The following is a 72089-nucleotide window of genomic DNA, read 5'->3' as shown; positions in this document are numbered from 1 at the left end:
TTTAGGGGCCTGCTATGAGTCAGCATTGGCATAAATTCAGGCATGCTTTACAGGAGTTACTTAGAAATAACAAAATACATTATTATTAGTTAGGAAATTCCAAGGGTTTTAGGAGTTGTGTGCCAGGAACTTGAAACAAAGACCAAATATATTTTTATCATACCATAGGATTTTTCCTGAATATCCAGAAGTGATATATAGACAAGCCAGAACCTTCATGTCCCTCATGAACTCTTGTTCTTTTTGCTGAGGCCTGTATTATTTTTTTGAACCGATTAAAACAGAGTCTCTGAAAATTATTTAATATTGCATGGACTGTTTAGTAGCTTTAAATTAAAAAAAGTACATTTTATAAAATTGAAATGCAGAATTCTTCATGATCTTTACAATAATTATCTTTTGTTCTAACTCTTTTACTCCACAAGACTGTAATAAAGGCTGAAGGATTACGTCAGTCACTTCATCTTGGCTGCAGTTGTTCATGCCTCTCCTACTTGTATATTATTTTCCTGTTAATGGTTTCATTTGTTCAGTTTGTATTTTCATAAGTATTGCTATATTGAACAACATTTTCAATCCCAAAAGTTGATTACGGACTTGTGTTATTCTAGATGTTAGGTAATAATATATAACCATAAAACTCAGTAGCTTAATATAACTAAATGTTGTCTTGGCTTTCTGCTTCCTGTCTTAAAGACAAGCAGGGAGCTCTCCTCACTACAGTCACTGGGAGCATCGGCCTTCAGTGGCTTCATCTTGACCCCTGTTTCTCAGATGGCCATGGCAGAGGGAAGAGAACCTGGCAACTCATGGGCTGGCTCCAAGAGTTTCTGCCCAGAACTAATGGGTCTCATCTGCTCACATTTTATTGAGTAAAGCCTCATGAATCTCTCTCTTGACTTAATTGCAGGTATAGTGATCTTGTCAGGTTTTGGTAGGAAATCCAAACATTTAATCTATTTTCCTGGAGAGATTTTGATGAACCGAAAAGATTTTTTCCATGTGCAGCCACGGATCATTCAGCAGTTTTAATAATGAGTTCAATGGCCATTGCCTTGATTTGATGCTTGTCAAGAGTCTGAGTTTTAATTTGTTTCTTTAATGCAAAGCATTTCTTCATTTAGTATTTTACTGTTTGGAGTTGAGAAGCAGTTCTGCTTGCAACTCACCAAGTCCCTGAATTTGTAAACTCTCCTTATTTTCTTTAAAAATATGTTTTTCTGATTTTCTTGTCCTCTGATACTTGCCAAATATAATCAATAACAATTGCCATGTACCATTCATATTCTTTTCTTCCCCATCACTTCTCCTAGAACTACATGAGTTGCCTTCTAAGAAAAGGTGCGAATATTACCAGAAGTTTGAAACTGCATGATGTGGATTATCCTTTCAGGCTCTTCTATCAGTTGTCTTCCTGCTTGTCACCTACGCTTTGAATCAATTTCATATATTTTAGCCCTGTTACCACAGCAATATCTAGTATCAATTTCTGTATCAATCAAAATAGGTTATGTTGATGGATATTTCCATTTGTCTCTCTAGATCTATACTTTTAATGCTTCTTTTACTACTCTGTGCCTTGGGGTGAGAGTGAGGGGCTTTATGTCATTATCGGCATCAATGGATTTCTTTTGTTTTCCAGCTTCCCAGAGTAGTCATCAGTAGGATTCACTGGAAGGAGATTGGAGGGTAAAAGGAAAGTAAGGTCAAGGTTCTGCATTTCCCGCTTCAGTTCACTACAACTTGGCTGAATTCCTCTACTGAAGTCTACAGTTCTTATCAGGCCTCTCCATACAACCATACTATCTAGGTACTGGTAAATTAACTCTCACTCTTCTTGCCTATTCAGATCTAGTGGTCATAACATCTTTGCAGTGATAAAATCTCAGGATAATTCATCATTCCAGGTTAGGAAAACTGACCTCTGATGACCACAACCTTGTTGATACTCCCTTCATTTAAATCTTCCTAACCATCTATGTTGAGGGACTTTCTTTATGAACTTCAACTGATTAGGCTATGTTTCAGTACACAGCCACAAATCCTTTGTGGCTTACCACAATAAAAGTTTATTTTTTTCTAGGCCACCGATCCACATGTGTTGGCAGGAAGCCCTGTTTACCCTATCATTCAGCATCTCAGGCTTCAGCTTAGACTACTTTGATGATCAGTCAAATAGGAGGAAGGATATAAGATTACTCATGTGTGGACCCATCAATTTCTGCCTGGGTGTGACACATGCCACTTTTGCTTACAGTTCTAACCTCAAAGGAGCAAAAGTATCGCCCTAACATGCAACCAAAAGAGGAACACTGGGACAATTTCATGATTACTTTGCAAATACTTCAAAAGTGGACTTTAGAAGCATAAAATTATGATAAAATTCAAACAAACATTATAAGTCATATTAATGTCATATATGTAAATAGTAATAAAGATGACAGTGGACACAGAATATGATTCTGTTCATGCTCAAGCAAATAAATCTGTTAGTGTAATGATGCTGCACAGTTATCAAAAAAGGAAAGTATAAGCTCACACACAAATACATAACTGAAAGACGAATTGTATTCAGGCCAGTTTATGTTCCTGATCGGCTTAGCTCCACCTAAACCCTGGGTCAAGGAGTTAGCCATTTGCCTTACTTCTCAGAGCAGTCACAGTGATGGTTTCACCGTTGCCATGGGCTTAACTCTGCACTCCCATCACCACTGCATTTCCTTCCTCTTCTAAGATTTCAAATTTTCTTACCATCCCAAGAGTGACAGAGGGGCTTCAGCGTGAATTCTATTGCATTCTTGTGGTGTGAGGTGAAACAGGTCTTGCTTTTCAATGTCACCCATCGTAACCCAACTGGACTTGTGAAAGTGCTAGGTTCCCCTACCTAAAGAGGCCAATTAAAATGAAGCAGAGTAGGAAACATGTAATGATCTTTGATCAAAGAAAGGCAAGAGACCAGAAAGGGCACACTCATAAATTACTTTTCCTTCCTTTCTTGGCAACTTTGAGATGTAGTATCATATAGCCTCCCTGAAGATATTCTATAAGACTAGGCAGTCAACTTTATTTTCTATGAACCAGAGCAGATTAGTAACATCCCACTTTATACACACTTACCCTGTTTCACTGTCTCACTTCATGTTACACTCACTTTTGATTCCCTGCTATTGCACTGCCTTTCTCAATACAGTCTGCCAGACAGCTTTGCTTTGGGAATTTTTTTTTTTTTTTTTTTTTTTTTTTTAAGAACTCAGGCTCAGAAAGCTAGTATTAGGTGATGGGCATAGAGAAAAGACCTTCAGGAAAAAATCTGGAGTTGGATTTCTCACTCCAAAAGAAATTTAGAGTGAGATTTCTCACTCTAAGAGAAATAAATACCCAACTGTTTTGGGTGATAAATAGGGTGATAAAAAATTCCTGCAATGTAATAGTAACACCATTATTACAATTTTAGAAGTAATTAATAGGATTTAGGCATATTTGACTATTTTGTTCATCATTCTAATTTTAGTTTCTTTTTGACCTATATTATACTTTTGCCCAATTATTTTCTTATTTCTCTGTCACTTATATTTTCATATGTTTATGAAAGTTGTTGCTCACTTTTTAATGACAGAAGTACATTCTTTCTTAAATGCCATGAGAAATATTGAAATATTAGAATATCTACATCTTATTTAATCATATTCTTAGAAAGAACGTTAGTTGTTAAGAGACCCACTACAAAAAAATCTACTGAATTTTGTTTTAAATTAATCATTATCTTTAGGTTGCTTTTCCAGCTGCCAATTGAATTTTTTTTTTTTTTTTTTTTTTTTTTTACCCAAATCTGGTTGATTTACCTCATGCAGATGGGCAGGTAGTATATTGATCTAGAATTTGCTGATACTTAGTTCTCATGCCTATGTTCTTAATTTGCTTATCTATTTTTGTAGAGATGGAGTCTCGCTATGTTGTTCAGGCTGATCCTGAGCTCTGGATCTCGAGCAATCCCACCTTGGCTTCTCAAACTGCTGGGATTACAGGTGGGAGCCACTGTGCCTGGCCCACATGCCCATGTTTTGAATCAGGTCAAATTCACTTAGGAATCAAAGAAAAAGTAGGAATGTTTTAGGAAGCAGCAGAAATTAACACTCCGATTTTAAACGGTTTAAGCAAGTAGGAGTTATTTATCTCACATGATAAGTCTGGAGATAAGCATTTAATGGTATTGGTTTGCCTTTCCAGGTTCATCACGGTTCCCTGTTGTGTCATTCTTAGCATCTTGACTTGGATTCGCGTGTTTATTAGTTTGCTATGGCTGCTATAACCAAGTATCAGAGACTGAGTGACTTAAACAACTGAAATGTATTTCTTCACAGTTCTGGAGGCCAGAAGTCAACATAAAGGTGCTGGCACGGTTGATTTTTTTTCTGAGGCCTCTCTATTTGGCTTGTAGATGACCATCTTCTCCCTGTATCTTCATATGATCTTGCCTCTGCACATCTGTGTGTGTGTCTAAATCTCTTCTTATAAGAGCACCCATCATATTGGATGAGGGCTCATAATGTCATTTTAACTTAATTGCCCGTCAAAAAAATTCTGCCTTCAAATACAGTCACATTTCTGGGGTTTAGCACTTTAACATATGAATGCAGGGGGGCATTTCAGTCCATAATACTGTGGTTATCACTTTTTGATCTTAAGATGATTGCTGCAGCTCTACAATCCACATCTATTACTAAAACAAAAAGAGGAGAGAAAGAAATTGAGACAGGAGAGTTCCCTGATCACTTCACAGGACATGTAACAGGGACGTTGCTCATCTGTTTGGCCACCACGCATGCTCAGGCCCCTTACGGGATGGGGAGCATGCTGACAGGCAGGTGCAGCAACACAGGAGAGTGCCTTGGGCTCCAGCACCAAGGTAGGATCTAAGGGTGGGTGCCTATGACTCCCGAAGCCCAAGTGGGTGTGTGTTACAGTATGCTCTTTTGGCTTTGCCACCTGAAGACAGCTTAAGAGTGTAACCAGCTCAGTGCCCTCTTGGACCCAGGTACTTGTCTGGCATCCAGGAAGAGTCAAGTCGCACACAGACTTGAAGGATGAATGTGGGGGTTTTATTGAGTGATGGAAGTGGCTCTCAGCAGGATGGATGGGGAGCTGGAAGGGGGATGGAGTGAGAAGATGATTTTTCCTGGAATTTGGCCATCCAGCAGCCAATCTCCTCTTGGATCATCCCCAGCCCAACTCCTCTCAACTTTCAGATTCTCCTTCTCTCCTCCTCTTCTCTGGTTGCCATTCTGGATTCTTCTGCTCTTCTGTTCATCTCCTTTTGGAACTGGGGGTTTGGGGTTTATATGGGTACAGGATGGGAGGACATGGGAGGCCAAAAGGCAACTTTTAGTTACAAAAACAGGAATGCCTTTTCTCATTTAAGGTTGTGGATTTCCAGGCTTGAAGGTGGAGGCTTTGCCAGGAAACCACACTCTTCTACCCAGTATTTCCATTTCTTGTTCATATCAAAATGAAATTTGTAATTTTTATTCCCTATTAAAAATAAAACAAAAACTTCCAATACCATCATCCCTCTTTCATGTAGCGGATCAATGTATCTTTGACTAGAACTGTCACGTGGTCATTTCTGACTGTAAGAGAGGCTGGGCACATGATAAGATTTTTTAGTAACTATAATAAAGAGGACATGGCAAAGGATGATTAGAAACGGGTTTCAGGCCACTTGATCTACAGAACCTGTTCCAGAGAATTTCATAGAATGTTTAAGAAATGTATATTTATTGATCTACTAAAAACAAAAGTCACTATGCCAAATACTCAAGACATGAGTAAACTGAAGATATGTGATCAGTACAAACAAAAGACACTAAGCCAAGCACTCAAGATACGTGAGACCCTGCCTTTACAGAATTTACAGTAGTTTGTGGAAGACAGAAAATTAAATAGGCAATTACACTACCGCATGACAATTGAAAAGATGGGGGCAGCAGTGTATACTAGAGAAACTCACAGAAGAGGCAGCAAACCTAGTCCTAGAAAACCATTAAAGGCTCCACAAAGGAAGTGACATCCATGTTTTTTCCATCTTTACGATGCATGTAATTTAATACGTACTTCACAGAGGTATTTTAGGCAGTAAGTAAATTGATATGCCAGAAATCAACAAGCACAGTACTTGGCACAAAATAATTAAAAAGTATGTGTCCGCTATTCATAATTGTTTTTGTTCATTCACTATGTGATAATAGCAAACCCTTTCGTACTTCTTAAAATACATTAGACATTATTTGAAAGGTTTCATTTTACTCATTTATTCCTCATAATAATTAAAGGAGGTAGGTATTATTATTGTTCTCATTCTGCAGAGGAAGAAATGCAGACATTGAAAAATTGAGTGATTTGTTCAAGGACATGTAGCTATTAAAAGGCAAAGCCGAGATTTGAATTCTGCCAGACCAGCTCTCAAGTTCATCCTCTTAACTACCTGCTATCAGGCCTCTCCTCATTAAATTTGGCCTCCAATATTTATTTCAAGTGGTGTTAAGAATGTATTCAGTCTAAAACGATCATTTTTCCTGATGTCTGAGTTTCTAACTGTGGCAATGACCTGCTACTGTGCAACTTAAAAAAAAAAAAAAAAAAAAAATGTAAATACTTCCCAAGAAGAACATGGAATAATCATTTTATACGGAAAATGGAGGAAGTTCTATAAATTCTATCAGTGCATGAAATGCCTCAGTTTTTCTATGGCTGTTCATTTTCTCTACTCATCTTTTCTCTTCCTCTGAGATATGTCATAAACAGAATATTGTTAATTTGGCTCTCAGACAACCAAAATAACAGATTTTAGAAATTTTTTTTCGGGGGGGCAATAAAATATGAAGATTTGTTTTTATGTAGCAACTACTTTCTTATCCTGTCTTTTTGTTTATATTTATTGTTTTGTTTTCATAGTTTCTTTTTATTGAGCTAAGCTTAGCCTGTTTTCTACTTAGTGCTTTGTTGTAAAATATAATTGAAAAATATATTCACTAATTGTAATATGGTTTTTACTTCAATTTTTCAATGACATACATTTCAGAGTTATGAAAACCTCAATTTTACTTCACTTTATTTTGGTTGAAAGAAGAGTCTGCCAAGGTATCATGTGCAAAAATCAGATTTGAAGAATACATTGGAGAATTGGAGGAAAAAAAAAAGAGAATTTGTCCTTAGTTTTCATGTCTAGTGTCACCTACTAAATGTCTATGTACCATTGCCAATTATTCAGAATCAAATTCTGTGCTTTGCAAAGTCAGCAAGTCCACAGACCTGAAAGTGCTGGCTATTTTTATGCAAATACATATCAAGTATTAAAAATTGTGTTTCAAATAACTGTGGATTTTTCTTTGTGGGCAAAGATAGTGTTAGCAAGTTTTTAACCCTACGTTTTAAAACTTGTTCTCATTTAATACTATTATTTGAACAGTTCTCTCATGTAGATATTTTGTACATCTATATTTTATGTTTTATTTCTGGTTGGTTTACAAGGTTTTCTTGGCTCCCTCATCATGTATACTAATCAGAGTTTTGTAGAGGGAACGAAATACAAAAAAATTATGTCAAGAATTATCAAGGTTCTTGATAATTTCCAAGGATGTGCCCCTTTATTTTATTTGTTATGATGCTATTATTTCCATTTTACCTTGACACAGCAGCAGGTGATTCTTATGTTGTCTGTGATAACGTATGATTTCTATTAAAATTGCAATCGATTCTGAATAATAACTACATTTTGATATAGGCTTTCTCAGCTTTCTCTTGGCAATGCCTATTTATATTTTAGTCTCTATATAGACTTAGCATTTGGAGCCAATTGAATTTTGTTAAATTTCAATTTTCCCAATATGGTGATGATGTAAATTAACTAATCTTGATATGTTCCAGCTTTGTCATTAAGGCCCGACAATCAAAACCTTTATTGTGTTTATAATGGTTGCAAAATTCTAGCTCTATAAAAGTCTAGCAATGCAACTTTGGGGTCTCATGGTTACTCTAAGCCTTAGCTTTCCCATTTCTTTTTTTTTTTTTTTTTTTTGAGGCGGAGTCTTGCTCTGTCGCCCAGGCTGGAGTGCAGTGGCACTATCTTGGCTCACTGCAAGCTCCGCCTCCTGGGTTTACGCCATTCTCCTGCCTCAGCCTCCCGAGTAGCTGGGACTACAGGCGCCCGCCACCATGCCCGGCTAATTTTTTTTTGTATTTTTAGTAGAGATGGGGTTTTACCGTGTTAGCCAGGATGGTCTCGATCTCCTGACCTCGTGATCCACCCATCTCAGCCTCCCAAAGTGCTGGGATTACAGGCTTGAGCCACCGCGCCCGGCCAGCTTTCCCATTTCTAAAACGATAATGCTGTCCTCAGTGTGGTTGTCGCTGGATGACTGTGAGGGTCAAATGAGATTAGGTAAGACTTGTCTTCTTAAAATACAGAGCAAGGAGTCTCAGGAAGAAAAGGTGGTAACATGGAGATGCAGAGTTCTTAGGAAAATATGGTACATCTTCCAACAGAAATAATTTTACCAAAAGATTTTGGGGCGGAAAATAAAATAATTTTATATTAAAATCAAATATATCATTTTATGCCATTTTCGTAATTGTAAATGTGTTATGGCTTGGAATCCAAGATTTAAGATAAAATACTCAAAAGCAATAGTGAGAAAGGGTCTCTTCTAGGACTGAAACTCCCTTTTGTCCTTCCCTTTCTCTCAATCCCCTACCCTCCCATTAAGCTTGTATGTTTATTTTTCTCTACTGCTAAGGTGACTTGATTGGAGAAATAAGCATACAAATGTGCTAAAATATGCATAAAGTGGCATTTAAATATGGCATATTAATATCACCTTTGGTCTTTTAGAAATTGTGTGCAATATCTTGAAAATTCCTTCATCTAATTCAAGTTGCCATCTTCTCTTTTGTGGATCACTGCAACTGCCTTGCAACTGACCTACTGTGTCTGTTCTGGTCTCTTTCAATCCTCAACTGAAATAATGTTTTTGAAATTTTAATCCAACTGTGGCACCTTATGCCACTTAAAACCTAGCTGTGATTTCCCTTTTTTTTTCTTTTTGAATAAGAACAAAAGTTTCAACATGTTTTCTTAAGCCCTACACAGCCTATTCCCCACCGCTTTCCAAACTCTCCCTCTTCTGATTGCTCTCATTTTCTTCTGGCTCCAAATAATGTTCCAGCTCCATCACATGGCTTTTGTACATGCTGTCCTCTCACTGAAATGGTCTTCCCTCCTCTTTTCATATAGTGGCCTCTCCTTTTGCTTGAGATCTTTCATTAAAAAGCAAACTTCCTAGATTAATCTTTCCCTGCCCATTCAGGTCAGTTGAAACCCCATTATTAGCCCCCCAAACTTCCTAATCTTCCCCTGCCCTCTCAGATTAGATAAAACTCCATTATATGAGCTGATAACACCTCATACTGTCTCTTTATAGCACTTACTACAATTGTAACCAAATACTATTTCTGCAACTATTTAATTCGGTTGTTTCTTTATTACATCCCTATTTATGCTCCATCACTCTATCTGGTTTTACAGTAGCACACAATAAATCCTTCATATATATTTGATTAATGAAGGTGAGAGAATGCAATTGAACTTTGTATAACATTTGTCATCACTCTCATTTTTCTAAATATTTTTTAATGAGTACCTGGAAAGTAGAGTTATAACATTCTTTCCTGCTAATAATGTTACTGGAAAAGAGTTAACTACAAAAATGAATACCTCTTTAATTCAGGTTGCTTTATAAAAAACTACGGTCTTTAATTGCCATCATGCCCCAAACAAAGATTATGACAAGTAGGACACAAATTCTATTGCACTGTCTATATTGCCTAAACTTTGATTTGTTTTGTTTTGATTGGTTCAGTTTGAGAGGGCTTTTGTTAAGGAGTACAGTTCAGCTTTGGATATCATTCTCTTGACAGTCGTCTTAATAGATCCCCTGGTTCTCTCAAGTATTAAATGTTGGTATGCAGTCATCCACTGAGTGTTGAATGATCTCACTTCAACTAGACCAGCGAGCACATAAATTCGATTATCATGAGGACTTGACATGAATTCCATACTGAGACCAAATAAGTCAATTCACAATGGTGATTGAAACTGGTGCTTATGCCTAGGTTTTAGATGATCTCCAAATTGAGAGGTTGATCAAAAGGAACAAATTGTTAAACTAAACTAAATTTGCCCTGAGGAAGCCTCTGTACTCAAGTCCTTATGTAACAAACTTCATCCTAACTTAGTACATGAACTAACTGAAAGCTGAATTTAGGATTATACTCTTGTAACAAATTGACTGAGACTCAGTCAATTGCAACAGCTGAACGTCAGTCAATCACAGGTGGCCGACTGATTTAAATATGGCAAAACATAGAGCTGTAACTAATTAAGCTGTCTCTGTACCTCACATCCATTTTTTGTCCACTAATGCTGTCTGACCACACTGCAGGCCAGAGCTCTTAGAATCGGTTCTGGTTCTGAGTGTTGCCTGATTCTCGAATCTTTCCTTGTTCAACTAAATTCTGTTAAATTTAACTCATGTAAGGTTATCCCTTTTAACAGCATTTAATACCAGGTGAGTAATTACCTATTTTAATTAAGTTAGATGGAGATATTTGAGAAGCCTGGTTGTCAAAGTGATAATTTAATTATGTAACTATTAAACATCTATTAGAGGCAAGAAAAAGTGATAGGCATTGTGAGGAAAACAAAATCAATAAGCAATCATCTGTTTCCTTAGGAAAGTTAGGATTCTGTTAGGATCCAGTATTATGAGCTGAATTGCATCTCCTCTCCTCCCTCAAATCTTTATGTTGAGCTTCTAACCCCTGATATCTGAGAATGACTGTATTTGGAGATAGAGCCTTTACAGTGGTAAATAAGATAAAATGAGGTCATATGGGTGTGCCCTAATCCAGTATGACTGGTAACCTTAGAAGAAAAGATTAGGATACAGAAGAAAAGATTAGGATACAGAAGAACCTTAGAAGAAAAGAAAAGGGAAGATCATGTAAAGACACAAGAAGAAAACTGTCATCTACAAGCCCAGGAGAGAGGCCTGGAATAGATAGAGGCCTGGAACAGATGTATCCTCACAACCCTCAGAGGAAACTGACCCTGCTGACACCTGATCATGTACTTCGCAGCCTCCAGAACTGTGAGGAAATACATTTCTGTTACTTAAGCCACCTAATCTGTGGTATTTTGTTATGGCAGCCCTCAAAAACTAATGCACATACCATGTCTAGGACTATACTCAGATCTGTATGATTCAAAGCTTTTACTAAATGATGTGTTCTGTTGGCTTCTTTGCAAATTTATCACACTAACTGCAAGGCTACTTATTCTGCAGACTAAATACCCTATAGAGGATAAGCAATTCTGTGGAAAAATTTGAGCAATACTGATGTCAACTATTTTTATTTTGCCTTTTTTACTCTTGCCTGATTGTCAAAATAGTGCCTTACTAGGAAGTAGTATAGGAAAAACAGTTGCGATTACTTAACGTGTATTAGAGGTGCTATTACTTAAGGTAATTAGAGGTGCATAAAACTCACAAAAGGGTATGTAATCTCCAATCTCACTTATATTTTTCAAATTTTTGGTGAATAGACAAATGCTTTCATAAATGTTTATAATATCATATATTTTTATTTGTGTACATTATAAAAATTTGGCTAGAAATAGCTAAGATTAAAAATACTTGGATGGCTTCATTCTGATAAAAGTAATCAGTACTCAAAGAATTTGTAGTACTCAAAGAGAAAACTATATTACTCAAATTTAGGATCATTTTTTATTTTTTCTTTTAAACTTATTAAACACCTTCCATGTAATACACAATGCACAGTTACATTTCAGGAGGCTTTCTTTTAAAAGAAAATATTACTAATCAGTGCAACTAGTATCTGAGTAAAGATGCTAAATCCTCAGTCTGTGATAGCTTAGTGTGACTGATGCTAATCTTGCAGACTGCATTACCTCACACCTATGTTAAAAAAATGTCATCACCTTGCAAATCATTTTTTAAATTTACAACACATAGAGGGGGCATCAGGAGATGGACTGCCACCTTTCACAGGCTCCGCAAAGGATATTGGCTACCAATTACATTCTAGCCCACAGCACTGTGGACAGCAGACAATAGGATGCAGAGTAGTTCATCTCTGCCAACAGACACCACCACTCAGCAAATCCTGGTGAAGTTGCCATTTTATGGATAACGTTTCCCAAAATAGCTGCAGCTTAACATTTTCTGAAGCCAAGCCCACTGTGTATCTATTTCAATATATGACATTCTCAACTGAAGATCTAACCAATAAAACCTAAACCAACTGGCTTTATATTAGGAGCCATATATCAGAAGCATAACTAACTGCTCTTCTCATTCTGAAAATGAACAAATGAAAATACATGACTACAGGGTTGGCTAGCTAAGTAAATTCTATGGATTTTGAAACTATTACTGTCTTATTCATTCCTGTAATTAAATTTTCAGAGTTTATGTACCAGAAACCTTGAAAAGCCTCTTAATGACTAACCCCTGTTAACTAGGCCTTTTGAACTGAATGTACTGTTGTACCATGACTGGCCCCAAATAAGACCCAAGGTCTTCATGGTTTACTTGGAGGGTGAAACTGATAAACCACTTGTCCTGATTCCTGAAAGATCCTCCTTTCACATTCTGCAGTGAATATAATATGGTACATTTTCATTAGGGGAAAGCACAGAGCTCCAGGCAGCATACTCTACTGAGATGCTGTAAAAAATTCAGGTAGCATACATACTAGAGCATATATTAAGAGAACACAGCTAGTAAAGTATCTTTTCCTATAAATCAAAAGATTGGAAACTACAAAAGCTACCTTAATTTTTTACCTTTAGAAAATGCAAACTATATGTGTAACCAAAAGGGATGTAAAGGTAACCAGCCAAAACAATGTAACAGTTACTTCTTTTACAAATTTAGACACATTTTTGAATTAATCCTTAACAGCTTTGTATTTACTTTAAAAGTATTTCCCTTGTTAGACCTTCCTCTCCACCCTTTGTACAATATGAATGCACAGGTGTTTCCAACCATACAGTTTACCCTTTTGACAGCTGCTCAAACTGTTCTGAGGACTTTATAAGAACATTTAGAAAGGCATGAAAAATCCTGATCACTAAGCATAAAAAAGAAAGTATGTATAATATGGGAAAAGGTTATGAATTTTTATTACCCACTTATCTGAGCTCCACTTTTTAAACGTATGTAGTGAGTCAGCATGGCTCAGTAGAAGGAGCACAAGACCAGGAGGCATTAAGGTTACATATTTCTCTGCCAGCTCTTACACAGGCCAGCTTTGTGTTCTCATACCAGCACACAGCACCTCAGAATTGGCATTAATGATCTTTCGTATTCTGTCTAGATATAACACTTTATGGTTTTGTTTTGCAGGTTTTTCCCACAGCATATTTTCTGTCTATCTTGTATCCCACTTTTTAGGAAATGCTTATCAGGTAGAACAAACTTTATTTTATTTTTACTTAGCAGTGCCAATTTTCAAAATCTACTGATGTGCTGGGGAATTTGGAAATGTGTGGTTAAAAAAAGAGACTTGAGTGCTGATGAAAATGTTTCCAAAATTGTATTATGTTGTGTGATTTAAAAAGTACCAAATTGAGACAGTTATTTAAACATAACAAGTTGATACTTACTGGGTAGAGCAACTGTTTATAAATTTAATGAGTTTATCATGGAGCAAAGAGGAAGGATTTACACAGTATATACACAGAGGTTAGAGACTGAATAGATTAATTTAAGAAATGATAACACATTAAGAGAAAATTATTTTTTAGAGCTTATCGGTTTATCCGCTTAAAGAAGTAAACCTCTTATTATCTTTTCTCTTGCTGTTTTCTAAAGATATTGTAATGTGACTTGTATACATTGATAGGATAAAAGGGGTAGAATATTTTATGTTTTATCTATAGTACTTACTACATTAAACATTCTAATTCTCACATCTCTACCTACTAAATTCTTCTCTTACAGAAAAGAGACAAATAACAGTAAAAAATTATCTGAATAACTAAAGAAAGAGGATGCACATGCACTAGAATTAAGGGGTTATTTTTATTTTTATTTCATTTATTTTTTTTCTTTAGTTTCCCTGCTTAATTATATTTTTTGAGATATGAATTCAAATAATTATCTTCAGATTTTTATATAATTTGTTGGTATGTTAGAAAAGTAAAGTAAAAGTGCTGAAGTAGCCAGTAGAGAAAAATGCTGGGTCTCTGAATATGAGCAGAAAGGGAAATGCTCATAGCACTACCAATTGTTTGCACTCTGCAGTGGGAGAATGCCGAAACAGCCAGTTTATGAGCCCCAAGCTGAAGTGGCTGCTGTTCTTGTGCACAGAATGTTCTCTGTGCTCTTTTCCCTATGAAAACACTTCCTATGTAGTCTTTTGTGAGTCTTTGCTTTTATTTTTACTGGATGCATCCATACTGTTCACCTAAAAATTGAAATTATTCTTCAATAAAACATGGTTAAGAGAAGTCATCCTTTCATCTGTCTTTGCACATCCTAAAATAAAGGCATTGTTAAAGAAATATAAGAAAGAGACATTTATTGAAATTACTACTAATTCAGTAAACATTTACTGAATGACTAACATAAGGTAGACTCTATGTTAGGCTTTGGAGATACATCACATTCAATAAAATTGTGCACATAATTTTTGGACATCGAGCCACAGAATTGGAAGATACTTTGAACATATGCTATTAAAGCCCCATGGATGAATCTTATTTCTTTTTCTTTTTTGTGTTCTTCTTAGTTAATTGTGTTTATAAAATAGTTACTCTATGCCAAGATCTTTACATATGTTACCTATTTAAGGCATGTATTATTAGCTCAATTTTTAGATAAGGAAGTTAAGAATCCACAACACTAAACTATTTTCCAAAAATCACACTGTGGCTGACAGATCCTAGTGTGGCTTCCCATGATTACTCTCTCTGAATATTTAACTAACACACATAGCATTTTAGATTGAGGCTGAATTCAAATTCAGAGGCAGTGATCAGAGGCAAGTATCCAAGCTCTTACTCAATCCCTTTACGTTGAAGTGATGAGAACCTGTGTCATCTTCCTAACTAATAGAATATGGCAAATGTGGTAAAATATAAGACATATGCTTATATTACATTATATAAAACTTTGTCTTGCTGGTGGATTTATTCTACAGACTCACCTTTCTGGCTTGCTAAAATAAGCAGCCATGTTGGAGAAGCCCATGAGACAAAGAACTGTGTGAAGAATCTAAGAGTGGCATCTGCCTAAGAGACATCAAAACAAAACAAAACAAAACAAAAAACAAAGATCTTAGTCCTGAAAGGAAATTCTTTTCTTTTGAAATGAGCCTTCTCACAGTTTAATTCCTGTCAATAAACTGACGGATCTTGGAAGTGGACCCTTCCTCAGCTGAGTCTTCAAATGAGAACTCAGTGCGGGTCAACACCTTGGTTTTACAACATCTTGTGAAAACATAAGGAGAGGACCTAGCTAAGCCGTGCCCCAGCTCCTGACCCACATATTCTGTGAAATAATAGACATATATTTTTTAATGTTGGTAAGTTGTAGTTATTTATTATATAGTAATGTATAACGAACACACATAGTAGTTTAGATAGAGGCTGAATTCAAACCAAAATTTGTCTGGCACTTAAACTTATTCTCTTTCTGTAATACCAATTCATAAATTTAAGTCCCAGGATCCTTTCCATAATAATCATCTAGAGGTCTTATGCAAATATTGGCTTTGGGCTTTCACAGCTGTCCTATAAAACAGAATCTCTAGGATAAAGGCTGAGGATATACATTTTTCATGAGCTTCTATAGTGATTATTATATATATAGATTAAAGTTGAGAACATTTCAGTATACCTTACGAAGCTGGAGTTGTTTATTTCAATTTCTTAGAATGGGTATAGGTTGGAACATCCTTTTATCCTTTAAGAAAAGTTTTTTTTAATTTTTTTTGGAAGGCTGACAATTTTTGTTTTTTACTACAACAAAAGAATCAACCAATAGTAGAGAGAGAATCATGCCCTTTCAATTTAATTTTTATATTTTCAGTTGCATTATTATGAAGAAGTAAATACAATATATTCTTATTTTAGGGCTCCAAATAAAATAGATATAAACAAAATGAAACATTTGAGACAAATGAGACATTGAGACTTTCATGATTAAGAATTTGTGAACAATGACAGCTTAGGAAATATTTTGTTTTAAACTTTAATAATTCTCTATCTTGAAAAGTCTCAAAATAACTATTTTAAGTCACATTACAACTATCAGGAGACAATAATAATAATTAAGAATAATGGGCATCATATAAAAAAAAAGTCCAAATGTTTGCCAACCCAAAATATCCCAGACCTGCATTGAAAATTGGTGATTACCAGGTAACTGAGTAAGTTACTTTACTTTTTAGCGGTGGCTACATAAATTCCAAGTATAGATTTAGAGTTGCAATGTCACCTTTTCCTAAAACTCAATTTAATGTGTCTGACAGACAAAAACTACATGGACAGTGTTGATCTCCACTGTATGTACCTACTGGCTAGCACAGTGATTGATGCACAGAGGGCAACCAATGCATATTTTCCAATGGCTGACTAAGTATAAAGCAGGCAAATCTATCAGTCTTTATCTTTTTTCAAGACTTGATAATTCAAGACAGAACTTCTTAACCTAATTTACAGATATATCAATACATAGATCTCTTCAATGCTGCCTTAGAGGGCCTAGGATGGATACAGCACCCAACTTGGTTAATTTGAGACACAAGTAGCATTATTCATTTACCTCATTATGCCTGTTACTACTTACTATGTGTGTTGTGACTTTAAAGAGTCAAAGAGTTCTACATTAGTGCGTGTATGGCATAAACAAAGCAAAACCCAGCAAACCTTTACCAAACAGGTACTACAATTTATGAGAGATACAGAGTCTTGCTGTTTTAATTTTGCTTGCTCATTTGACTCCTGAATGTGGAAGATAAGTTTCCCAAAAACATCACTAGAAATGTCTTTGCAAAACCAAGGTAGGTTAAAAAAACCCTACATCTTGTGATCTGCAAGTGTTAGTTTAACTTTTAAAGACTTCAGATATTAAGATAATAATATAACATGGAAGTCTAAAAAAAAAATCTTGTTTTCTCTTTTTACAAAAGTCCAAACTTAGCCTAGGAGAGTGAAGAGTGTTATCTATTCAGATGGAGAACCTGTTATTTGAATCATTCTCTGATACTCATTCTTTCATATATATTTCACATTTTAAGCAATACGAATCTCAATGACTGTTGGAAATTAATGAGCAATCTGACAGGACTGTTCTAGTACTTAGAAAACAAAGAAAAACATGTTCTTCACTACCAGAAAATTCACAAGACAGAAAAAGAGAAATACACATAGACAAATAGACAACTATAAGTGAAAAGGACTTTGGAACTCCCATAGCTCCTCTGTGAAATCTCTTGGGTGAATGTTAAGTGTACCTCCTATGTTTATGTATGTGTGTCATGTAAGCGTTGGGTCTTTCTCTCTCTCTCAGCGCGCGCACACACACACACCCCACCCCCCCCCCCCCCCCCCACATACATTCCCAGCTCTCCTGTGGTGGGGATAATTACTATTTATGTGTTGACAAGAATACAAAGAAATATTATACTTCCTGGTTTTTCTTGAAATTAGACCTAACCAAGTATCTTGCTTGAGTGACAGCAAATATAATGTGAAATTTTCCTCTGTAGAAAGGTTTAATTGCCAGGGCTCAGGTCTCCAGAAATTTCTTTTCTAGCATCAATAATAATAGCACAAATTAATGAGAAAGCACTCTTAGATCAAAGCAGCCTGGAATGCTGAGCCACCTCATGGAGAAAAGTTGACCTAAAGAGATTAAGTGTACTGAGCATTCAAAGAGTGATAAATATCATAAACAAGACATTTTTTGTGTCTTTGTCATATAAGTGCTCATTTTTTGTTACTGCAACACAATCTGGTCCATTCTAACTAAAATATCTTTTAAGGATAGAAAGTAATCCTTAAGATAATTGAATTTTAACTTAGAAGTATGTAACAAAACTGTCTCATAATTTTCAATGTTAATTTCATCTCCAAATGAAAAAATATATAATTTTATTTAGAAAAGTTCAGTTATTTTTTATTTCATTGTTAATATCACCTCCTGGCTCCACCTCCTTGCATTTTCAATTTATTTGTTCTTAGGTACATATAGAATAAGATAATTGAACATTTTAATTTTGTATTTTGTCTCAGCTATAAAGCCTGTTACTTCACCCCTAACAAGAGAATACTATGATCCTAAATTTATATTTAATGGTACTATAGGCAGAAATAATTGTTCATTTGTTTAAATTGCATGTATAAATTTGACAGAATTAGATAAATTCTGTAAACTAATTTCCCCCACCTCAATAGGGAGGCCATCTATGACAAATCCATAGCCAACATCATAGTGGATGGGCAAAAGCTATAAGCATTCCCCTTTACAACTGGAACAAGACAAGGATGCCCACTCTCACCAGTCCTATTCAACATAGTACTGGAAGTCCTACCCAGAGCAATCAAACAAGAGAAAGAAATAAAAGTCATTCAAATAGGAAGAGATGAAGTCACACTATCTTCCTTTAGATGTCATATGATTCGATACCTGCAAAACCACAGTTTCTGTCCCAAAGCTCCTTAATCTGATAAACAACTTAAGCAACGCTTCAGGATTCAAAATTAATTTACAAAAATCACTAGCATTTCCATACACTAGCAACATCCAAGCTAGGAGCCAAATTAGGAACTCAATCCCATTCACAATAGTCACAAAAATAATAAAATACCTAGGAATGCATCTAACCAGGATGGCAAAATACTTCTACAATGAGACTTTAAAAAATTCTGCTGGAAGAAATCAGAAATAACACAAACAAATGGAAAAACATTCATTTCATGTTCATGGATAGGAAGAATCAATTGTTAAGATGATCATACTGCTCAAAACAGTCTACATTCAATGCTACTCCCATCAAATTACCAATGAAATTTTTAATAGAATTAGAAAAACTATTTAAAAATTAATGTGGAACCAATAAAAAGTCTAAATAGCCAAAGCAACCCTAAGCCAAAAGAATAACGATGGAAGCATCATGATACCCGACTTTGAACTATACTACAAGGCTACAGTAACCCATACACCATGGTACTAGTACAAAAACAGACACTAGTCAAAGGGAAGATAATAGAGAATCCAGAAATAATGCTGCACACCTACAACCATCTGATCTTCAACAAACTCAACAAAAACAAGCAATGGAGAAAAGACTACTTATTCAATAAATGGTGCTGGAATAACTGGATAGTCATATGCAGAAGACTGAAACTGGACCTCTCCCTTACACAATATAAAAATGAACTCAAGATGAATTAAAAGCTTAATATAAAACTATAACAATCCTGGAAGGTAACCTAGGAAATAACATTCTAGGTCTATGACCTGGCAAAGATTTCAGGACAAAGATGTTAAAGGCAATTGCAACAAAAACAAAAATGGATAAACAAGACCTAATTAAATTAAAACTTTCTGCACAGCAAAAGAAACTATCAACAGAAAAAGAAACTATCAACTATAAACAGACAACTTACAGTATGGGAGAAAATATTTGTAAACTATGCAACTGACGAAGGTCTAATATCCAGCATCTGTAAGAAGCTTAAATTAACAAGCTAAAAACAAACAGCCCCATTAAAATGTGGGCAAGGAAATGAACAGACCTTTTTCAGAAGAAAACATACATATGGCCAACAAGCATGAGAAAATAGTTAACATCACTAAACATTAGAGAAATGCATATCAAAACCACAATGAGATACCATCTCACACCATTCAGAATGGCTAATATTAAAAAGTTATGCTGGGTGTGGTGGCTCACACCTGTAATCCCAGCACTTTGAAAGGCTGAGGCAAATGGATCACCTGAGGTCAGGAGTTTGAGACTAGCCTGGCCAACATGGTGAAACCCCACTTCTACTAAAAATACAAAAACTAGCCGGCATGCCTGTACTCCCAGCTGGTCAAGAGGCTGAGGCAGGAGAATCGCTTGAACCTCGGAAGTGGAGGTTGCAGTGAGCCGAGATTGCGCCATTGCACTTTAGCCTCGGTAACAGAGCAAGACTCTGTTTCAAAAAAAAACAAAAAACAAAAAACAAAACAACGGATGCTGGCAAGGACGTGGAGAAAAGGGAAAAACACTTATACACTGCTGGTGGGAAGGTAAGTTGGTTTAGCCATTGTGAAAAGCAGTTTGGCAATTTATCAAAGAACTTAAAATATAATTACCATTCAACCCAGCAATTCCTTTATTGGGTATATACCATAAATAATGCAGATTCTTCTACCATGAAAACACAAGCACACATATGTTCATCACAGCACCAATCACAATAGCAAAGCTATGAAACCAACCTAAATTCCCAACAATGGTAGACTGAATGAAGAGAATGTGGTACATGATCAATACTATGCAACTATTAAAAATAATGATATTATGTTCTTTCCAGTAACATGGGTAGAGCTTGGGGTCATTATCTCATGTGAGCTAACACAGGAACCAAAAATCAAATACTACATGTTCTTTCTTATAAATAGGAGCTGAAAATCGAGGACACATGGACACAGAGAAGGGAAGAACAGACATTGGGACCTAATTGAGGGTGGAGGGTGGGAGGAGGATGAGGATCAAAAAACTACGTATGAGGTTAGTACCTAGTTGCTTATTACCTATGTGAAAAATAATCTGTACACCAAAATCCCATGACATACAATTTACCTATATAACAAACCTGCCTGTATACCCCTGAACCAAAAATAAAAGTTGAAAAGAAGGCTGTACAGTAAACTGTGTCAAGTGTTAATGCCCAAAGAAGGGAATCATTAATTCTGTCTGAATGGAATAGGAAAAATTATCTAGAAGTACCACTGAAATATGATATCTAATGCAAAAGTGAAAGGGAAAGTGAATAGCCAAAAAATTATACATGTGTGTGTCATGCCAAACATATACCATATATAGTGTATACCTATATAAAAATGTATGTTTATGCTTCATACATACATGTACAACCATGAAGAGTTACAAAACAATTAGAAGCAAAGGCCCACTTGTACATTCAGCAATGTGGATAGGCTTTTAAAGGTAATACAGAATAAAAACAGTAATAAACAATAAGATCTACACTACAAGTCACAAAAAATACATGCACACAAAACAATATGCAATGTACAAGAACACATATAATTAAAGGGATATATATCAAATGCATTATAATGTTTGTCTGTGGCATGAGAAAGGAGTGGTAAATAGGGATAAAAAGAATAAAATAAATGAATTGGATGGGAGAGAAGCCTTGAAAATACAAGGAATGAATTTGTGACATGAACTGAAGATTCTGATGAACTCAATCTTCAACTCATAGGTGTCCACGTCTTCTAAAGATGTTCCCATGCCCTAGAAAGCAGTATATGTTGCTTTGGTAAGCCTGCATAGTCACATTTAGGAACAAAGGAACCAAAATTAGTAATGGAATGGGGTTAGTCCTGAAATAGCCCATAGTGGGTTTGGAGGCTACAAGAAAGATCAAAAAGAGCTTCCCATACACATGAGAATAAACATAAAAAGGAAGTAGGTATATTGGACAGATTTTATTGCTGATGGGGTTAAAAGGATGGAATGAAGACGGGTAAAGAAAGAAACAGATTATGGTTACTTAATTTTTATCTTGTGTTAACCACTGCATATATTTATAAAATTCTTACTATAACTAAAAGGCAATGATTCTCAAACCTCACTGTTAACAGTATGAATATATACGGAGGACACATGAATTTTTTATGTGTGTGGAAAGAAAATAATCAAATTCTGGAGCAGTTGAATAAAAATTATGAGTAGTAAAAAGTAAGAAAAGATTTTCTTAGAAATAAAATCTCTAAAATACAAGAAAAATTTGGAGAATAAATAGAAAAATAAAAAATTACATTGAACATTGATATTTCCCATAGTCTATATAAAATTTTTCATTCACAATATTAAGAATATTTGATTAAATTATGATTTCATATATTAAAGATTATCATAGAAATAGATGATACCTAACCTCATTGGCAATGTGCATCAAATGCTAACATGCTTCAAAATATCTATCCAGTTTCAAATTATCTATTGAAATATTAAGCCATTGCAAAATCCATCAATAGAGAATACAATTTCAATTTAGTCTAATATGTTGGTACCTTAGAACATAAATAAAATCTAGTTTGGGTTTTTTTTGTTTTTTGGGGGGTTTTTTTTGACAAATACTGGTACCACTATTATTTATTTATTTTTAGTTTTTATATTGACTTCTGGAAAGAAATTCACTTTAAGTTTATATTTTGTAAATGCTGAAAAATCTTTCCTTCAGAAAAAAGAAAGCAAAGTAGAAACAGAGAAAAAATTGAATTATTTCTGAACTGAATCTAGAAAATTCTCATTATTATTTTTTTTCTGAAGGTTCATAATTTAAAAATATCTTATGAGATTGTATTAGCAGTATAAATCATGTTTAAAGTAACACAAGATGTAAGTGAATTTGAATCTACTTCTGTCATATAGAACTGGAAAAATTACTTATGTTAAAAGAAGTATTCTGTCCATTCTTCCAAATTCAGTTTTCTCACAAAAAATGATTCACTTGCTCACAAATTCCAAGGTCTATATTACCTGCATAATCTTAGTAAAATATGAACAAATCACATTTATTGAGCTCGAGCACTTTCTGCATACCAGGCACAATTCGAAGCAGTTGGTACATATTAAATCGTTTAGTTTTCAGCACAACTCTATGAGATACTTAATATTAGGAAGAAATTGAGGCACAGAGAATTGAAAGCTCCTTGCCTAAGGTCATAGAGTGAGCTAATGACTGAACTGAGTTTCAAACATATGGTCTGGCTCCAGAATCCTTATTCTTAACTACTTGCCATCTTTCTTCTCAAGTGTGACAGTTACAGACAGCTCTTGTCATCTGGTGGGAGGGAACCTTGTCTAGATCATCTCATACTATTCTGCTATATTTACTCAACTTCACTGCCAATCTGCTCCTTCAATCAATATGGTATATTTCCGTTCCCATGGTCGTTTATGTTGTCTTTTCTAATCTAATGCTTGTCTTTTTTTCAAATAGCCAGGTCAAAGGTCATTAGAAAATGTGACTATCCCCACCTGGTCTTACCAAAGTCGACTTTGTCTTCCCTACTTTATGCATCTTAGTCATCTAACACTTAGCTTACATTATTCATATATTTTTTCCCCACATATTACTTTCTGCCTTGTCTTGTGGTTGTATGTGTACATTTTTATATTCCTAAATAATCTTACAGTGTTTGAAGATAAGGTCTGCTTTCTTTTTTATTTGTAGTAACTACATCTAGTCTTATCATCAAAAGCATATCTATTGAATGAATATATTAATAAATAAATAGATAAGTGATTTAAACAGAAGACCAAAAGTGCTAAAGTGAATCAATCTCAGGGAACTAATTCAAAAGTTTACTTTTAGGCAGTACATTATAATTCTTTTCCAGACTTCTGGGATTATATTATAAATAAATCTGAGTGACTGTTAAGAACTAATTTACTCATGAAGTTTACAATGTACTTTTCATATTGTAAGATCTTGAGTCAAAAACATGTAAAGATAAGATAGAATGCCCTAATACTTCAAAGAATATATAAAACAGGTATAAATTACAAACAATGATTTTCAAAGTTTGGACAGAACATCCAAAATTGATGTCCTGACTATCTTCTGGAGTACTTAATAATAGAAGCTATGTGTTTTTCTCTGTAGTTACAATATTTAATAGCACACATCAATGGAAGACAATTAATATATTCTAGCTGAATAAAAGAATGTAAGAATTAGTGCAAAAATTAGTGAATAACGAGAGAACTTTAAGAGATAAACAGAGAAAGTAAATTTGCTTAAACTTTGACCTTAGAAAAAATTACCTTTTGGTTAGAGAACTGAGAAAGTTTATAGTCACTCAAATAATTTTAGACTCTTGCTCTTGGTACAAATCATTGTAATTAATAGAAACTGAGACAGTATTTATTACCAAAAAAATACATAAATAGGCAGATAAATATACTAACAAGGATTTGATATATTTACCTTATAATTTGTTTTTACTTCTAATACTTTAGGGCATTCACATTCACCTTGATTTCAGATAAGTGCTATAGGTAGAATTCCACTGAAAATAACACCATTGCAATAAAATTCCAAGACAAATCAGAAGCTTATAGTAAAAAATTAATCAAAATTTATATAAGAAAACAAAACATAATAGCCAGCAGAAAACACAGCCAACAGAATCAACAGTAGAGAGATGTCAAATAGCAGGGTTATTGAGCACAAAATAAATGTAAAATGTGTATTTTAACACATTTCAAGAATTAAGACCAAGCAGATTTTAAAAGTAGAAAAATTGTACACTGAAAAACTGAAAATAAGAGTAATTAAAAATAAAGAAGTGAATTTATATGACAGCAACATAGATGTAGTTGAAGAGAGAATTAGTAAACTGAAAAACTGATTGCCAAAAATATATGGAAAATGCAGTCTGGAAAAGCAAAGAAATAAAATATTTTTAAAAGGAATAAGAGAACTGGAGACTTAAGAGAAGGTCTGTTTTAGTTTGGGTTTCCTTGAAAGTAGAATCTCAACCAATAACTTAGGTTTAGTTTATTTACCTTTATGATGATAGTAGGGAATAACAGTGCAAACTAGAGTGGAAAAAGAGAAAGAAAAGTTGTGGCTTACTATTAAATTATCATTGTAGTTAAAGGACCATGTAAGAAGTGCTTCAGAACTGTACCTCAAAAATCAAGGGAGACTGGGAAAGTTATTAATAGATCCCCAACTGCTTTAGTTGAGGGATGTTCCTCGATGTTTCAGTTTTCCCTGTAGTTACAGGCTATACACATGCATAAACTAAGCAGTCCTCTATAGCTTAGGATAAAGTTCTGAGGCAGAAAGTAGAGAGATGCTGTTATTATGTGTACCCTTGAATTAAGACACTGGCAATGTGCAAGCAACTGTCAATCACAGCTCTGCCAACATCAGATTAGCCAAAGGGATGTGGTTCAAGACACAAAAAAGTCTGCTTCAATATGTACTGTAAAAGTAATGGGTTAAAAAAGGAGAGGAGAGAATAAAAAGTAATCAATATTTTAGATGTAATGAATAGAAAGCACCAGGTAGAAAGAAAATATTTGAAAAGCAGGTAGAGAAGAAAAGTAGAATATCTTGTTAAGAGTAGTTCCAAAACTCTAAGATGGCTGGACACAGTGACTCACACCTGTAATCCCAGCACTTTGGGAGGCTGAGGCAGGCAGATCACTTAAGGTCAGGAGTTTGAGACCAGGCTGGCCAATATGGTGAAACTCTGTTTCTATTAAAAATACAAATAATTAGCGACGCACGGTGGTATGCACCTCTAATCCCAGCTACTCAGGAGGCTGAGGCAAGATAATCACTTGAATCCGGGAAGGGGAGGTTGCAGTGAGCTGAGCTCGCGCCACTGCACTCCAGATGACAGAGCAAGTGCACCCCCGATGTCAGAGTGAGACTCCATTTCAAAAAAAAAAGAATAAGAAAAAGAAAGAAAAGAAAACTTCTAAGGTGACTTATCAACAGCAAGAATTGAAACTGGATGAGAGTGGAACATTATATTTAACATGCTGAAAAATATCTGTTGAACTAGAATATATAACCAGCTAAAAATAAGTTGTAAAATTGTGAGCAAAATAAAACCATATGTTGTCAAAAACTGAGGGAGTTTCCACCAACAGAACAATCTCACTGAAATAAAGTAGAAAAATACTTAAGTTATAAGATAAAGTACCAAGAAAAAAATAATAAACATAAATAAAGAGAAAAAGTCGTGAATGTGTAAATAAATCTAAGTGAATACTGCATATAAAAATAATTTCTTATGGTTTAAAAAGAGAACTAAAAATACATAAGCATGTTTCTTAGTATGTAATATAAATCAAAAAGAAATATTTGGAATTAGAGTGTAGTTTTTCAGAATATTTGAAAAATTGCATGCATAACCACCTAAAATAATAGAGTATATAATTTTCAATATAGGCAAAATATAAAATTGAATACAAAACAAATGCAAATAAATTCAGGAAAAAACCACACAAAATAACAAATATGACAAGTGCCATGGTCTAAATGTGTCTTTCAAAATTTATGTGTTAAAATTTAATGGCCAACGTTTGAGTATTAAGTGGTGGACCCTTTGGGAAGTGATTGAGTCATTAGGGCAGAGCCCTCATGGATAGGATTAGGGCTCTTATAAAAATCTTGTGGAAGTTGGTTTGCTCTTCTGTGCTTTTCTGCCATGTAAATGCATAGCAAGAAGGCCCTGATAAGACAATATGTTGTTTCAAAGTCTAACCTTAAGAAAGCGTGTGTTTCTGCATTTCCTTTCAAGCCTCTGCCATTTCTTGAAAATAACATTCTTTGGGTACCAATGGTTCCAGAACCTGAGAGATACATGAATATAATATAAACTGAACCTGCAGTTTGTCGGCAAACCCAGCCAATCTCGGCTAATAACTACATAACTGATTCAGTCAATAGAATTCCCAGCAGATGCCTAAGTTATAAATAAATGCTTAATATTGAATGCCATTAAGTTTTCATGTTTTTTTGTTTCTCTTAAAAGAGAAAGGTACCCTTTTTTTCTTTCTCTTGCCTGATTGCCCTAGCCAGAATTTCCAACACTATGTTAAAAAGGAGTGGTGAGAGAGGGTATCCCTGTCTTGTGCCAGTTTTCAAAGGGAATTTTTCCAGTTTTTGCCCATTCAGTATGATATTGGCTGTGGGTTTGTCATAAATAGCTCTTATGATTTTGAGATACGTTCCATCAATACCGAATTTATTGAATATTTTTAGCATGAAGGGCTGTTGAATTTTGTCAAAGGCCTTTTCTGCATCTATTGAGATAATCATGTGGTTTTTGTCTTTGGTTCTGTTTATATGCTGGATTACGTTTATTGATTTGCGTATGTTGAACCAGCCTTGCATCCCAGGGATAAAGCCCACTTGATCATGGTGGATAAGCTTTTTGATGTGCTGCTAGATCCGGTTTGCCAGTATTTTATTGAGGATTTTTGCATCGATGTTCATCAGGGATATTGGTCTAAAATTCTCTTTTTCTGTTGTGTCTCTGCCAGGCTTTGGTATCAGGATGATGTTGGCCTCATAAAATGAGTTAGGGAGGATTCCCTCTTTCTCTATTGATTGGAATAGTTTCAGAAGGAATGGTACCAGCTCCTCCTTGTACCTTTGGTAGAATTCAGCTGTGAATCCATCTGGTCCTGGACTTTTTTTGGTTGGTAGGCTATTAATTATTGCCTCAATTTCAGAGCCTGCTATTGGTCTATTTTCAGTTAGGAAAAGAAGAAGTCAAATTGTGCCTGTTTGCAGATGACGTGATTGTATATTTAGAAAACCCCATTGTCTCAGCCCAAAATCTCCTTAAGCTGATAAGAAACTTCAGCAAAGTCTCAGGATACAAAATTAATGTGCAAAAATCACAAACATTCTTATACACCAGTAACAAACAAACAGAGAGCCAAATCATGAATGAATTTCCATTCACAATTGCTTCAAAGAGAATGAAATACCTAGGAATCCAACTTACAAGGGATGTAAAGGATCTCTTCAAGGAGAACTACAAACCACTGCTCAGTGAAATAAAAGAGGACACAAACAAATGGAAGAACATACCATGCTCATGGATAGGAAGAATCAATATCATGAAAATGACCATACTGCCCAAGGTAATTTGTAGATTCAATGCCCTCCCCATCAAGCTACCAATGAGTTTCTTCATAGAATTGGAAAAAACTGCTTTAAAGTTCATATGGAACCAAAAAAGAGCCCGCATTGCCAAGACAATCCTAAGTCAAAAGAACAAAGCTGGAGGCATCACGCTACCTGACTTCAAACTATACTACAAGGCTACAGTAACCAAAACAGCATGGTACTGGTACCAAAACAGAGATATAGACCAATGGAACAGAACAGAGTCCTCAGAAATAATACCACACATCTACAGCCATCTGATCTTTGACAAACCTCAGAAAAACAAGAAATGGGGAAATGATTCCCGATTTAAAATATGGTGCTGGGAAAATTGGCTAGCCATAAGTAGAAAGCTGAAACTGGATCCTTTCCTTACTCCTTATATGAAAATTAATTCAAGATGGATTAGAGACTTAAATGCTAGACCTATAACCATAAAAACCCTAGAAGAAAACCTAGGTAATACAATTCAGGACATAGGCATGGGCAAGGACTTCATGTCTAAAACACCAAAAGCAACAGCAACAAAAGATAAAATTGACAAATGGGATCTAATTAAACTAAAGAGCTTCTGCACAGCAAAAGAAACTACCATCAGAGTGAACAGGCAACCTACAGAATGGGAGAACATTTTTGCAATCTACTCATCTGACAAAGGGCTAATATCCAGAACCTACAAAGAACTCAAACAAATTTACAAGAAAAAAACAAACAACCCCATCAAAAAGTGGGCAAAGGATATGAACAGACACTTCTCAAAAGAAGACATTCATACAGCCAACAGACACTTGAAAAAATGCTCATCATCACTGGCCATCAGAGAAATGCAAATCAAATCCACAATGAGATACCATCTCACACCAGTTAGAATGGCAATCATTAAAAAATCAGGAAACAACAGGTGCTGGAGAGGATGTGGTGAAATAGGAACACTTTTACACTGTTGGTGGGATTGTAAACTAGTTCAACCATTATGGAAAAAAGTATGACGATTCCTCAAGGATCTAGAACTAGAAGTACCTTATGACCCAGCCATCCCATTACTGGGTATATACCCAAAGGATTATAAATCATGCTGCTATAAAGACACATGCACATGTATGTTTATTGCGGCACTATTCACAATAGCAAAGACTTGGAATCAACCCAAATGTCCATCAGTGACAGACTGGATTAAGAAAATGTGGCACATATACACCATGGAATACTATGCAGCCATAAAAAAGGATGAGTTTGTGTCCTTCGTAGGGACATGGATGCAACTGGAAACCATCATTCTTAGCAAACTATTGCAAGAATGGAAAACCAAACACTGCATGTTCTCACTCATAGGTGGGAACTGAACAATGAGATCACTTGGACTCGGGAAGGGGAACATCACACACCGGGGCCTATCATGGGGAGGGGGGAGGGGGGAGGGATTGCATTGGGAGTTATACCTGATTTAAATGACGAGGTGATGGGTGCTGATGAGTTGATGGGTGCAGCACGCCAACATGGCACAAGTATACATATGTAACAAACCTGCACGTTATGCACATGTATTCTAGAACTTAAAGTATAATAATAAAAAATCAATAAAAATAAAAAATAGAAAGTAAAAAAAAAAGGAGAAAGGTAAAATATAGTCAGAAAAGCTGAAATTCAAAATATGAAAAAATTATAAGCACAGTACAAATAAAAGGAGCCAAGGTGTATTATCAGACAAAATAGAAAGCATGACTACAGATAAGACCACCACTATATAATTTTTTCAATTAAGATTTAATTTACCTTTAACAAGTATCGAAATATATAAATCAAAAATTGAATAAATACAAAAAGCAAAAAGACAACAATTATATTAGTAGATTTTTAACACATTTTTAGTGTTTGATTATTGACAGTTCAAGTATTCAAATACAGTAGAAAAATTAGAAAAATCAAAAACCGTAATTTTCAGGTTTACTCTAATGGACTCATGCAGAGCACTTGAAATATTACTACACTATTCACATCTGTAGGACTTGCATGAAGACAGACTCTAACAGATCCATGTAGTAAGTATTTATGTCAATGAGATTATGGTGGAAATCAGCAGAAAATGTAACTAGACAAATTCTATTTGTTTCAAAGTAAGAAATATATTTCCAGTCTTTCCACATTATTGCACTACACAGTATTTCCACTTTTTGGTTTAGCCATTTTTGCATTAGTCGTATCATATTGCAGTTTTAATGAACATTTTCTTTGTGACTAAAGGTATTGAGCATCTTTTCATACTTTTATTTTCCATTTCATATCTCTTTTCATGAAATATCTATTTAAGTTGTTTTTTTAACTGACTTATCTCTACTTTGTTGTTATCAATAAATTGCAGGATGTCTTCTTGTATTTTTGGTATGCATGTCTTTTTTTCCTGATATAATTATGACAAATAAGTTTTCTATTTCTTTAGCTTTATTTACACACTTTAATGCATCTTTGATAAATAAGTTCTTAATTTTATTATTGTCTAATTTATCGCTTTTCATAGGTATTGCTTTTGTACTTTATGTGAGAAAATTTTGCTTACCCTGTTGTCATGAAGGTGTTTTCCCACGCTTTTCCCCCACGATCCTTATTATTTCACCATCAACATTTATATTTGCAACCCATGTGGGATTAAGTTTTGGGAAAGATGGGAGATAGGGGAAGGTTCTAAATGCATTTATCTCCTTTTGCATATCCAATTGATTCAGCATCACTTACGAAAGTATTTTTCCACACTTCAATTCTGTTTCACTTCTGTTAAAAATCAGAACAGTATATATACATGAATCTATTTATGGACGCTCTATATAACTCTAATACAGCTTGCCAAATCATAAATTGGTACAATGACTTTGAAAAACCATTTGGAAATATCTGGTAAGTTTGAACATACACATCTACTTATGATCTAGCAATTCTATTTCTAGGTGTGTCATAATTTGAAGCTGTTATCGATTGCTTCAGTGGCTCCCCTAAATGCTGGCATCACACTGCTTGTTTTGAACTTTTGCCTAGTTATCACCCATTTCTGGGTGCCCATCTCCAATATGTGTATTAGAGTGAAAAGCCTCATGAGGAATTCTCCATTTTACTCATTCCCTCCTTTCTATGTTGACTCATTTATTTTCAAAGCACCCTGACAAGAATGCTCCACATGCCACAAGCTATGCCATTCATGGCCCTCAATGAAGGCATTGGTCTATGAGTCCTCACTCTGTTCTCTCCCTCCCTGCATTTGTGTGTGCCTCTGGATATGGTGTGCCTTCCTCTCTAGGACCTGTGAGTATAATCAATCCCTCAATTTCATATGCCTGTCTTTGTAATTTCCCTAACTGTGTTGGAGTAATCCATAGAAACCCCACAAGGAAAGTTACTCCCTCACTTGTGAAAGTTGTAAATTAAAAATAAATGTCTATATGTGTTTGCCAAAAAAAAAATGTACCACAATGTTTAGAGAAAGGTTATTTGTACTAGCTAAACACTGAGAACTACCAAAATGTTCACGAATGTTGCAATGGATAATTATGGTATATCATACAGTGAAATATATAGAACAATAAAAATGAATTAATTATGCATAACAGCATGGATGGATTTCACAAACACAATGTATAGGGGACAAAGCCAGCCAAAGTGGGTAGGGATCTTATATGATAAAGTCACATTACAGACAAAACTAATCTGTAGTGCTAGAAGAAAGGTTATTATTGTTAATTTATTGTAATGGTGTTCAAAAATAGGGAAAAATTTAAGCTACTGATATTGCTCCATTTCTTGAATTGGATGTTTGTTGCATAATACATTGTTGTATCCAATTTATGAATGTTCAGTTCACTGTAAATTGTGTTTTGTGCATTTTATATGGATGTTACATTTAATAAACAAATTTGAAAAAATAATATGTAAATAATTTATAATTAAACAATAGATTATAATAAAACTTAGAGCAGAAACAAAACTTGTGGAATGCAGCTAAAGGTCAGTTTAAAGGGAATTCTGTAACAGTTATACAGGCTTATGTTGGAAAAAAAAGAAAATTATTGAAATAAGCAAATAATTTAATATGCGAGATTAGAGCAAGAGATTAAATGTAAAGAAGGTAAAAAGAAGGAAACATAGAGCATAAGCCACCAAAATAGAAAATAAGTAAACAAAAAATAATTTAAAAATCAAATAGTTTGAGTTATTTTATAAAAAATGAGTAAAACTGACAAATTTTCAAGGATGATCAAGAGAAAAAACTAGATACAAATAAAAATAGTAACTAACTTTAGAAATAAAAAAATACATATATCATGGCAGATATTAAAAAGATAATGAAAAGATATGATGAGAAACTTATTGAATGATGGTATATTTGAAAAATCAGACTAAATAAACAAAAGTAGAGAAAAGCAATTTTGTAAAACAAGACTCAATTTAATCAATGACCAGTCAATTATTCAGAAACAAAGACAAACAAAGCTTGAAATCAGAAGGTAAAGAAGGAAATACTAAGAAGTGAGGGTAAAAAAAAAAAACAGAATTAATTGAAAATCTGTACAAATTGGCATCTTCCACTCGACTCTCCATTTCTTCATCCCATCCTCAGGCATTTAGCTTTAAATTCCAGGTAAAAACCAACTAACCAGCCGAAAACACAGTAATAAGTAAACAAACATATATATGTAAAAATCTACAAAAAAATTTAAAAATGAATTAACAACTTGAAAAAGATTTAGGATTCTGGCACTGGAGATCAAAGTCACATTCATTTGAGGTTTTTCAGACAACTTACATCTTAATCAAAGGCTATTAATTTCCCAGTCAAGTCAACTGACACTTAATTAACTACCAATGTTCTTATTTACAAGAGAGACTTTGCTGAAAATAGACCTACATAAATAGGAATGTGGGAAATCTACATACGTAGGAGTAGAAGAAAACCACGATAACCACCTGGAAAAAAATCAATCTATAAAAATCAGATGTATGAAGAACATTAAAAGCTTGAAATATAAAAACCAAGATAGACAAAGATTAGAACTGACTCTAGAGGAAAGAAACATTTATCAAGAAAATACAAGATAATTTAAAAATAATGTCATAATACTAACAGTAGCAAACAGCTCACTAATAAAGTTCCTATTTTTAAAAAGTGGTACTTTGATTCATGTGCTAATTTGGAGTACAAGTCTTAGAGGCATCCTTACCTGTTCTCATTTTCTTATATTCTCATATGAATCCCAGCAAATCTTATCATTTCTACTTAAAAATATATTCAGAGTCCAATTACTTCTCATAAGCTCCAGAGCAACCACCCTATGTAAGATACCATTATCCCTCCAGTGGACCATTTAAATGACCAGTTGGCATTTGAGTAACAGTATCTGCTTTCCATAATATGTCCTCTCATCTCAAGTTAATTGTAGAGAAGCGTTTTCTGATTAGACACAGATAAACTGAATTACACTAGTTTATGTGATGGGAAATACAAGCTTAAAAGTTTTGAATACGATGTTACTATGTAACTAGGGTATAAACCAGGTTAGTAAGTGAAATACTTTTACTGGCTGAATAGAAATATATTAGGAGAGAAGGCAAAGGAAAAACATGTTCTGCAGAAATTCAAATACATCATATATAAATGAAGAAAAATGGAGCAGAATAGTCAAGAGATTTTTCTAATCAGAACTATATAATGCATAAATAGATTATTTGGCACCATCATGGTCAAATTTTGTATAGTGACTTAAAGGTTAAACACACAGAGATGATAATATTTCAAAAAGCATCAACAAAACAGGGAAATGCTCGATTTACATCATAAAGGATGCACACCTTGCTGAGCTTTAAGCAGAACAGAAGAAATGCATTTACATGAAAAATTGAAAGACACTCTGTCAATATGAGCAAAGTGATGTGGAAAATTGGAATAATTATCTGGATAATTCAGGGCAAAAATGCTAATGAGGTAAAAGAGTTCTTTACAACTTGATTTATCTAGGTCAGCTGTCTACATTTATTAAATTAACTAGACAATTATTCAAGTCTCCATTTTTCTCAAGCTTGAATAGACTTTGGTATTGATTCCTTGTTTGTGGGTTGAAGCAGAAGAGCCTTTGCTGCATTATTGACATTTCCATATTGGATATAGATAATATTCATTTTGAATCTCAGCATGTACTCAATTATAGTTTAAGAAATACATATAATATAGTTAAATACTTATACTGTGGTTAAAATAGGGTTGGTAAACACCAGTTTTCAGTTTAGACTCATAGTAAGGCGTTGTCTCAAGCATAAAGCAAGTTCATTTTATAAGTCTTGCAAATGCTTGACAAAATCACTTAAGATAGAGCTCTGTGTGTTTCAAGTGACAACTTGCAGAATTTTGATTCAGTTACTTAAATATTATTAGTTTGATTATTAAATTTATCTTTTCACACAATACAAATATTGAAAAGTTTTCTTTTGAGAATAGTTTTTTTAGGGGTAAATGGATTATAATCATATGTGGCTTCTCCAGATATGTGTAAGAAAACAATGAAGCAGAAACAATAATAATATTTGGAAATAACCACTTAACATGTGACAATTTCAAGCTCATGTATCACAAGTAACTGTAAGGCACACATTTTATTTTAAAGATTTGTGTACTGAAAGTGAAAGATGGAAGATAGACCTTAAATTCAAATTTCCAAAGACCCTTTCGCTGGAGTTCAATCAGGCAGCAAAAGATTTTCCCCAAGCCTGTTCAGACAATTAAGAAAATAACATTAATACAGTGAGGCACTACATAAAGATGTTTTGGCAAATGATGGACAGCATATATGATGATAGTCCCATAAGATTATAATGAAGCTGAAAATTCCCTATCATCTAGTAACACTGTAGCCATCTTAATGTTATAGGGCAATGCACTGCCTTTTCTATTTTTAGATATGTTTAGATACATGAATAATTACCACTGTGTCATAATTACCTACTGTTCAGTACAGTTTTGTAGCCTAGGGGCAATAGTCTATACCTTACAGCCTAGGTGTATAGTTAAGTTATACCATCTAGGCTTGTGTGGGTACACTCCATGATGTTCACACAATGATAAAATTGCCTAACATTTCTCAGAATGTATCCTTGTTATTAAGCAACATATGATTGAGCTTTATGGCTTGACAGACACTGCAAAACAAATGCATGCTTGAAAATATCATTTATAAAGAACTCTTATCTCAGGTATGGTCCACATAATGTATTACCTTAAGATATATAAGCTGGGAAATTTTTTACAATGCTGATTAAGATGAATAAACCTATAAAGCATAGTTTTGCAACCTTGGCGATATTGATATTTTGGGCCAGATAATTAATTCTTTGTTGTGGGGGCCTGTCTTGAGCATTGTAGGATATTTAGCAATAGCATGCCTGGTCTCTTCCATTAAATGATAGTAGGACCCTTCCCCCTAAATATGGCAACTGAAAATGTCTCTGGTTATTGACAGATGTCCCCTAATCACTGCCACAGAGGCTACAACTGGTGTTAATCTCAGCACTGCCATACCTACACAACCACTCCAGACCCCTTGTAATCAAGTACAGAATTAGCAATTCCAACTAAATAAGGGCATGTTGCTCTCAGAGGTTGCAGCTTTTCAGCTTTGCCTTAGATAGAGGATATATTTAAAAACTGAAAGGGAAAATGTGGTTAATGGTGACTCAGACCTTTAATTGTCTTAAAACCTCAAGGGACCTCCCAAAGAAAACAGTAAATCCAACTCTGGGTATTGGGGTTACAGCCATTTTGAACGAAAGAAACCCTCCTGCTGGGAGATCTCTGGTCAAATTGGGAGTATTATATTAGTTAGGGCTCTGCAAATAGAGTGGCTTTCTGCCGATACTTGGATTTTCCCATAAGATCAAAAGCCTAAACTCTAGAATTCTTAAAAAGAAATTATCAGAGACCCATACTAAAGTCTGAATGGAGTCATTAGGGATGCCTGATTTCCTTGAGTTTCTGTCATCTCTTGCTAAGGCTGTTGCTTTTTCCAATGACAAAAGTCTGTAAAAGACAACAACAACACAAAAAACCTGACCTCTTTAAGCGTTGAAAACTGGCTCAAAAGCCATCATTTGTTTTCCTGCAATAAATACTTTTGTTTGGGAATATCTTGCAGTGAAGCAAGGATTTTAAAAAAATGATAGTTTATGTTTTTACTATTAGAAATTAGGATGCTGGTTGAAAATGCCTGTTAGTATAAAAAGCTATCTTTTGTTATTTAAATTGTCCATATCAAATGGCATTAATAAAGACTTTTCTCCTTCTGATTAATTAGATAAATGGAAAATAATGTTAAAAACGTTTTATATAGATAGGCCAAAACCAAAACAAAGCATCGAGAACAGGGTTTCTCAGCTGCGACACTATTGATATTTTTGGAGCTGAGAGCCATTTTATTCTCTTAACTATTTTGCAGAACAGCAGTTTATAATTTTAATAAAGTCCAATTTGTCAGTCAGGATTTTTGGTGTTGTATCTAAGAAGTCATTGCCAAACCTGGGATCACCAAATTTCTCCCTATGTAATCTTCTAGGAGTTTTATACTTTCACATTTTACAGTTAGGTCTCTACTCCATTTCATGTTAATTTTTGTAAAAGGTGTGAAGTCTGTGTCCAGATTCATTTTTTGTGCATGTGAATGTCCAGTTGTTCCATCCCAAGTTGTTGAAAACATTATCCTTTTTCCATTGAATTGCCTTTACTCAGTTGTCAAAGATCAGTTAACTATACAGATGCTCCTTGACTTATGATAGGATTATGTCTTGATAAACCCATCATGTTAACAATATTGTAAGTCAAAAATGAATTTAGCCAGTCATGGTGGCTCATGCTTATACTCCCTCACAGTGCTTTGGGAGGCTAGGTGGGAAGATCACTTGAGGCCAGAAGTTCTGGACCAGTCTTGGCAACACAGCAAGACCCTATCTCTATGAAAAAAAATTCTGAAAAAATTAGGCTAGTTTGTTAATTCAGCCTGGGCAATAGAGCTAGACCCTGTTTTCAGCAAAGAAAAACATGCATTTACTACCTTGATAAACCCATTGTAAAGTTGAAAGTATTAAGTCAACATTGCAAGTAAGAGATCATCTGCTCTGTGTGAGTCTGTTTCTGGACTCTGTTCTGTTCCATTGATCTACTTGTCCATTCCTTTGCCAATTCCACACTGTTGTAATTATACTAGCTTTACATAAGTCTTGAAATCAGGTACTGTCAATTTTCTAACTTTATTCTCCTTCTGTGTAGTGTTAGTTATTATGGGTCTTTTGCCTTTCTATGTAAACTTTAAATTGGTTTGTAGAAATTCATGAAATCACTAGCTGGGATTTTGATCAGGATTGCTTTGTAAATATAATTCAAAGTAGAAATAAATGACTTTCTTTTTGTCCTTGTTCATGGACTATCTCTCCATTTGTTTAGATTTTGTTTGATATATTTCATTAGAGTCTTGTAGTTTTCTTTATATAGAACTTGTACGGCCGGGCGCGGTGGCTCAAGCCTGTAATCCCAGCACTTTGGGAGGCCGAGACGGGCGGATCACGAGGTCAGGAGATCGAGACCATCCTGGCTAACCCGGTGAAACCCCGTCTCTACTAAAACTACAAGAAAATTAGACGGGCGTGGTGGCAGGCACCTGTAGTCCGAACTACTCGGGAGGCTGAGGCAGGAGAATGGCGTAAACCCGGGAGGCGGAGCTTGCAGTGAGCCGAGATCGTGCCACTGCACTCCAGCCTGGGGCACAGAGCAAGACTCCGTCTCAAAAAAAAAAAAGAACTTGTACATATTTTGTTAGTTTTTGTTAGGTTTTAAAAAGCATGTTTTGTACTTAACAAATATTTGAGCATTTTTCTGTATCTTTTTGTTGTTGATTTCTACACTAATCCCATTTTGGTCACAGAACTTGCTTTAATAATTGTATTTTTATTAATTTTCTAAGTTTTATTTAATTTATGAAACCATTCACTGAAAACTCAGCAAACTGTGTATTATTTTTAATTATGCAGGAAACATTTATAAAGGGAGACCACATTGTTTCCTTTAATTTTGTTATTTTGGGGGTTCATTGTTCTCTGGAATCTGTAGGTTTAGATCTTTTGCCAAACTTGGTATGTTTTCAGCCATTATTTTTTTAAAATAGTGTTTTGTGTATGCACCACACCACCTTTTCTTTTGACCTTATGATGACATATAGTCTATATCTATTGAGGTTTTCCCACAGGATACTGCATCTTTGTTAATTATTTTTCTATTTGTCGCATTAGATTTTTCATATTGCTCTCTCTTCTATTGCAACTACTTTCCTCTGTCATCTTTAAATTCACCATTAAGTCCATCAATTGAGGTTTTCTTGTAATTTTGTGGTATATTTACATTTTTCAGCTACAAAATTTTCACTTGATTCTTATTGTTTCTCTTTCTTTCACTGAGACTTTGTAACTTTACATTTATTTTTAGAGTGTTTATGACTACTTGTTAGAGTACTTTCTTAACTCATTAAAGTCTTTGTCTAAATATTTCAACATCTGTGAAATCCCAGTGTTGGTAATTGTTTTGTTTTTCTCATTCGAGTTGAAATTTTCTCAATTCTTCATATTCTGAGTAATTTTGTATAATATTCTATATGGTTTAGTGTTATGTTATGCTATTTATATAGAATATTGATATTTTTGTTTTGTTAGCAGTATTTTTGCTTTGCAAACAATTGGCCAAGTTGGGCTCAGACTGAAAGCTCCAACCAACATTCCCTGAGTTGTGATTCTAATATCAGTTTAGTTTTCCAACCATTGCAATGCCAATTTTAATCTATTCCATATATTCACCAAGTCTGGGTGTTGGGTGATGTTCTATCAAGCCAGTTTTTAAATGCTCTGTATGTTTTCTAAAGTCAGAACCACTAATGCTCAGCTCAGAGGTGAATTTATAAACAAATTTAAAAGGTTTTTCTCCTGAGTTAAACAATTTGCACTATTGCCGAAGCATATTCCAGTTTGTGGGGCCTAACCTTTTCTTGTTCTTGAGACAAAATCTGGATCTCAATTTATCCCATTCTGCTTCACATTTCCTGAAACTACAACCGTATTTAAGACTAAGAAATAGGAAGATAGAGAGGGAAAAAAAGTAAATGGGCATTTCCCCCATCCTCTAATGCCCACATTTGTTATTATAAGGACTCTTTCTTTTGCATAGGTATGTAAAGAAATAGATCAGGGAGGTGCTGGCAAGATGGCCTAATGGGAATAGCTCCCATCTGCAGCTCCCAGTGAGACCAATGTAGAAGGTGGGTGATTTCTGCATTTCCAACTGAGGTACCTGGTTCATCTCATTGGGACTGGTTAGACAGTGAGTGCAGCCCACAGAGGGTGACCAGAAGCAAGGTGGGGTGTCGCCTCACCTGGAAAGCTCAAGGGGTTGGGGAACTCCCTCCCCTAGCCAGAGGAAGCTGTGAGGGACTGGGCTGTAAGGGATAGTGCTATCCGGCACCAATACTATGTTTTTCCCACGGTCTTCACAACCTGCAGACCAGGGGATTTCCTCAGGTGCCTACACCACCAGGGCCCTGGGTTTTAAGCACAAAACTATGCTGCTGTTTAGGCAGACACAGAGCTAGCTGCAGTTTTTTTCTATACCCAAGTGGCACCTGAATTGCCAGCAAGATAGAACCATTCACTCCCCTGGAAAGGGAGCTGAAGCCAGGGATCCAAGTGGTCTTTCTCAGTTGATCCCACCCTCACAGAGCCCAACAACTTATGATCCACTGGCTTGAAATTCTAGCTGCCAACAGAGCAGTCTGAAGTCAACCTGTGACACTTGATCTTGGTTGTGGGAGGGGTGTCCGCCACTACTGAGGCCTGAGTAAGCAGTCTTCCCCTTACAGTGTAAACAAAGCCACTGGGAAGTTCAAACTGGGTATGGAACCCACTGCAGCATGGCAAAGCTGCTGTAGCCAGACTGCCTCTCTAGATTCATCCTCTCTGGGAGGGTTTCTCTGAAAGAAAGGCAGCAGTCCCAGTCAGGGGCTTATAGATCAAACTCCCATCTCCCTGGAACAGAGCACCTGGGGGAAGGGGCAGCTGTGGGCACAGCTTCAGCAGACTTAAATGTTCTTGCCTGCTGGCTCTGAAGAAAGAAGCAGATCTCCTAGCACAGTGCTCGAGCTCTGCTAAGGGACAGACTGCCTCCTCAAATGGGTCCCATCCCCCTTTCCCCCTGACCGGGAGACACCTCCCAGCAAGGGTCAACAGACATCTAATACAGCAGCACTCCAGCTGGTATCTGGCAGGAGTCCCTCTGGGATGAAGCTTCCAGAGGAAGGAGCAGGCAGCAATCTTTACTGTTCTGCAGCCTCTGCTGGTGATACCCAGGCAAACAGGATCTGGAGTGGACCTCCATCAAATGGCAGCAGACCTGCAGAAGAGGGGCCTGACTGTTAGAAGGAAAACTAACAAACAGAAAGCAATAGCACCAATATCAGCAAAAAGGATGCCCACTCAGCCGGGCGCGGTGACTCAAGCCTGTAATCCCAGCACTTTGGGAGGCCGAGATGGGCAGATCAGGAGGTCAGGAGATCGAGATCATCCTGGTTAACACGGTGAAACCCCGTCTCTACTAAAAAGTACAAAAAAACTAGCTGGGCGAGGTGGCGGGTGCCTGCAGTCCCAGCTACTTGGGAGGCTGAGGCAGGAGAATGGCTTAAACCTGGGAGGCGGAGCTTGCAGTGAGCTGAGATCTGGCCATTGCACTACAGCCTGGGCAACAGAGCGAGACTCCGTCTCAAAAAACAAAAACAAAAACAAAACAAAACAAAAAACAACAAAAGGATGCCCACTCAAAAGCCCCATCTGAAGGTTACCAACATCAAAGACCAAAAGTAGATAAATCCACAAAGATGAGGAAAAACCAGCACAAAAAGCCTGAAAATTCCAAAAACCACAATGCCTCTTCTTCTCCAAAGGATCACAACTCCTTGCCAGCAAGGGAATAAAACTGGACAGAGAATGAGTTTGACGAACTGAAGCAATGGGGAAAGGATTCCCTATTTAATAAATGGTGTTGGGAAAACTGGCAGAAAACTGAAACTGGATCCCTCCCTTACACCTTGTACAAAAATTAACTCAAGACGAATTAAAGACTTAAATGTAAGACCTAAAACCATAAAAACCTTAGAGGAAAACCTAGGCAATACCATTCAGGACATAGGCATGGGCAAAGACTTAATGATTAAAACACCAAAAGCAATTGTAACAAAAGCCAAAACTTACAAATGGGATCTAATTAAACTAAAGAGCTTCTGCACAGCAAAATAAACTATCATCAGAGTGTACAGGCAACCTACAGAATGGGAGAAAATTTTGCAATCTATCCATCTGACAAAGAGCTAATATCCAGTACATGGAATGTACATGGAACTTAAACAAATTTACAGAAAAAAAAAAAAAACAACTTATCAAATGTGGGCAAAGGATATGAACAAACACTTCTCAAAAGAAGACATTTATGCAGCCAACAAACATATGAAAAAATCTCATCATCACTGGTCATTAGAGAAATGCAAATCAAAACCACAATGAGATACCATCTCATACCTGTTAGAACGGTGAGCATTAAAAAATCAGGAAACAACAGATGCTGGAGAGGATGTGGAGAAATAGGAATGCTTTTACCCTGTTGGTGGGAGTGTAAATTAGTTCAACCATTGTGGGGTTCAGTGTGGCAATTCCTCAAGGATCTAGAACAAGAAATATAATTTGACCTAGCAGTCCTATTACTGGGTATATACCCAAAGGATTATAAATCATTCTACTATAAAGACACACGCACACGTATGTTTACTGCAGCACTATTCACAATAGTAAAGACTTAGAACCAACCTAAATGCCCATCAATGATAGACTGGATGAAGAAAATGTGGCACATATATACCTGGAATACTACACAGCCATAAAAACAAATGAATTCATGTCCTTTGCGGGGATATGGATGAAGCTAGAAACCATCATTCTTAGCAAACGAACACAGGAACAGAAAACCAAACACCACATGTTTTCATTTGTAAATGGGAGTTGAAAAATGAGTACATATGGACACAGGAGGGGAACATCACACACCAGGGCTTGTCAGGGGTTTGGGGGCAAGGAGAGGGATAGCATTAGGAGAAATACCTAATGTAAATAACGGGTTGATGGGTGCAGTAAACCACCATGACACAGGTACACCTTTGTAACAAACCTGCACATTCTGCACATGTATCCCAGAACTTAAAGTATTATTTAAAAAATGCACAAACAAGGATGTACAGAAACAAATAAGTGGTGAAATAAACTATACAACATAAAAAAAGAAATAGATCATAGATAGATGAATGTACAGAGAGATAAACTGTTTGATAGCAAAAACCTAATCAATTCAAATATATTTATTCAGTACCTAAATTGAGGAAAGTTTGGGAATATTTTTCCCTTTTGAACAGGTTGTTAAGAAATTTCCTTCTTAGTTTCTTTTTGAAAATGTATTACTTGACCATTTATTTTATGACCAAAACCTTATGCATTTGTATACACAGCTCTCAAGTATAGTTTTTAATTTGCATATTTGCAAAATGCTCCAGATTTCTTAACATAGTCCTTTCATTAGTCTATCAAAGAATGTTTGTAGATTAATGGCTACAACTCAGCATTTCAAATGACTTTCTATGCTACAGTAGATTCTGTATGCTACCTCACTGGTGCCTATTTGCTGAAATTAAATCCGATGAGTGTGTAGAGATGGTTTTCCCTGTGCTTTGAGGGATAAAGAGGAACTGTCCCTGCCCTGAAGGCAATTGCAGTCTACTAGTTTACATAATCACACACAGAAACTGTGATCGAGAGTAATGGGTGCCGTAGGAGAGGAATACAGTCTGTGAGCTGTTCAGAGGAGAGGCTTTGATTTCAAGATAAATAGGAATGCTAGACTCATGGTATTTCATTCATTTAGTTTTTATCAAATAATTGTTGAACACCTATTATGTGTTTCAGCACTGAGATCAGTGGTGAACAAGACATATACTTGTTTTATGAACTTACATTCCAGTACACAAGGACAAATAATAAACATAAAAACCGTAACAGAGTGATTGTAGGGAGCAATGAATGCTGTTCAAGATGAGGAATAACACAGCTTGAGGAATGGAAATCATGTTTTTATGAGAGAGAGGGGCTTTCTTTAAGACTAAATGAATGATGTGTTTTAGGAGATTATATTTAAATTACATGAAGGAAGCATCTTATATTAGGAGGGAGAGGGAAGAGTTAGTATGAAAGGCCAAAGGTAGAAGAAGATCCTCATAGATGAGAGAGAAGATAGCAGGAAATGGAGTCAGAGAAATGGGTCTGGGTCAGCTTACCAAGATCATAGTACCTGTGGTGAGGTGTTTGGACTGCATTCTGAGTGCCATTACCTTTGAATGATTTTATTTATATGTCTGAGCAGATACACATGGACACTATTGCCCTAGACAAGCATACTTCTTTTATGTATTTGCTGTACTTGTCTGCTTGATTACTTTTACTCTCACCATCTCTCCTCAGAAGAGGCCAATATAATAAGGTAATTAGGAATTCGGTCTTTGAAATAGATACAGGTGGGTTCAAACTTTGACTGTGACCTTGTCAGCAGAGAGGTAGTTTGGGCTTTGGTCAAGCATCTTTCACCATAGACTTCTTATCTGTAATGTGAGAAATGTAATACTTCACAGAATTTTTGCCAGAAACAAATTTTAAGATAATTACAGCATACTTAAAAATAACATGTATAAAATTTTTGGTATTTATTATTACATTCTTGTAAAATGTTCTTCCCTTCATTACATCTTTCAAAGGTTTTCTCCAAGATGTAGTCCCCATTGAAATCAATCTCCCTCTTATCTGCTTCCAACTTTCATCTTTACTTAAAATTGCTACACTAAATTTAGAATATGATATAGTGTGAGTAGTTATTTGTCCCACTCTAACTTAAGCTACTTAATGGTGATGACCACATTTCACATCATGACAACACCTGTACCAAAATATGCAGAAGGTACATTTAGCAAGCAAATAAGTAAGTTTATTTAATTTTAGTGAACAAAGAGTTGACATGTAGATATTAATATATTTAGATATTTATATTTCTTTTATCTATTGAGAGATGTGTCTTAGATAAAAATATAGCCCATGTTTATTATCAAAATTGTCACTTCTTTAGCTGAATTTTTCTTAATAAATGCACTCACTATGCAGTTCCTTTAAGCAGTGAGCTCATCATGACATACACGCTTTTGTTGTGGTCAGAAAAATTTCATTTAGACATCACTTTTGATTTGAAAACTATTTGTACATCAACTTTGAGGTATACAGATAAAACGAGATTGTTAAGGCAGGTCTAAATAATATCATGATTCATTTATGAAAAGATACCTTTGTTTGGAAATGTCTCTGCGTGCAGAATCCTTTGGAAACATTAAAATGCAAATATCAACCAACCTCTGAGGAGATAAATTAAATAATGAACTGTTTAGGTATTTAGAGAAGCAGACTTGGCAAATCTTTCTGAGATAATGATAAAATGTGTGTGATTACTTTATTTGTTTTTATTTAAGCTATGTTAAATGTCAAATATTACTTTAAGGATATTATTTCAAAAAGCTCCAGGAGCAATTCTCTCATTAAAAGTCAAGATCCCTAATGTCAGAGAAGATTAAATAATAAATCTTTATGCCATTAAGTGCCCATAGTAATAGTTTAAATTCTAGACATCAAATAATTTTATTAAACCCAAGCTCACAAACTCAAAAGTTACATTTATGTAATTGTTCAATAAAACATAAACTTGCAATTGATAATTGCATGAATTCATATACCACATAGGTAAGTTTCTACCAGAGACTGAAGAAACTGTAGCCTTGAAACAAATACAAATGATGAAAGAGGTGGTAAGTTTATAGATTCTTTACTAAGAAAAAGGGGGATATTCTATTGATGTCAGTGTTAATTGCTAAAACATGACTATAAGCTTAAAATGAGCTGAGTAGCCTATTAATTATAACTTCACTCACATTTTGTCTTTGCTTATGTCCATTTTCAAAGTTTATTACCCTTAAATATCAGCCTTTGAACAATTGATTTCTGAAGGCGGAATTTACTAGTATATAGAATGCAGAAGCTCGCTTTCTGGAATCTCCATACCCCGTCTTCTCTGTCAATTCATTCTCTCTGCAAACATTAGCATGTTTATTATTTCTTTGTGTTGATGGAAGGGAACACTTTGAACCGGCTTCCTACTTGCAAATCTTGCTTCAAATAGGGATGTTTAGTTTGTCTCACCATGACATTTCTTGATATTTGGGAACATCAAATATGACCTCAGGAGTAGCAGCTGTTTTGGTTAAACTATATTTCATGTCTCTTGAGCTACAAAGGCACTTTGTCTCAACTTAGGGTATATTTAGATGGGACATAGACAACTGTGACCAAATAAGGCAGCCTGAGGGGTTCCAAAATTTGGGATTGGATGATTATTGTGAAGTTGTATGAGTGGAGAAAAATAGTAAACATTAGGTGTTGGAGGAAAAGCCACACACAGAGGTGTGACACTAAAAGTCTAGATCTAGACAAACAGTAAGTGCCGGTGTCAGTGATTGGATTATTCTAAAGTAACAAAGGTGGAGATCACTGAAGACCTGGAGGTAGAGTAGATAGCTAGCCTTCAAGCAATATACCGCAGCCAGTGACCTTGGTTTGCTAATTCACTTGTTTACTACTGAATATTTACTATTTGCCAGATCCTATACTAGTACCTCAAAAGACTGTTGTCAGCAAGGTGGACATGATATTTGCCTTCACAGCAGCAATGGTTTAGGGAGGAAAATAAACATAAATTATACATATTTATTACATAACTAATTGGTGTGAGAATATTTTGAATGAGTGCCATACTGTGCTATGAGACCATATGGCAAGAAAATATAACCTAGTCAACAGAATTATAGAAAGCTTCCCTGAGGAGGTGATATTTAAGCAGCCTCCAATCTGTAGGAAAGAGGCTGTCAAGTGTAAGACAGGGATGATTCCATAGAGATTGGGCCACTAGGTCATTTTTAAGACACAGATTCAGGAATGGGATAGGCGGAAGCCAAGTTTATAAAAATTGAAGCAGAAGGATAAAGTCAGTCCAGCTGTAGGAATGATTTGATGCCAAGCCAGAGAACAAGGTTAATATAATTTAGAATCTTTTGTCCTTGCTCTCCTGTCTTTACACAATTGCCTTACATCTCCATTTCTAACCACCTTAAACTGAGAATTAATCTTAGACACTGGAAGAATGATGAAATTAAATGACTTCAGCTTTAGGAAGAGGAGGGTGCAATAGTCTTGGATATTCTAGCATCTACGGAGAATTTTTTTTGTTACATGTGAAAGACATTATCTCTCTACAATCCATGGTATGGAGACAAAGAGATACTTAGGGTGTCCTACTATTCTAATCAGTTTTTTAAAAATCAAGAAATGTTTATTGAGTGGCTATGATGTGTCAGACACTGTGCTGTTCTTTGGGGGGATATAATAGTAAACAAAATTCGTTTTTATATTGAGATATTTATACTCTAGTACAGGAGACAGTCATTACAGTAGACTCCAACAAGACTCCAACATGTGATATTATAGGATTGGGTTCTAAAATCTCACACAGAAAGACAAATAATCTAGACCTACAGTGTCAAGAAGAATTTCCTGGTGAAAGTAAGTTTGCATTGAGATAATTAACAAATAAATAATAGATGATTATTGAAACAATAGGGTTACCCAGGAGAATTCATGGAGTGAAAAGGAAACAGTGCTAAGGAAGGTTAACAAAAAGAAAGGAAAATGGCTTTGATGAAAATGGCTTTTACAAAATAGGTGGAGTGAGGAAAGCTAAAATGTTGCCTGTGAAGGATTAACATGAAGACTAACAGTATAGAAAAATGTGTGTGTTTCCTCAGTCACTGTAGGTTGTAGAACATTTGGGGAAGGGCCCCCTGCTTGTCAGTCAATACTGGTCATGGTTGACATACATAGTGTCTAAACTACCTTAGGTGTCAAGGTTAGGTGCTGTTGACTTGTAATAGAGAGATGTTTGGTTTCAGTTGTTTAGTCTCTAAAGGCATCAATCACATAGCCCTTTTCTACTGAGATCTTGCCATACCCACATGCTATGGGATTCAGAAAACACTGGTGCCTTTCACAGTTTTGGAAGGAAAATTCTCTGAAACTTTCCCATTTATAAATTTTTGCTTTTCCCATTCTTTTCAAAATTATTCTGAGATAATTTTGTATAATTCCATGACTCTTACAAGCAAATATTGGAAAGGACTTACCTTTTGACATCTGGGAATATCTTCTTTGGACCTAAATACTCTGCAGTTCCTGAGTGGAAAGAAAAAATTGACCATCTGGTTGGAATCAGATTGTTTATAGCAACCTGAGCAAAATCTAAGTTAATATCTCAATAAATCATCCTGCCCCGCCACATTAGTCATCCTTTGTGCAAGTTTCATGTCTTCCCTATACTTTACACTGTTGACCTTTGTTTTTCTGTGGAATTTAGGGACGACTTATTATTTTCATTAAACTACATTTCATATATATTAAAGACAATTTGACCATTCCAATCTTATATTTTCAAAGTCTAACCCCTTTAAGGATTATATTTCTCTAGTAATTTCTGTTTTGTGGTGTGAAATCCCCTAAATTTCTCTTCTCTTAAAAATATACATAGTTCCTATGCACAGAAAGCACTAACAAGTTTAAATAATTACTGTGTGGACTCAGCACAGTTTTATGTTCACCTAAATTAATTAACTATGTAGACATTTTGAATAAAAGGAAGATAGAGACTTGTTTTTTTTTGTTTTTGTTTTGTTTTGTTTTGTTTTTTTTTTGAGACGGAGTCTCGCTCTGTCGCCCAGGCTGGAGTGCAGTGGCACGAACTCGGCTCACTACAAGCTCCGCCTCCCGGGTTTACGCCATTCTCCTGCCTCAGCCTCCCAAGTAGCTGGGACTACAGGCGCCCACCACCTCGCCCGGCTAGTTTTTTGTATTTTTTAGTAGAGACGGGGTTTCACCGTGTTAGCCAGGATGGTCTCGATCTCCTTACCTAGTGATCCACCCGTCTCGGCCTCCCAAAGTGCTGAGATTACAGGCTTGAGCCACCGCACCCGGCTGAGACTTGGTATTTTTAACCGTAACTGAAGAAGCAGCTGCTACCACTATAGGAAATTCATCTAAATGCAATCTCTGAGGAAGTTAGATACACTCATTATCATAAGGAAGACTTTTCTTGTGTGTACAGAAGTCTTTAAAGAAATCAGTCATTTCTCAGGAACTGTCTTATCCTTTAGTTTATCTGCCTATACTGCACCACTACTAAGCTTATAGAAGATGGTATTTCTGAGGTGAATAATTTGCTTTTTTCTCTTTGGGTTTCTGAACACGACTAGAGGTTGTATAAGTTCACTGACATTTCTGTTTTCCTCTAATAGCCTCTTCAATTTCTTCTGCCTTAGAATAGGATAATAATAAACAAACCTATTCTATGTAATTCATTTGCCACAAGAAAGTTTTGAACAAATACACCCCAGTAATTTGAAAAACAATTAATAATTTCCAGCCACTGGAAAGTGGTCACATCATACTAACAGACATGTTTAGTTCAGCTGGCACGATCATTTAATTTAACCATTCAATTTAAACTATTTGTCAGTGTTAAAAACTTCCGATTCCACATGAAAAAAAAAGTCTGAAGATTTAAACTAGTATTAAAAATAAGATTTGGCATGGTATTTTGATAAATATGGATTTGAATATGGCAAGAGTAAATTGGAGCTAAGTATCTCCATTTAAACAGAACACTTCCATTCTGTGTGGTTCAGAAAGAAATTGGCTTAGCTATTATGATAAACTACTTTTAACAGTAGACTATTAAAAAATGAAAACAACAGCAAAACCTTGTCACTTGGTTTATGGTGAGGATTAGTGTTTGTAAATCCACCTTTTCATCTCTTCATAATGATCCTAACTAAAGCTCTGAGACATCCCTCATGGAATTCTTATGTGTCAAGAATATAATTTGAAAACCTTTATATTGGTAAATATTCATGCAAATAAAAATAAAACCACCAGTTTGCATTTCACATGTTGTTTGGAAAAATACCCAAGGACCTTTAAAGCAATGTTTCATGCTGAATTGTATGTGAAATACTATTCTTATCCTATAGGTCTTAGCACCTCTATAGTGACTTTCTCTTATGGCACAATAGTAGGTTAGAGCTGTCTTTGTTCTTTCTTGCTTCATTTATTTCTATAGCTCAACACTTGCAATTTTGATTTTTGTATAAAATATTGAGCTAAAATATGCCCATCAAGAGATGAGATATCTTATTTACTAAGATATTTGCAGAGTTATTTGTTTCCCACCATCCAAAACAGGTTTCGTGCTTTGAGCTACATGAGAATGTAACTTCATAATTCAGGATCTAAGCTTGGTCTAGTGTGCACAAGAGAAATATTCTGTCTGAGGTCACTATGATGAGTTTACATTGAAAATGTGTACACATAAAAAGTGGAAACCAGCTTGCTGATTCCTGTGTTTTTCTTCATCTATGTTTTACAGTATTTTAAATTATATATCTACATAACAGTGCTGCAGATTTCAAGTAACTTTTATATTTTTTCCTATTTCTGTATTTAATATTTTCCCCCTTATCTCTAATTGATATAGTCTAGGAGAGCTTTGTTGTTTGTGTTTGTATTCTGAGACTTTCAGGGAGAAGGAGTTATGAAGAATCTAACAAACACATAAGTACAGAACATAAGAATGTGCTGCTACTGGGTTTTGGCCTTTTTATAACCTTGCAATATCTAAACTCCCTTTTTCTTCCTGCCTTTGGCCAAGAGAGCAGATGGATAATTACACCCCTCAAAAGATAAATTAAAGAAAGAATTTGGACCAACTGGGTGACTGAAATATACTGCTAATGGAGGGTTGTGGAGAAATGGCTAAATAAGAGTCTCAAATGACCTTATTTTCCTCCTGGTGACAGTGCTTTTCAGATTAAAAGCTGTTTTCTTTTATTGAAATAGAATAGGGCCAAACATTGAACCTGCTTTGTAAGACATACATCAAGAGAGAAAATATTTCACCACAATGACATGACCTGACATTTTAAAGCAGATAACAAATGACATCTTGTCAATGGCATCAATTTATTATTCCCTCTCTTGTACCTTGGTGCCACAGCAGGATACACATTCCTTTTAATCATGGAACTGTGTTAAACAAATTTTTACCAGCAGAGAGTATAAAATGCCCCTCATCGTTTCCAAGTATCCTGACCTCTTGGTTTTCCCCACTGTAGCATATAAAGACAAAGGTTATGCTAAATTTTTCATCATTTTATTCAATTTCAGATCCAATTATGTGAGAGTCTTCCATCACTTACATGGGTGTATATGCTATAACACGAAGTGCCGCACATTAATCAGACTCTTTCTATCCAGCAGGCACCAGTGCTAAATCACATTACTCTAAAAAAAAACAAAAAAACAAAACAAAACAAAAAAAACATGAAATAGATGCAAATGTACAGAGAGGATGCTCCCTTTTGTCACAATAGGAAGTGACTTGTGAGGGTGGCCTTCCCATGAAGACCAAGAGAGTCTCAAAGTCCATTTTGTTTTTCATGTTTTCAACCACATTCTTACCCTAAAAGGAGCCTCTTCTCCCACTTGCCTGAATATCCCTCTGCCAGTTTATATCATAGAGTCTACTACTTTGAACACTGCCCTGGGCAATGACTTTCTAGTTGAACTGTTGTAACTAATCGGCCTGTAAGCTGAAAAATGACCAGCTTGACATTCACTCAGTCTTTTCAGCAATGAAAAGTCTCACTTTCTTTCAAGTCTCTTTCAAGCATACAGAACCAAGACCTTAAATGCTGAATATTCCTAACTGATGACATTAAATTTGTGGGTCTGAGAGAGATAGAAAGGATTATATGACAAAGCAGTCTTAATGTTATTTGGAATTAATAGCATTTTCTTAAGATTATTTGAAATTGTATTTAGGCTGCAGTTTCAGACACCATCATGAAGATGAGTTACATTTGGTTTCAGAAGAAATATACAAAAAATACACTATGAAAGTTAAATAAATGTCTTACTGAAAAGCTGATAGAAAAGACTAGAAAATTTTCCATTTACACAATATGGGATGAGGCCTGTAGTCTAAGACAAACAAGAATTTAAATACCACTGCAACAGCTTTCTAATTATGTGAGGTTGGGGAAGTTACATAACCTTTTAAAGTCTCAATTTGTTCCTTTACAAAACAGTCGTAATATTATTACCTACCTTATAGAATTTGAGAGGATTAAATGAGCTAATATGTATAAAACATCAGGCATCGTGGCTGGCAGTGCTAAGCACTCAATAAATGTTAGTTTTCATTATTATCATCATGAAATTCTAAGGCATGCCTAGAATAAAACAAAATAAAACAAAACAAAAGGTAGTTGTTACCCTGACTTCAGGGAACTGATTGGGAGAATAATCTCACTTGCCTTAAGTTCTAATTGAGGATTTAGAAGTTTTGGTGCAGAAAATATCATAATCACACAGAAGGAAGTCTTTCCTAGGAAAATTTCAGTAGACTGATAACCTGCAGAACAAGTTAAAATCAGTGTTCTTCAAAAGTTAACTAAAAATAGTGAATGTGGAGGTATCAATGCCATTCCATATCAATGAGTGGCATTTTTACTCCACATAAGAAACACTTAAAAGGTTTTAGAAATCTGCATTTTTAGGAACATTGGATCGATCTTCCGGCTTTGACTCTAAAAATGTGTAAGAAATACATAGACCTTAATTCACACAGATGTAGACTCTAGAAGTCTGATGTGATGGTTTCATTCATTCCAAGTTTACAAAAAGATCTGAAATTGTTATAACATTTTTAGTTTCAACTCTAATATTTTGTTGTACAATGAATTGATTTGGGGAGAGGAAGTACATGTAAAACAAAATTTAAAAATATTTTAGTAACTCATTATAAATTAGCTTGATCTATCCATTATAGCCCTAAAGAAATGAAGATGTTAAGTTTCACATTATTCACTCTTTTGTGGATGTAACATATACTCTTATCCTTATACTTCTAGTTTTCAGAACAAAAGGGAAAATCCTGAAACCAAATAACTGGGTGACCGTGAACTAAAAGATTTCTTACCTTAAGCTACACAATTCAGAAACAAGTGATCATACATTAGTTGAATCAAAAAATAAAAACTTTCATTTTAACTTGTTTCTTAGGCTGCCTGTTAAAAGACTAGGAATTTTTAAGTGTATTCTAAGTTGCACATGGGCATTCCTCACATAATTTCGATTCAACTGATCCTTTCACTAGAAATATTTATATAGGTATGTATGTAATTGAAATATTTCAGAGTGTTTTTACTTGTTTTTATTAACGGTTGCTTTGAGATTAGTGAGCATCATTTACCTGGGTTAATAAGAGTGCATAGACTATGAGGCAAGATAGACAAAGGATTAAGGATAAAAGAATTATTGAATTTCAATTGAGGTATAGTTTATGTAATTTATGTTTACTTACACTTCATACTGAATATAGAAAAAGGACAATAAAATTATTATTGTTTTCCTATAGTAAACCTTGATATGCTCTACCTTTTTCAGTGGTATGGCTTTTTTCTTGTAAATTAGATTTTGTAACTTAGCTTCATATTTTTCCTCATTCCTATTCTTTATTTACTTAATGTATTTCTGTCCTTATTTTCTTTTATTTCTTTCTCTTCCTTTTCATTCCATCTGAAACAAGGAACGTTCAGTGCCACAAAACCTCACATGGAGATTATTGCCATAATTTATTAGCTTGCTTTGCTGATTTGTCTGGTTCTCATTTCAGCCCATATGGCTTATTCTGCTTAGGTTTACCACTTGTTAAAGTCATCAGTAGATACATATTAAGTACAGTCTTGTATTTTAGACAATGGAATGATCAGAAACACAGTTTCTAGGCCTAATTTATACTGTTAAGTTAGATAATATTTAATAAAAGGATACAGGATAGTATATGAAAATAACTGGCTAATGAAAAACGTTTGTTACGTTTTACTACAACAGTGTCTTCAATGAGGAGGAGAATGAGAAAAGCCTACTAAGATGAAGTGGTACTAAAATAAGCCTAAGGACTTTTATAATTAGAGTAGAATCGGGAGTCCATTCTGGGGAAGATAGTGAGAAGAAGGCATGAACAAAATAAAGGGGCAAAAATACATTGTACCCTAGGAACAAAGTGAGCTGACCAACTGGCTGGCATAGGGTAGTTGGGGCGACTGAGAGTTAAATAGGTACAGCTTTGGATACTAACTAAGGAGACCTGGACTTTATTCTATAGCCAACTGAAATATTTGTATTAGGAAAATTTCATACCCAGAATCTTGTTTTGGTTTAATTAAAGAGAGGAAAGAATAAAGAGGGGGAGATAAATTAGGGAAAACATTAGCATTTATTCAGCATCTCCTATAGTTTTGATTAGTTTATCAAATATTACTGAATTAGGGAATGAAGCTACAAACGTTAATATGTGATTGTCCTTTCTCATTACAAAATCACAAGTTAATGAAACAGCAGACATATTATTTTAATGTACTGGCACTTCTGCAGTAGAATCATGTACGTAATATGTTCCTGAAACATACTTGTGTGTTGCAGAATTACATATTTAAAAAGAAGGCTTAAAGGAAAAATAAAATTGTGCAGACTATGCAAGGCTTATGTAACTTTGAAACCAGAGCACTAAAAAAATAAAATAAAAAATAACTATATTAATAAAAACAGGAGCATAGCTATATCTCCACTATTTCACTGGTGCACTTCACATTTGTACCCAGTAACAAAGTCAAGTAAGCCTTCACAGACTTAATCTTTGGGCTCATGCTTTTTCCCAAAGTCGTTGAAAACATTCACTTATAACAGAGAGCAGATGTATCAATATTAAAAAAAATCTTAGCCCCCAAAAATCTGCTCTTTAGCATAAGAGAAGTTACTTTACAGTAATTTCATCTGTAAGTTCAAATTGACTAGATAAATTAATATTGTGGAAAGTATGGCAATTACTGAAGCAACTAACCCCATGCCTAAAATAAGTCACTCCTTGGGTTTTCAGGGTTTTTTTCTTAAGCTTTTCATATATTACTAACATACTTTATGTAATTGTGAGAATGTTTGTCCTTGATCTCTTCAAAAATATTAATAGCCTTTGAAATGTTATCAATGAACCAACACTATATTGACCTCTGCATTATATTAACCTCATTCTCTTACTTAGTAATCACAAATGAGCTGATCTGCTTAAAGAAACACAAAGTGTAGGAGAACAGATTAAAATATATGTCTTTGGATAGAGGCTAGATATAACCTCAAAGTAACATAAAGAAGGGCTATTTGATTTAACTCAATGTCCTTGGGAAGGGATCCTGGAAGAGGTGACATCTTAACAAGTCTTGAGGAATAAGTAATAGTTGATCAGGTAAAGATGGTGAGAAGTGAACTCTTAATGGAGAGGAAATTGGAGCTCAGAGATGTTACATAAGCTGCCTAAGATTGCAGAACTAGTAAGTTTTTAGAGCTAGTATTTGAGCACAAGCAATCTTGTTTCAAGTGTACAATCTTCATGAGCATGCCATATTACCTTTTCTTATGCTTAGTATTTAGAATATATTTGCATAGATCAGGTGAGGTTTGAGGGTCTGAATTATATCATCAGTTCTAGGAACGGAGAAGACATTATGATTGGAGAAACGTTTAAGTAAGCTAGTTATAGAGGATTTGGCCATTGATTCAATATAGAGGTGACAAACGGAAAATTAGTTTCTGATAAGGGCAATAACTGTTGCAATGGCAACATCACTAACTGAAATTTTGAATAAAAAAAAGAGGAAGAGGTTTGGAAGAAGGGTCTGAAATTCTCTTTTGTGTGCATGCTGAAGTTGCTGGATCTGTGAAGAGCTGAATGATGAAGTATAGCTTAGTCATTGAGTAAAGAATTGTATATGTAGCACTGGAGCTCAAAGAATTAGTTCAAGATTGGAAACGTAAATGTATAATGAGTAGTCATTTGCATACAAATGATTGTTCAAAGTATAAAAACACACAAGATTTCACTCCAGAATAGTGCAGGTCAACACCTAAGCATCAAGCAGCGATTGAGCTCACAACAAAGAATATAAAAGAACGGTTCTGGAAGTAGATATGAGTAGGGTCACAAAAGCCAAAAGAAAAGAAAATTTAAGAAAATTGATGTCTCAGTCCATTTGGCTGCTATAACAAAACACCATAGGTTGGGAGGCTTGTAAACAACAGAAATTTATTTCTCACAGTTCTGGAGGCTGGGAAGTCTAAGATCAGTGGGTCAGCAGAATGGGTGTCTGTCTGAGAACCCACTTCCTGGTTCATAGATGGCCATCTTTTTGCTACAGCCTCACATGGTAGAAGTGAAAAGGATCTCTCTGGAGGCTCTTTTGTGATGACACTAATCCCATTGATAAGGGCTCCAATGTTGTGACCTAATCAACTTCCAGAGGCATAATCTCCTAAAACCATTGCCTCTGGGGTTAAGATTTCAACATATGAATTTTGGGGAGAAACAAGCTTCTAGTTCATTACAAATGGTAAATGTAAATTCAGTGGAGAGGACTATTTTAAAATATAGAATTAAGGAAGTATGTAGAGTGAATTTAGAGTATCCTTTAAACAAATTTTCTCTCAAAGTACAAAAGAGGGCTAGAATGGTAGCTCTAGTTTAGGTATTACGATCCACAAAGGACATTATAGGATGAAAAAATTCAAATAAGTTTAAAGACTAATGAACAGAACTAAGTGGTAATGGATATTTTGCAGAGAAAAGGCATTATTAATGGAATGAATTCCTAAAGAAGATAGTAGAGGTGATGGGTGGGCATTGAGCAAAGGGAGTGACAGCTCTAAGACAGGGAACAAGGGAGTAAGAAAATAGGACATAGGCTGTTCAACTTATTAGTGTGAAGGTAGGAAGGAAGATAAGATAAATTAGACCTGGCAGACTCAATTGTGTAGGCCAAGCACAAGGCAACAATTACACCTGAGACTAAATGAAATAAGAACAGGTAAGATAGTTTATAGTGAATAGTGAAGATTCAAAACTGTTCTTCATAACAAAGGGAAGAAACCAGTTTTAAAAATTAGTAAATTACTGTGGAAAGGAAAGAGCCAATTGTGAGGATAGTTGAAATTACTGACTTTCTAATTAGGTGCCAGATTTTGTGCCTGGTCTTCAGATAAGTTATTTCAGGTTACGCTCACATCAATCCTGCAAGGCAACTATTTTTTATCTCTATTTTACAGATGAGAAAACTTTAAGTTTTGAAAATTTGATGAAGGTCACACAGAAAGTCTAACTCAGGTTCATTTGAATACCATAATCTATGTTTGTTGCATGACAGCTAGTCCTGGAAATGGAGAAACCAAATGTTAACCTATGCTGGGAAAATAATAGTGTAAGTGGAGTGGAAATACGTAGCTGTAAGCCCAGTAGAAGGAGACTCTTTGATTCAATTTATATGGGAAGTGAGGGAAAATACAACACACATATACAAATGCACATATTTTTGTTGAGGGCCTTGAGAAAATGGTGATGACCTGACATCAGACAGAAATATAGCCAAGAAATCTAGCTCTAGAAAAAGATTCCATTTTAATATGCCATATTTGAGGCTATAATGATACATGTGACTAGAAATACCCAGGTGGCAATTAGACATTTGGAACAAGAGTTTGAGAGAGATACAGTTGGACATAAAGACTCGTGTCTCATTTTCTTTGAGAGAATAAAATCTCTGCTGTAGATAATAAAATAAGAAAAAAGGGAAAGGCCAGAAAAGAGTAAGAACGTTGCACCACATAATGACGTTTTGGTCAGCGATGCACCACATATTTGATGTTGGTCTCATAATATTATAATGAAGCTGAAAAACTCCTATTGACTAGTGATATATTATTGAACCTGACCTTGTCAGGATGAATAGGCCTAGGCTAATGTGTATATGTCTTCGTTTTTAACAAAAAAGTTTAAAAAGTAAGAAAATGTAAAACTTCAAATAGAAAAAAGCTTATAAGGATACAAAGAAAGAAAATACTTTTTCTGCAGGTATAAAATGTGTTTGTGTTTTAAGCTGAGTACTACCAGAAAAGAGTCCAAGGTTTAAACATTAAAAACGTTTGTAAAGCAAAAAAGTTACAGAAGCTAAAGTTTATTATTGATAAAAGATACTTTTAATATATTTAGTGTAGTCTATATGAAGTATTTATAATGTACATAGTGGTGTACAGTAATGTATTAGGCCTTCACTGTAACTTACTACTCACTCATTGACTCACCTGGAGCTACTTCTAGTCCTACAAGTTCCATTCACAGTAAATGCCGTATACGGGTGTACCATTTTTTAATCTTTTATACTGGTTTTTTTTTTTAGTACATTTTATATCGTTGGATATATTTAAACACACAAATACTAACCATTGTGTTACAACTGCCTACAGTATGCAGTACAGTAACATGCTGTTAAGGAACAATAGGAATAATAGGCAGTGCCGTACAGCCTAGCTGTGTTGTAGGCTACACCATCTAGGTTTGTGTAAATATACTGTGTGATGTTCACACAATGATGAAATTGCCTAAAGCATTTCTCAGAACATATCCTTATATTTAAACAGCATATGACTGTACTTGCAAATTTGAATGGCATACATTCAAATTTATAAGACAGTAAAAATGTAGAAAACAAATACCCAAACTGGTAGAAGGAGAACTAAGAGAGGACAGCGCCATGTAAACTGAAAGAAGTGATGTTCAGAAACTGTTCCTTAGAACCAGAGAAAAGGAAATGAAAATGAAGATTTTGATATGTCAGTATTTTCATTATTTGAGTATCTCGTGACTTCAAAAAGAGCATTCTCTAATGGAAATGTTATAGGAAGAGAATCTGGACTACAGGTTTATGTGTATATTCATGTATAAATATTGTTCTTTTTGCTTAACAGACAAATATCATGGTCACTGCTATAGTTTGGATAGTTCTCCCTCTAAACCTCATGTTGAAATTTGATCTCACTGTTGGAGATGGCGCTGGGATAGGAGATAGGGATCTCATTGTGTGAGATCTGCACACATCTGCTCACTTCACCTTCTGCCGTGAATGGAAGCAGCCTGTGGCCTTCCCAGAGGCAGATGCCCAATCTTGAACTTTTCCAGACATTAGAATTTTAAACCAAACAAACATTTTTCTTAATTACACAACCTCAGGTATTCTTTTTTACAATCCTCAACAGAGTAAGACAGTCACAAATTGCAAAAATGTCGCTTTTAAAATATAACTTTTTCTAATTTTCTTACACTGGGGTACAAGCCTGCTTAATGACAAATTAGGTTTTTCTTTGTTACCACAAAAATCTCTCATTTATTTTCAGTTTAAGTCAGCCTAATTGGCATTTTCTGTCCTCAAAACCCTCGTCTTTCATCCAGCTTCCATTTCTAAACTCCAGGGGACCTGACTGTTGTCAGCAGTACAGCTGAGAGGGCTGATCCTATCTCACCCTCACCTGAGGCCCATATTTCTTTCAGATTGAGCCTGCTCTGGTGTAGTTCTGTGTGTTGATGCTCGGCCTCTGTAGCTCTAGCCATGTCTTCCTGGGCCTGGCTGTAGAGGAATTGACTGATCTACCCCTTTCTGGGTACTACATGTACTCAGCCATCCATGGTTACTCTTTAGTCTATACGTCTCTTTTTACCAGCTCTATCCAGGAGAGGAAAGGTGATAGCCATGTGAGTTAAGATGTAGGGTAGAGACCAAGCTTCTACGTTGCCTCTGTCTATTTTCATTTCTTTGATTTTTCCTGCCCCACTTAGCTATGAGCATTCTTTATGTTGTCTTAGAACTGGGAACTGGGATTCAAACAGCATCTCTGTTCATTCCCTAGCTTCATTCAATTTTCAAAAAATTTTTCGTTTTACTTCCAAATGATTCTTTTCAAAATTAAAAGCTAAGAATTTTTTTTTCCTACTCTATTTATAACAACCTCCCCTGGGGTAAATGCTGGTTCATTGTCTCTGTCATAAAGGAGGACTCATGGGAAAATGAAAAATATGTGCTGTTTATCTCACATGATTAATCTTCTTTATTTATCACATCTTATTCCAGAATAGGATTTATGGCAGCTTTCATATATTTAGATAAATTGAAGTAAAAAATAAATGGATGGGGGCTGGGAGGGGAGAGCAGGAAAGCAAAAGAAAGAAAGATGAGATGAATTCAAGACTGCCATAAAGTTGTCTAAATTTGCTTGAGACAGGTCACACATTTGACTGAAGGTTTGAAGCCATCAAAGGAAAAAAAACAACATTGTGGAAAACATGTGGCGCAGTGTTCATAAAAAAAGAAACTCACCTGTTGCTTAGAAGAAGCACAGTTATTCCTGGTACTAAGTCAAGACAAAAATTTCGTCTTTGATTCCTCATAAGAAGGACCCTGTGACATAGTGAAGAATATGCTGGAGAAATTATAGTTTACATCAATGAGTTTTATGGGACTATTTGTTATGGAGTCCTTCAGTGCAGGCACAAGGCACAATGCCAAGGTGAAGGCACAATTTATTAAAAGTGTTTCTGTGGGCGACAACATTTTGCAGCCTGTGTGTGCATTTCTCTGTTTGTCAGACTTAATTTATGGGTAGGTTTTAATGGTTCCTCTATGTGGATTGAATTACACTTCAGGAAATCTTTCACAGATATTATTCTCTTAACTAAAGTTTGGATGGGTGTTGAGAGATAAAAAATTTGTAGTTGGACTCCCTTACAAGTGCTTGGGGTGCAACTACTTTGCGTTATTGATGAAGAGCAAAGCCACACACTTTATTGTTACGTGGGCTGGAGTAGAACAGCATTTCTAGTGAAGAGGGAGGAGCACTAGAATGAGCTTGAATAATAGTTACCCCATTTCTACTAAGAAAATGACTGTGGGAAAAGTTGGTACAAAATTTCCCTCATGAGGCAGTTTGGGATCTGCTTTAACTCATTGATAAAAAGGCCCCTTGAATCTGGCAACAATTTCAGCCTGAGGGGGAAAATATATAGTGTGTGTATTTAAATACTCAGAGCAATTATGAAACTCAGCATGGTCTCCATTGGCCATTTAACCTTGAACATTCTAATTTCCAATGTGTCCCACAAAATAAATTGGTTTCAAATCATATACAGAAGTAAATACATGAATCAAATGTGTCTAAAATTAAGTCATAGTAAAATAAGTATTGCCTTCTATTGAACAAAAATAATGACATTGGTTTTAATGGAATTGATAAGTAGCATTTATTTTTTGGCAGTAATTAAGTAGTAGTTCAACTTGGAATTTTAGAATCGTAAATGTGCAATGCTTTCATTGTTACCTAATAACTTTTTTGCTGTTTTTAAATAAAATCATTACAAATGGAGTTCAGTACATTGAGAGACTTATTTAACATGGCATTAGAGTTAACATTGCAAAATCAGATATAATAAAGAAGTCATTGCTCTTCAACATTGTATGTAGGTTGTCTTATATTAATGATTAAGTTGTAAGCTCTACCAGAGCAGAGAACACTTTTTTCTTAAATTTTTATCTTTAACCCTCAAAACGGTGCTTACTATATAGTAGATATTAATATCTACAGAGTAGATGTTAAGAGCAGTTGCTATTTTACATTAAACATTTTTACCAAAGCAGATAAAAATCAAGAGATGTTATTGGTTTTGAGTAAATATTATGTATTTAAAAGAAACAAGATACACATTTCTATACAAATGCATATCTACTTTTAATCAGTTACTTTTGATTCCTTCTTTAATTAAAAAAGAGGCTATCACATTTCAGTTAATAGTTTATTATAACATGTGAAACATGATATAACCAAACCACTTTTGCTTGGTCCTTTGAACTCATATATCTTTAAAAACATTTTCTGAACAAAAGATATAGTCCAACCGAACTTAGAGATTGAAAAAAATACAGAAAAGTTTATCTCCATACATTAGAAGCTTAACAGGATGAATGAAAAGCGGCTGTCAAAGTTAGGAGACAATGGTTCTGTATTTGCAGGTCATTATAGCAATTAAAATATGGCAATTGCCAGATGTCTCTTATATTTTTAGATGATGAGTTCATGTTATCATGATGCTTTTGTGAAGCTGATTAACTACTGAGTATTAGACTAAATGTCTTAACAGCCTCAAAGACCAAAATTGGAAACCTTGAATTTGAAAGTTGCCATTTGCTTACTGTTGCTAATAGCTTACCTAAAGTGGCATGAGTAATAGAGATTTTTATCTCTGAATGATATTCCTGCCAGCACCACCAACTGTTGAATGTTAAACATGAGATTTGGCAGGTACAGGCATTTTCAGTCACCTTCAAAAAGCAGTATGTAGACACCAAGCCAAACAGCTTACACACTAACAAAATCAGCATCCCCTCCATCTGGTGATGGAACAAACGCGTCAGTCATTTTTCGGTCTTTGGGTGACAATATTTCTAGAAATGGATGATTTCAAACATTATTTCTGATTCTCAGAAAAACAATTGTATTTACCTGACGATTGGTTCTGGGCAAAATTATGAAGTTAAAAAATGTCCTCAGCTTCTTCCTGCTGCTCTTTCAAGCCAGCTCCCACAACATCACTTTTACCCTGACCACTCATCCTAGCACATTTTGTTATTAACTCCTAATTGTTGCTGTACCAAACATTGACCACATTGAATTAATGCTTACAATTGATTAATCTTCTCTCAGCCAACATACTTTTTAGGACTCTGTGTTTACAGTTGATTGTATTTAGTAATTAATTAGGTAATTTATATCTTGGTGATTAGCTACTGATTAGTTATAATCCCTAGGTTAAAAATGACTTGCTTATATAAAATGTGACTTTCTCCCTCTAAAATTACTGAAAGAGTAAGCATAATTTTGAAAATGCTTATTTATTTCTAGTCATCTTGGGAAATGTTTGGGAAATTGTTAGCTAATTCAGTGTCCCTGGAATTACAGATCTTAAGCAGCATTGTAATTTCTACTCCTCTATCTGACTAACTCTATGTGGAAAATTTCTTTCACAGATGACTTTGATAGAATTTGGCAAAGCTAGCAGAAGGTAAAAGTCTTTGAGGTTTGGCAGAATCTCTAAAATTTCAAAAGAACCTAATTTCTTCTTTAACAGGCTAATATGCTTATTCATGCAATGAGATGCCAGACTTAATTTAACAATAGCAACAACAAAAATTGAGCTGCTACTCTGTATGTTTAAATGAGGGGCTACTTAAATCAGAGTGAAAACAAATTTGATGTTGACTTTTATCATTTTATATTTTATTTTCTACTTTCTTGTGAGAAGATACAATTTATTTCTTCTTTTTAAAGAGTAGGAATTAGGTATAGACAATTCTGTAATATTTATCCTGTCTTTTTTCAAGATAGAGTATCCAGTTATATCTTTTGCATAATGCAAAATTCTCACCATCACAGAGCACACATTTTAAATTTATGGCTCAGAAGAATTTCAATCATCCTTGGCATTCAGCACTCAAGGCGTTTCAGATATTTATTCAGAACAGTATAACAAGAAGTACACAACAGATTGTAATTTAAATGCTGTACTTTTTTGCAACATATATTTGGAGTAAAAGCTTAGAGAATATGTACAAATAAGAATGTATTATGAGTATCACATGTTTTGACTACATACTTTGATATGGGAATTATCACATATTTCATTTAACAGACTTTATCTCAGCATAGCTTTATGCCAAGGGTATAGAAGGACACTCTTCTATTGTTCTGTTCTTATACACATGCAGATTATTTTGTGTCTACTTTAGGGTATGTGCACCTCCATGTGGAAACCATTGCTGTATGTGGTAGAGAGCAAATAGAAATATTTTTATATGGGATGCATTTTCTTTAGAAATATTTTTATATGGGATGCATTTTCTTGGTATGTAATCCCACCATGATGCAGAGGATAGATGGGTTGGATGCCAAGAAGTCAAATTAAGAGGTCAGCGTGATAATTCATGAGGGCCTGAGGAAGGCTTGAACAAAGAGAGAGAGAGAGAGAGAAGTGCGGAGTCAATATTTTCTAGGAAGATAAGGAAATAAAAGATAATCCAGGCAAAGAAATAAGACACAGTAGCTAATAGACAGGGTTAAGGAAAGACACGGAATTACATGGGAAAAACTTTGGCTACACCCATATTTAAAGAAGCAACAAAGAAATGAAGCAACTGTCAGGAGAAAGTTACATCAAGGAAATTTAATGGAGAAAACTTAACCAAGAAGATTCAAGGGTGTTGAGGGTAAGTACAGCTTTGACTATCACAAATGCTGAAAATGAGCTTGCCTTGCTACCAGTGGTCATAGGCAAATAGAAGCTCTCTGGTCTTTATGTGCACATAAATCCAGTGAGAAGAAAGATACTTATTTGAAACGAATAAAAGCAAGAGAATAAAGAGTTAAAGAAGAGAATTTAATGGTTGACAATGGAAACAAAAGCTGTAGATCTATTAAAGAGTTTGAAAATAGACCCACTGGATTTGGAAATCAGGATATCGTGTGATGCCCATGAGTGCAATTTTATCAGAATGATAGACAGAGAAGTCAAATTGTAATTGACATAGGTGATAGTCAATTAGGGAAATTAGGAAAGCAAGGCATTTTTTTTTCTTTGATCTAGTCAATACTAAGGCAGTTTATTTTAAATAATTTGATGACTAGGGTCCAGGAGAGAGGCAGAGCTAAAACACTTGGAAGAGATCAGAAAAACATTGATGGGACAATTCAAGAGGAGACAAAATGTACAAGTGAAAGTGTGAATCTTGGGAGGAGAAAAGATGGTACTATGAGGTGTAAACAAGAACTGGGGAGGAGGTGCCCAGGCACTTTTCCCCAATGGCTTCCACTTTATAAACAAAGGAATAAGAGATTTGCTGAAAGTGAGAAAAGTAGAAATCTTTTAGGGAGCTTAAGGAGGAAGAATACCAGAATTGAAATACCAGATAGATTGAATGCAGTGAACACATGATTAAGCGAAAATACTCCAGTCACTAAGGAACTTCTGAGAACAGTGGCTATTTTTTTTTTTATACAGCTCTCACTGGTGCTTATCACCACAGTCTTTATGAGTCCCACAAATATTTATTGAGTTCAGCCTATGTGTCTGGAACTATGTTAAGGTCTAGTAAGTTTTATAGGATAAGGAGAAGAGGTCGCTCTTCAAGGGGCTTGTGTTTCTGTTCTGTCAGGTAGGATTAGGCCAAGGAAAATAGTTTATTTCAGCTCATTCTCTTTTGGTATTGAATAGTACTTCATTGTCACACTATTCCATTTGGTGCTCATATGTGACTACTTCTTGGTTTCCTTGCACTTTCCTGGGCATGTTACCTGCATTTTGTGAATGCAGAAATAATTTACAATGTTAGCATTTTCTCTTTCTCCTTATGATTTCAAATATTGTTAGGCTGCATGTTTAGCAGTGCTGCCTGCTGTGAACACCTCTGTCTCAATTTAACATCATCCGTAATGATTTATATTAATGTGATATCCCTGTGCAAGACCAGTAACCAGGATACTAAGTACAATGTTCATTCCACTGATTTGTGAGAACAACATTCATTTATTTTAGCTTATCAGGTAATCTTTAACCTGCTTTTCAGGTAGGCGTCATCAAAACCTTTCCGATATCTATGATGTTTTCAACTTTTACTATTTTTTTCTTCACTAATTTAGAATATCTTCCTCTCTCAAATTTTATGAATTAAACTGCGATCATTTAATTTTTTCCACTATACTGATTTATTTATTTATTTATGCACATAAATATTTAATAAATAATAAAAATAGAACTAGCAAATTAAAAATTTTAAAAAGCTAGAATAAAAACAGTTACCAGAGAGACATTTTATGTATCATTTTTCTCCTTTATTCAGTCAACATTTACCAATAAATTAGGGTAGAAATTCTGGGTTTCCAACCCTCCCTGTTTTCCTCTTTTTGACTAAGAAATCTGGTATTTAGTTCTGGTGAGTTGATTCTAATGTGGACAGCAAAAGGGACTCTGGATGGCTCCTACATTCCAACCTCAGTAACTGTCAAGGGCACTTGAAATAAATTAGTTCAATTGGAATGAAATGCAGAGTTTTAGTCTCTGGTTAGATTTTTTCCCCCTACCTCTCATGGTGTGGTGCCCAAATGTGAGACTAGGATCCACTAAAGTCAAGCTGGAGTGGAGGGGAGGAGACAGGCAAAGATGGCTTCAAGCTTCCATAAAATGAGTCAAGCCCACCCTATCTCTGGTCATTTCATACATGTGAGCCAATTAAGCCCTTTTGCAATTTGTGATGGTAAATTTTGTGTGTCAACTTGAGTGTGCTACAAGGTACCCAGATTAAACAGTGTTTCAGTATGTATCTGTGAGGGTATTTCTGGATGGCATTGTTTCAATGAAGTAGATTGCCCTCCCCAGTGTGGGTGAGCGTTATCCAATCCATTGAGGGCCTGAGCAGAAAAAAAGCGTGGTAGGAGGAGTTTGCAGCTCACTGAAGAAGCTGAGCTGTCTCTTCTCACCTTTTTCTCACCTTAACTTGATATTTATTTCATATACTAAACGATATAGTAAATGATTCTAGGTTCTCAGGTCTTTGGACTCAGACTGAGTATTGAAACTGTCTTTCTTGGGTCTGCAGTGTGCAGACAGCAGACTGTGAGATTTCTCAATGTCCATAATTGTGTGAGCAGTTCCTCATATTAAATATCTACATATAGATATAAAATATATATCTCCTATTGGTTGCGTTTCTCTGGAAAACCCTGATGAATATACAATTTGCACAATGACATCTTCCTCATTATTACAAAACCCCATTATAAAAAGCAATGTGGTGGAAACCTTTTAGAGCTAGGCAAACTGGTAATTAATTGGAGCTCCATGAAACTCTGACACTAAACATCTCTGAATTTTTTTTTCTTTTCTGTAAAATGAGAATAATCAAACTCTATTGCTGAGTTGACATAACAATTGAATAATAGATGTAGAATAACTACCACATAGTACATTTATTGTCAGAGTGTACTATTAGGAATACAATGTCAACTATGAGTTTTGGACAACGGACTCAGTACAATAGTCTTTAGGATGGTTTTGAGAAGTTGAGGCAAATCCCTTCAGATAAGTAGGAAATATATAAACTGTGTATTTCCATCAACTGGAACTAGTTTTATAATCTTCAGTATTGCTTGTTATTAGCAGCAGTTCTGGGAACTTCTGTGCCAGTGAGTGAAAGCTTTCTTTCTGCCTCCTATTACAGTGTATTTACACATTTCTCTGAATGGGCATGTGTATTACAGGGGAGTTCAAATATCACCTCTAGCCATCTTAATTTTTAAGTGGGATCCTCAGCTGGGACTAGAAATCAAACTGACACAAGAGAGATTAACAGGAGAAAAGCATACAAGTTTTGTTAATCTTTACATGGTACATGGAGACACGCACGAGAAAATGAAGACCTGAAGAAATGACCAAAAGAGAAAGCTTGTATACATTTTAGACAAAGAATGATAAATTTGTGAAGAAATGACAGGACAAAGGGATCTGAGCTAGGTGCAGTAAATTCTAGGAGAGTCACTAGAAGATATATGGGGATGGAGAAGTGAGACATGTAAAACCATGGAAGGTAAGGGTTTCCTCAGTAAGTTTATTTGTATAGGTCCATTAAAGCAACGATTTCCCATCTCTGATTATAACGGTTATTTTCTCACCCTGATATGAGAGGGTCCTCCTCAGAGGATTTTTCATGGCTTGTCGCATTTGGGAAAGGACGGGTCAGATAGCGCTTTCTGCTAGTACAGTTTCTCAAGTGCTTTCACCTTGAAATAATCAAAATGGAAGTGGAGTCTTCATTAATAGATTAATGCAGTCCAGGGTGGGGGTGAGAGGTGAGTGAGTTCTTGCTCTGATAGTTTCCAGGAGAGCTGGTTGTTAAGAAGAGCCTGACACCTCCCCTTGGCCTCTCTCTTGCATCACCTCTCGCCATATGACATTCTCATTGATTTCCAACATTTCTGCCAAACACATATACACATACACACAAAGAAGACTTTCTCCCACCTAAAGTTTTGCTTGCCATGCTAATTTTAACCTTTCCCTGGTTAATAAAGATGGATGTGCTCCTCTAAACTCTTAGCTAAAGTGCTTCTACAAATTGGACAGATTGTGATGATCACCATATTGCCTCCCCTTCCATGAGTGCTAGAATGATCTGGAGACTCCAGCAGCTATGAAGCTTTTCTCACATCAGACTCTGGGCACTGGTCAAGGCTAAACTTAAATTTGCCTTGTGTACATTGCATTAGAACCTGAAGCTTGTTTCCCCATCTCTTCCTCCGGAGCTATCCTCAAGCAAGGCTAGTTTTTCAGGCCCTGGCATTGCCTATTTTTTGCATTGTCTTTCCTTAGGCATGCTATCAAAAGAGTTTGGTGGACTTCATGATTGAGTTCTTCAGATTCAGAAAAAAAGTTAAAAATTTTGATAATTATGAACATTTTCAGAAAACATCAGATTCTTAAATGGACTGGAATGTAGTTCAGTAATTTTTAATTTAAACAAATTTGGCTAGCATTATTGAGCCTTAATTATGTGCCAATGATGAGGCTAAGAATTTTATATACATTTTCTCATTCTAAAGAAGGCACACTTTCAAGACTTCTGTTCTCATTTCTCTCAGAATTGCAATACTTGGGAATGTTAGTTTCCCTCAACATAGATGTGACTAAATTGAAAAGTAGACAATATTAACAACAAAGAGCAGAGAAATTTTCTGTATGTCTTCCTATTATTTAGATAGTCAAACTCAAAAAAGAAATAATAGTAGTGGTCTAAACCTGTGTTGGAATACCCTTGCATTATGAGAAGTATGAAAACAGAGAAATAGAAAATGCAGAAAAACTGATGACAAAACACCTGTAGTTTTGCATGTAGCAATCTATAAATTTCTTACACTGGTTATATTTCATTTCAACTTAGAAACTTATACAAAATCATCATATGTTCCATACACTGAATTGATAACATTAAACAGAAATTTTTTTCTATTGGGCTGTGAATCATAGATTACTCTTCTTGTCCAGTAAACAGCACATTTCAGTTGAAAGTATAAAGTATTATATTTTATACTTTTTCAGTTGTAAGTATAAAGTTTTCATATCATTTTTATATCTGCATTTTCCTTGACTGAAGAATGCTGCTTTTGTAGTAAGTAAATCAAGTAGATTGATACTCATGATGCAATTAGATTTATGAGTTAGAGTTTCTCTTTTCAGTCGTTCTAGGAATTCAGTGAAAACAGACTTCCTGCATGCATAATTATTTCTTTTTCAGGCTTCAAATCTGGGTGCTACTTAGGAACTTAGGGAAATAGAATACAGTGAGAATTTCCTGTGTAATAATGTGAGCTTCATAATGTTTTGAGCCTAGAAAACCAAGAAAATTTTATTTCCTGACCTATGTACTCACGGGATGTTCTGAAGATTAATGTGTCTCTTTCAAGGCACTAAGGTACATTTAGAGCACTAAAGAAGTCATTTACTAAATGGTGCCCTTGAGACTTGAAAGAGTTAATGTACCTCTCACAAGGTGAGCAATGTACTCTCAAATGTATGCAAAGATCAGCACTAGAGCTTATAAAGAATTGTATAAATGTTGGTTAAAAGCAGCTTCATAGCTCTATTATTTATTACTGTAATCTTTAGTCAATATATCTATTTGCTGGTGTTCAGTGGGTGCACCATAAACAATGCAGACAAATGTGAATCTTCTCACTTTTAAAAGTGAAGACATGAGATTCTACAAACACTTGCCGAGGGAAAATATTGTAAATGTGTTAATGTTACCTAAATGGCTTGGATTTCCAGAACAAGACAAAATATGGAAATTTAGTCCTTCACTCCAAAAGTTAAAATTAGGATAGTGTTGAATCCTTTGCAGATTTTCTCTGTAAAAATCCCCATGAATTATTTAAAGATACAATTCTGAGAAAATTCACGATGTGTGATGCTTAATGATAGGGGAGCTAAAATAGAATATAGAATGTAATCACAATTTTATTAAATGTACAATATAAAAGCCTAAAGGAAATTCAGCAAAATATTAATCTTTTACCCTAGGTGATGGGTTACATGTTTTCAGTTTTATTTTCTTCTCCTATGTTTTCTGTTTTCTCTAAATTTTTTGCAATTAACATGCTTTATAAGACTTTTTGGAGACTTTAAAATGTTGTTGAGAAAATGTTAAAACAGGTTAGTAGCGATTTTGACTTGCTGAAAGAGGATAATGTTATTTTGCTTTTTCTTTTTTTCTTCTCTGAAGAAAGAAATCTGAGTATCACTCTCAGCATGATCCTTATCAAAGGAAAATCTATGCTCTTCTCAGTGACTCTTACAGAGAACTCTATTACTCTTCACAGCCTGGTCCAAGTTTCTCAGTAATGAAGTTAGACACAAAGAAAATAAGAAACTATGTATCTTGAATGATGGTGGGCCTCAGGACTTTTGCTTGCCTTTCTTCTCAACCTTCTTATTCTTGCTGGTTGATGTAATCTATGCTCGTCTCTTCAGTTGCCATTTACATGCTAAAATCTCTCAGATACCTTTGGAATAGATTTCTCTCCAGTTTTCCCTATCCACATATACAAACACCTGGTATATGTGGATATTGCTAGTAGTCACTGCATAATAAATACACCTTCGATTGAACCCAAACACTTCCCCAAAGCTCCTTTTGTTTTTTCATTACTCAGAAAATGACACTAGCATCCTCTAAATTTCCTAAAGCAAAAATGGTGGCACCATGGTTGACTTCTCATATCCTCATTTAATAACTAATTATGTAAATATTACCCTGCATATATTTCTCAAATGTCTTGATTTCTCTTGAACTCATTCTTACAATCCCTACGAAGATCTTCAATTTATCTTACATGAATCAGTGCAATAATTGTGGAAACTACGTCCCTTTTTTCAGTCTCCTCTTTCTATATTTGTCATCCACATTGCAGCTAAAATCACATGAAGTCAGATTTTATACTCATATTTGTGCCTGTTTTCAACATTTGAGTTCTTTCCTCCATAAATTTTGCTTCCTGTAAACAAAAATTTGAGGAAAACTTTAATTATATGTACAGCAAAAAATTACAGACTGCTTGTTAAAGATTATAGTTTGAATTCATGAATTGACTTTCATTTCTTCCTCAAACTATACAAAAGTATTATACTATGAAGTTTTTTTATTTTCTTATGGCATAAATACAAGAGGCCAAATAGAATTCGGAGTAGAATCAGACTTATTTTCATCCTGAATTTAGAAATGCTTTGTGTAAAAAATGGGACTAACTCAAAAGAAACAGTGTTACCATCGGTATTTCTCCCAAAGGAATGGCCCAAGTTTGCTGGCATCACCCAGCTCACACACACACATGCACACACGCACACACACACACACACGCACACACACACAGAGTTTCAAATCAGTTTTGGATTGTCTCACTCTTAGATGTGAAAAGATAACCAAAATTTCTCACACTTGAGGAAACCCTTTAATATCAAAGACAGAAGCTAAAACAAACAGAAGCACAAAACAGAAATAAAACCTTGGAAGAAATAGTCAATATAGGGAAAATAACACTTCAAAAAATTATTAGAGACTGTGGAGGGCTGCAGAAATTCAGTGGGAGGGTAATGGAACTGCTCTGTAGCATGACTGTGGTGATGAATAAATGACTTTGTGTATAAACGACTTTGTGTATTTGTCAAAGCCTGCACAACTACACAACATTAAGAGTAAGTAGCGCTAAGAATAAACAATTATACACAAGTTTTAAAAAAAGTCACCAGGATGTCAGTGGTACCCAAAGGAGAATATAAACTGTAACAAACAAAATCTAATTGTATTACATATGAATAATATAACCACACTGAAGAGGTTGAATTGAGTGCCTCCATAAAGATATGTTAATGTTTAAAGCCCTGGTGCTTGTCAATGTGAATTTATTTGAAAATAGCTCTTTACAGAGGCAATCAATTTAAAATGAAGTCATTAGTGTGGGTCCTAATCCAATCCAAAGAGAGGAAATCTGGACACAAAGACAGACAACACAGTGGGAAGACAATGTGACTATATACAGAAATCAGACAGCAGTATGACCAGAGTGATGCACCCACAAGCCAAGGAACCCCAGAAACCAGAATAAGGAAGGAAAGTTTGTCCCCTAGAGTCATCAGAGTAAGCATGGCCTGCAAGCATATTGATTTCAGACTTCTGGCCTTCAGAACTATGGGACAATGAATTTCTTAAATGTTTTAAGTCACCTTGTTTTTGTTACTTTATTATAGTAATTCCAGGAAATGAGTACAGTAAGTTACATTGGAAAACATCATTTTAACTGGATTCCATAAGGCTAAGAACAAAAAGAAAAACAGTGCACAAATACTGTACTCTAGATAAGCTGGGAAAAGTAGCTGATTCCAGACTGGAACAGCATAAATACAAGACAAGCCTGGAACATCTTGTTGTGGTGTCTGTGTACTTTCTGGAGTAACTAAGTGCTAAAAAACATGTAGACGTAAGTTGGATGGTCACTGAAACTAATCTGAATCAGTCCCTAAAATGAAAACAATTGAGCAAGAAAATAAAGATAGTACTGAATTATAAAATCAAGAGTCATGAATCCACACCAATATAAAATAAGTAAACAAATAAATAAGTAAATACAAATATGTTGTAGGGATTGTAAAGAGAAAACTCTTTCATACAGAATAATATAA

This window comes from Chlorocebus sabaeus, chromosome 7 (genome assembly GCF_047675955.1).
Source record: "Chlorocebus sabaeus isolate Y175 chromosome 7, mChlSab1.0.hap1, whole genome shotgun sequence".
Classification (NCBI taxonomy): Eukaryota; Metazoa; Chordata; class Mammalia; order Primates; family Cercopithecidae; genus Chlorocebus; species Chlorocebus sabaeus.
Note: the sequence above shows the minus strand (reverse complement) of the source record.